General features: G+C 36.0%; 1 protein-coding gene across 1 annotated transcript; it reads left to right on the forward strand.

Moving 5' to 3' along the window:
* Positions 1–23,401: 23,401 nt before the first annotated feature.
* On the forward strand, positions 23,402–58,894 carry LOC128552448 (hepatocyte growth factor receptor-like; the record flags this gene model as incomplete). Its single annotated transcript, XM_053533488.1, has 4 exons — positions 23,402–23,577; positions 32,857–33,036; positions 51,397–51,484; positions 58,622–58,894. Coding segments are annotated over 4 exons (489 nt in total), but the record flags the coding sequence as incomplete, so codon positions are not given.
* Between the last annotated feature and the right edge of the window lie 3,831 nt (positions 58,895–62,725).

Raw genomic sequence — 62,725 nt, forward strand, 5'->3', positions numbered from 1 at the left:
AAAAGCTTGTTAACACTCTAGAGGTCACAATTTTGGTTCAATCTGAATGAAACTTGGTCAGAATGTTACCCTCAATAAAATCTTGGACTTGTTCGATATTGGGTCATCTGGGGTCAAAAACTAGGTCACCAGGTCAAATCAGAGAAAAAGCTTATTAACACTCTAGAGGTCACAATTTTGGCCCAATCTGAATGAAACTTGGTCAGAATGTTATCGTCAATAAAGTCTTGGACGAGTTCGATATTGGGTCATCTGGGGTCAAAAACTAGGTCACCAGGTTAAATCAAAGGAAAAGCTTGTTAACACTCTAGATGTCACAATTTTTGACCAAATCTTAATGAAACTTGGTCAGAATGTTGCACTCAATAAAATCTTGGAGGAGTTCGATATTGGGTCATCTGGGGTCACCAGGTCAAATGAAAGGAAAAGCTTGTTAACACTGTAGAGGCCATATTTATGACTGTATCTTCATGAAACTTGGTCAGAATATTAATATTGATGATCTCAAGGTCCAGTTTGAATCTAGGTCATGATAGTCAAAAACTAGGTCATCAGGTCAAATCAATGGAAAAGCTAGTTAACACTCTAGAGGCCACATTTATGACCATATCTTAATGAAACTTAGTCAGAATATTAATCTTGATGATCTATAGGTCAAGTTCAAATATGGGTCTGGTGGGGTCAAAGACTAGGTCACTAGGTCAATTCAAATGAAAAGCTTATTAACACTCTAGAGGCCACATTTATGATTGTATCTTCATTAAACTTGGTCAGAATGTTAATCTTGATGACCTTTAGGTCAGGATCGAAAATGGGTCAAAAACTAGGTCACAGGGTCAAATCAAAGGAAAAAGTAGTTAACACTTTAGAAGCCACATTTATGACCATATCTTAATGAAACTTGGTCAGAATGTTGATCTTTAGGTCAATAGGTCATGTGAGCGATACAGGGCCTTCATGTCCCTCTTATTTCATTTTCTAGATCAATTACCAACCTCACTGGGTCAAGTCCTATAACTCTGACATGTATTTTGGCAAATTATGCCCCCTTTTGGACTTCGAAAATTCTGGTTAAGTTTTACATGCAAGTTACTATGTCTAAAACTTATGCAGATATTGAATTGAAGCTTTTTTGAATTGAATTGTGCCTTCGGGGTTATAAAACTAAAGCTTATGTTTAAACTTTCTTATTATTGGCCTTAGGGAAAAACTGAGACAACTTTTCTGTGGTACAGCTTTGATGGTACCTCCAATTTTTAGGTGTTTTTTTACATACCTGTACCTGGTAAGGATTTTTTTGTTGACTTCAAATTTCTTTTTGTATTTCTTCCCTTTGTTTATTCCAATCCTTTCGCTCCCATCCTCTGATGTAACCCTTCGGGCATATATTGCCCTGCTTGGCGGAGCTCTTGTTCCTTCAATCTTCCTGAAATTTTATGGACTGTTATCTTATACAAGCACGAATCTTGGTTATGTGTGTTCAGAAACTAAGTCACTAGGTCAGATCAAAGAAAATACTTGTTTACACTCAAGAGGCCACATTTTTGGTCGAATCTTCCTGAAACTTTGTCAGAATGTTTGTTTTTAGCAATGCTCAGGTGAGTTTTTGTGATCGCTCGATGTCCACCATCCGTCATCTGTCTGTCTGTCGTCTGTCAACATTTAGCTTGTGTATGTGATAGAGGTTGTATTTTTCAACTGATCTTTATGAAATTTGGTCAAATCAAAGAAAAACCTTGTGTATGCGATCAAGGCTGTATTTTTCATTTGATCTTCATGAATTTTAGTCAGAATGATTACCTTGATGAAATCTAGGCCAAGTTCGAAAATGAGTCATCTGGGGTCAAAAACTAGGTCACTAGGTCAAATCAAAGAAAAACCTTGTGTATGCGATAGAGGCTGTATTTTTCAACTGATCTTCATGAAATTTGGTCAGAATGATTGCCTTGACGCATTTTAGGCCAAGTTTGAAAATGGATCATCTGGGATAAAAAACTAGGTCACTAGGTCAAATCAAAGAAAAACCTTGTGTATGCGATAAAGGCTGTATTTTTCAACTGATCTTCATGAAATGTTGTCAGAATGATAACCTTGATGAAATCTAGGCCAAGTTCGAAAATGGTTCATCTGGGGTGAAAAAGTAGGTCACTAGGCCAAATCAAAGAAAAGCCTTGTGTATGCCATAGAGGCTATATTTTTCAAATGATCTTTATGAATTTTGGTCAGAATTAATTCCTTGATAAAATATAGGTCAAGTTCGAATATGGGTCATCTAGGGTAAAAAGCTATGTCACTAGGTCAAATCAAAGAAAAACCTTGTGTATGCAATAGAGGCTGCATTTTATACCAGATCTGTCAAACTAAAGAACAACCTTGTGTATACAGTAGGGGCTGCATTTTACACTTGATATTCATAAAGTTTAGTCAGAATGATTACCTTGATGAATTCTAGGTCAAGTTAGAATATGGGTCATCTGTGGTCAGAAACTAGGTCACTAGGTCAAATAAAAAAAAAAACTTGTGTATGCGATAGAGACTGTTTTTTTTCTTTTCAATTGATTTTCATGAAATTTGGTCAGAATGATAGCTTTGATGAAATTAAGGTCAAGTTCGAATATTGGTCATCTCGAGTCAAGAACTTAGGTTTGTAGGACAAATTAAAGAAAAATGTTCTGTATGTGATAGAGGCTGTATTTTTCAATTGAGGTTCATGAAATTTGGTCAGAATGATTGCCTTGATCAAATTGAGGTCAAGTTCGAATGTAGGTCATCTTGGTTCAAAAACTAGGTCACTAGGTCAAATGGAAGAAAATACTTGTTTATACTTAAGAGACCACATTTTTGGTCCAATCTTAATGAAAATTGGTCAGAATATTTGTTTCTATGAAATCACTAGATCAACATGTTTACACTGTTTTGAAGTGTTTCTCAGGTGAGCGACTTAGGGCCATCTTGGTCCTCTTGTTATGGAATCTTCGACAAGCACGAATCTTGGTCATGTGGGTTCAAAAACTAAGTCAGTAAGTCAAATCAAAGAAAATACTTGTTTACACTCAAGAGGCCACAGTTTTGGCTGAATTTTAATGAAATTTGACCAGAATATTTGTTTCCATGAAATCACTAGATAAAGTATGTTGGTGTGTTTCTCAAGTGAGCAACCTAGGGCCATCTTGGCCCTCTTGTTTGGTCACAAAATGATTCATACCTAAACTATTCTGGCATATTTTGCACAGACAGCTGTAGCATTTTTGGGCACATTTTGGGGGCATTTGTCACTAATAGGGACAGCTCTTGTTTGAACTATTTTTAAGTACCCAGATTATATCACACCTTCTGTTAGCTGCTAAATACAGGTTTACTGTACATAAAAGTGTTGAAATTTTTCCTCTGAAGTATAATTTTGACAAATGCATATTGTAACAAAATGGCATCCTTTATTCAGATATAGTTTGCAGCAAATGTATCTTTGCCTTTTAAGCTCACCTTAGCCAAAGGCTCATGGTGAGCTTTTGTGACCATTCAATGTCCGTCATCCATCCGTCCGTCAGTCCGTCAACATTTTCTAAAAAAAAAATCTTCTTGAAAACCACTGGGCAGAATTACACAAAACTTCACAGAAATTGTTCCGAAAAATTGAATTCCATGCAGAACTCAGTTGCCATGGCAACCAAAAGGAAAAACTTTAAAAATCTTCTTGTCCAAAACCACAAGGTGTAGAGCCTTGATATTTGGCATGTGACATCATCTAATGGTCCTCTATAAAAACTGTTCAAATTATGCCCCTAGGATGAAAAGAGGCCCTGCCCCGGGGGTCGCAGGTTTAACATAGACTTATATAGGAAAACACTTTAAAAATCTTCTTGTCTAAAACCACATGACCTAGGCCTTTGATATTTGGTATGTAGCATTGCCTTGTGGTTCTCTACCAAAATTGTTCAAATTATAACCCTGGTGTGAAAAAGGCCTGCCCCGGGGGTCTCAAGTTATACATAGACTTGTATAGGAAATTTTTTAAAAATCTTCTTGCCTGAAACTGCAAGGCTTAAGCTTTCGATATTTGTTATGTTGCATTGCCTTGTGGTCCTCTATTAAAGTTGTTATGCCCCTGGGGTGAAAAGAGGCCCTGCCCTGGGGGTCCCAAAATTTAACATAGACTTATATAGGGGGGAAAAATCTGCTTGTCTGAAAGTTCAAGGCCTAGGTCTTTGATATTTGGTTTGTAGCATTGCCAAGTGGATCTCTAACAAGATTGTTCAAATTATGCCCCTTGGGTGAAAAGAGGCCCCAGCCTGGGGTCACTTGTTATATGAGTTAGGAATAAATATTTCAAAAATTATTAGATCATATTTCCTAGACTGTTAAATTATAATTATGTGATGACCCCAAGCGATTAGGGGTCACTTGACTGTGACCTTGACTTACTGACCTACTTTCTTGTTTTTTAAGATACAGCCTTGAAATTTGGATGACATGTACAGTTTTGCACACCAATCTTAAAACTGTCTTTCAGTTACCATGAATGTGACCTACTGACCTACTTTCCAATATTTTAGCATCAGTTTGCCATTTTAAACATGTGGCTCATATTACTCAGGTGAGCGATTCAGGGTCATCATGACCCTCAGTTGAGTTTCATTTGTTTCTATTTCTTTTACAGCATTGTGTGTAAAACAGCGGGAAAAGGAACAGATTCATCTAAAAATGTAACTGTTACGGTGAAAACCCAAAGTTCAAAAGGACTGGTTTATTTTACATACAAGGTGAGCATTAAATAATGATTCTGTTACATCTCTATAGAATGAAATATCTTACAATACCCCTCATTATATTTCTAGATGTGTGTTAATATGTTTCATAGTTCTTTCTGTTATTTTGATAGGATTGTCCACTATATTTGTTATTTCACATTATTCCTGCAAAAGAAATGCAGCCTTTCTTGATGCAGAGTAACTTTTCTTTCATACCAGACTGGGATTTCTTGTGATTTCACCGGTGCTTGAGAACTCCATCTTGCTCCCCGGGGTGTAAAATGACTTTTCTGTAGTAAATGACATATAACGAACTACATCTGTACAGAAGATTTATGTAGTAATAATAATGTTTGACGTAAAACGGGATAAAAATCAAATGCCTTGAGTTTCTGATTGTTCCTTATAACATATTTCAAGATTCAAAAGATGACATTTTATGGAAATGGAAATAACATATTAACGTTTCACTGCAGATGATAAAACAAAACCGGAACTAGTATCTTGTTTTTATCTTTGTAATGTCACGACGTACTTCCTGTTTACATATGTAAAGTTCCCGCTCTTTGTTAGTTCGCTCCTATAAGAAAAAAGGAGCTATATGAAAATCATTTGTTTAAATTAATTTTTACTATTATTTCTTGAATATGGCATGCAAGAAAAAGATTCAGTCACTGCTGATAGGTGCAGATGGAAATATCTGGCTCTCGGGTAACCGTTTAAGCAGTGAGTCTGCTGAGCCTTTTTACCACCAAAAACAGTTACCCTCAAGCCAGATATTCCCATCTGCACTTATTACCAGTGAAAGAATCTTATATTCTCAAATGTCACTGTCATGAGTCAGTTTTCTCTTCTGCATAAAACCAAACAAAATTGTTCCAAAAAAAAAGGTTTTAAGCACTTAACCAAACAATCAAAAGCAAAGTGCTCAAGGTGTTCTATTGTGATCACCCTGTGTCTGTTTTCAACAATTTTACTGTTACACACTACAGGTCACTATTTACTTCAACCTTACAAGTTTGTTAATGGGTCATCTGGGATCAAAATCTAGGTCAATGGGGCAATTAAGAGGAAAATCTTGTTAACACTCTAGAGGCTACAATTCTGTTTGATCTCCTTAAAACTTTGTCAGAATGTTTGGCTCTATGAAATCTAGGTTTAGTTTAAAATTGGATAATATGAGGTCTCATTTTATACTGGATCATCATAAAACTTTGTCAGAATGTTTGTCTGTAAAATCTAGGTTAATGTCAAAATTAGGTTACTTGGTCAAAAACTGGGACAGGTTAAACTATAAAGAACCTTGTTTACACTCTAGATGCCACATTTACTACTTGATCTTCTTAAAACTTTGTCAGAATTTTTTATGCCCCCAAAGGGAGGCATATAGTTTTTGAGCTGTCTGTCGGTCTGTCCGCAATTTTCGTGTCCGGTCCATATCTTTGTCATCCATGGATGGATTTTCAAATAACTTGGCATGAATGTGTACCACAGTAAGACGACGTGTCGCGCGCAAGACCCAGGTCCGTAGCTCAAAGGTCAAGGTCACACTTGGATGTTAAAGGTCATTTTTCATGATAGTGCATTGATGGGCGTGTCCGGTCCATATCTTTGTCATCCATGGATGGATTTTCAAGTAACTACGCTTAAATGTGTGGCACAGTAAGACGACGTGTCGTGCGCAAGACCCAGGTCCGTAGCTTAAAGGTCAAGATCACACTTAGACGTTAAAGGTCATTTTTCATTATAGTGCATTGATGGGCGTGTCCGGTCCATATCTTTGTCATCCATGGATGGATTTTCAAGTAACTACGCATAAATGTGTGACACAGTAAGACGACGTGTCGCGCGCAAGACCCAGGTCTGTAGCTCAAAGGTCAAGGTCACACTTAGACGTTAAAGGTCATATTTCATGATAGTGCATTGATGGGCGTGTCCGGTCCATATCTTTGTCATTCATGCATGGATTTTAACCTTTAGCATGCTAGATAAATTGTTGTCTGCTGTAAATGTCGTCTGCTAAAATTGTAAAGTTCATTCAATTTGCTCCAAAATTGGAAGAAATATTGTCAGAGTAGCAAACAGCTTGGAACCTGATCAGACGCCGATTTAATCGGCGTCTGATCTGGTTCCAAGCTGTTTGCAAAGTCTGTTAAATTCGCCTGCAGCAGGCTAAGGGTTAAAATTATTGGACATGAATGTGTACCACAGTAAGACGACGTGTCGCGCGCAAGACCCAGGTCCGTAGCTCAAAAGTCAAGGTCAGACTTAGATGTTAAAGGTCATATTTCATGATAGTGCAATGATGGGCATGTCCTGTCCGTATCTTTGTCATTCATGCATAGATTTTAAAATAACTACGCATGAATGTGTGGCACAGTAAGACGACGTGTCGCGCGCAAGACCCAGGTCCGTAGGTCAAAGGTCCTAAACTCTAACATCGGCCATAACTATTCATTCAAAGTGCCATCGGGGGCATGTGTCATCCTATGGAGACAGCTCTTGTTATATATATGAACTCTAGGTCAGGCTCAAAACTGGATTATCTAGGTCAAAAACTAGATCACTTGGTCAGATCATAGAAAGACATTGTTAACACTCAAAAAGCCTCATTTTTACTTGATCTTCATGAGACTTGGTTTGTTAATTTGTAATTGGGTCACAAAGGGAAAATCTAGGACATTAGGTCAGATCATAGAAAAAGTTTGTTTACACTGTAGAGGCCACTTTTTCAACTTGATCATCATAATCTTTGTCAAAATTCGTGTCTGTATGGAATCTAGGTCAGGTTTAAAATTAGGGTACCTGAGGTCAAAAACTGTCGACAGGTGAAATCAATGAAAAAGTTGGTTAATGATCTGTCTGATTTACCTAAAACATGGTCAAAATGTCTCTATAAAATCTAGGCCATATTAGGTACTAGGTTATCTGGGATGAAATCTAGGTCAGATGAATGGTACAAGGCCTTCGGGGCTCTCTTGTTGATAAAACATTCCTTAATTAATGGCAAACTTTTTGTTTGGCATATGAAACAGGACCAATATTCTTAATTAATTAATATTTATTAAAAATGTGATCTTCACAAGGATGTTTTGTTTTATGATTTATATGAGCTTGTCTATTCCTTACCCAATGATCAAATAAGAAAACAAAAATGTGATCTTTGAAAAAACCAATTTGTTTGATAAAATATGTAACAGAAACATGTCATGCAGATAAAAACCCCAAGACTATGAACTTTTACATAATACAAGGAAATATATCAGAATTGCTAGTTTTAAACATCTCACATTGACAAGAGCTGTCCGTCCGTAAGACAGCGCGCTCCACTATTCGGCGATTTGACAGTAAAATGAATTTGTCTCAATATTTCCAACGGTACCACTTTCAATTGTACAAATCTTCAGGCATATATACACTCAAGATAAAGAACTGCCTGAAGATATGTACAATTGAAAGCGCTTGCAGTGAAAAATTAAAATTATTGAAAAAAAACTCAGAACTCTTCTGCTGTTTTTTCTTGGAAATTGAACTTTTATATATTTTATACCTGCACAAGGATTTTACTGACTTTTTTCATATATATATATATATATATTTTTTTTTTCACCCTTCCATATATCTAAACAGATTCTTTTGAGTTCCAGTACTGTTAGTCTGCCCACTTTTACGGGTATATCTGCCCAGTTTTACGGTCTCTACCGACTTCTACGGTATAGTAAAAATATATATAATTATATAGTACCAAAGTTATGTCCAGAAAACAAAGTTTGTAAAAAAAATTAAGTATGAAAGGGGCATAATTTGGTCAGAAATACAAATCAGGGTTATGGGGATTGTTACTACACATGCATATGATGATGGTAATGATAGATTTTAAGTTTCAAGTCATTATTTTTTATTGTACTATAGTTATATCCAGAAAGGGAATACTGCAAAAGAACTTTGAGTATGAAAGGGGCATAATTCTGTCAAAAATACAATTTGAGTTACAGGGATTGTAACCACACATGCAGATGATGATTATAAAGAAATATTTTTATTTTCAAGTCATTATCTTTGAAGTACCAAAGATATGTCTATAAACAAAGCTTTCGAAAAAATTTAACATGAAAATAATTCCAAGTATGACAACTTGGTGACCTTGACCTTTGGTATAATGTGCCCAGCCGCTGCACATACTTTGTTTGTATGCTGGACAATGTTTTTGTGAAGTTAAGGTAAGATATAAGCAATAGTAACAAAGATATGACAGAAAAACAAAGGTTGCCGAAAAACATTAACCTAAAAAGAACCTAAATTTAACACCTTGGTGACCTTGACCTTGGGTATAATGGGCCCAGCACCTGCACATACTTTGTTTGTGTGCAGGACAATGTTTATGTGAACTTACAGTAAGATATAAGCAATAGTAACAAAGATATGACAGAAAAACAAAGGTTGCCGAAAAACTTTTAACCTTAAAAATAACCTTAGTGTAACACCTTGGTGACCTTGACCTTATACATAATGGGCTCAGCCCCTGCACATACTTGCTGGACAATGTTTATGTAAAGTTATAGTAAGGGAAAAGTGCTAGCAATCGTAACAAAGATATGACAGAAAAACAAAGGTTGCCGAAAAACTTTAACCTTAAAAATAACCTAGGTATAACACCTTGGTGACCTTGACCTTTGGTATTATGGGCCCAGCCCCTGCACACACTTTGTTTGTATGCTAGACAATGTTAATGTGAAGTTACAGTAAGATATAAGAAATAGTAACAAAGATATGACAGAAAAACAAAGGTTGCCGAAAAACTTTAACCTTAAAAATAACCTAATGTGAAGGTACAGAAAGATATATGCAATAGTAATAAAGAAAACAAAGATTGCCTAAAAACTTGAACCAAGAAAGCTCATGCCGACTCCGACGCTGTTCTGCGAATAGTGGAGCTAAAAATCTCAGACTGTGTGACCCTAAACATATCACAAGGAAATATATCGGAATTGATTACTTTAAATTCCTCACGTTAGTCCTGTAAAAGCCTCTGAAAATTGGAATCATTGGAAACACAGACTTTCCACATGATTCAGACAGGGTCTTGTTCTCAAAGATTTTACTGTAGCAACTAATTGAAGAGATTGTATATGGTAAACATTCAGTGTTGACATTTTTAGCTGACTATTAGGAGAAGGAGGAGGAGGGCTATTGTACTCATTCTGACATCTTGGGAAGAATTTCTCTTTATCTTCTTTTCTACTGCCCCTATTATAATCACAACAAGAAAAGGTTATTTACATTTTACACATTAAGTTGTGTCTTATATCACATATGTTTCTTTGATAATCACCCTACCCATTATACCCCTTTTCTCTTCACCTTCCTCCCCCAAAACATTTTTTAAGCTGTTGCTATGGTGTGTCATCTGTTGTGTGTTAAAGCTTTTACTGTTAACATTCAAGGTTGCAAAGTTGACCCAATATTTATGAAACTTCAGAATGCTACCGCCATTTAAATAAAAGAGTTTGCTTCAAGCTCATCTGGGGTCATAAACTAGGCTACAAGTACACCACATTTTTTAGCTCACCAGAGCACGAAGTCATTGTTCGTCATTGTGCGGTGTGCATCGTCCGGCATCCGTCAACATTTGCCTTGACACTCTAGAGGCCACATTTGTGACCCAATCTTTATGAAACTTGGTTACAATGTTTGTTTTGATGATCTCTAGGTCAGATTCGAAACTGGATCATGTGGGGTCAAAAACTAGGTCACTAGGCCAGATCAAAGGAAAATCTTGTTAACACTCTAGAGTCCACATTTTAAGTTTGACTCTCATGAGAATTGGTCAGAATATTTGTCTTGATGACCTCTAGATCAGCTTAGAACCTGGGTCCTGCGGGGTCAAAAACTAGGTCGCACAGTCAAATCAAAGGAAAAGCTTGTAGACACTCTAGAGGCCACATTTATAACCCTATCTTCATGAAACTTGTTCAAAATGTTTCTCTTGATGATTTCTAGGTCAAGTTCGAAACTGGATCATGTAGGGTCAAAAACTAGGTCAATAGGCCAGATCAAAGGAAAATCTTGTTAACACTCCACAGTCCACAGTTGAAGTTAGAATGTTTGTTTTGATGATCTCTAGGTCAGATTCGAAACTGGGTCATGTGGGGTCAAAAATTAGGTCACTAGGCCAGATCAAAGAAAAATCTTGTTAACACTCTAGAGTCCACATTTTAAGTTTGACTCTCATGAGAATTGGTCAGAATATTTGTCTTGATGACCTCTAGATCAGCTTTGAACCTGGGTTCTGCGGGGTCAAAAACTAGGTCATGAAACTTGTTCAGAATGTTTCTCGTGATGATTTCTAGGTCAAGTTCGAAACTGGGTCATGTAGGGTCAAAAACTAGGTCAATAGGCCAGATCAAAGAAAATCTTGTTAACACTCCACAGTCCACAGTTTAAGTTTGAAACTCATGAGAATTGGTCAGAATGTTTGTCTTGATGACCTCTAGGTCAAGTTCGAATCTAGGTCATGTGGGATCGAAAACTAGGTCACACAGTCAATCAAAGGAAAAGCTTGTTAACACTCTATTATTATTATTAGTAAACCAGATTTATATACACTCTAGAGGCCACATTTATGACCTTATCTTCGTGAAACTCAGTCAGAATGTTTGTCTTGATGATCTTAAGGTCAAGTTTGAAAGTGGCTCATGTGGGGTCAGTAATTAGATCAATAGGCCAGATCAAAGGAAAATTGTTTTTTTGTTACTATACTATATACATAGACACAATTTTGTGCGCACCATCTCTCCTCATCCCCTTAACACAATTTAATGAAACTTCACACAAGTGATCAGTACCAACAGTAGTTGTGCATGGGGCATGTTAGGTTGTTTTAGAAAAAAAATTTGCAGAGTTATGGGACATTGTTTTTTTTTGTTACTATACTATATACATAGACACAATCTTGTGCGCACCATCTCTCATCATCCCCTTGACACAATTTAATGAAACTTCACACAAGTGATCAGTAACAACAGTAGTTGTGCATGGGGCATGATAGGTTCTTTCAGAAAAAAAATTGGCAGAGTTATGGGACTTTGTTTTTTTGTTACTATACTATATACATAGACACAATCTTGTGCGCACCATCTCTCCTCATCCCCTTGACACAATTTAATGAAACTTCACACAAGTCTGTCCGTAGACGCAATCTTGTGCGCACCATCTTTCCTTATCCCCTTGACAGAATTTAATGAAACTTCACACAAATGATCAGTACCAACAGTAGTTGTGCATGGGGCATGTTAGGTTCTTTTAGAAAAAAAATTTCCAGAGTTATTGGACTTTGTTTTTTTGTTACTATACTATATACATAGACACAATCTTGTGCGCACCATCTCTCCTCATCCCCTTGACACAATTTAATGAAATCTCACACAAGTGATCAGTACCAACAGTAGTTGTGCATGGGGCATGTTAGGTTGTTTTAGAAAAAAATTGCAGAGTTATGGGACTTTGTTTCTTGTTAACATACCTAATAATGTACATACAGTCTGCATATGCAATCTTGTGCGTGCCTAATCTACTAAACCCTTGCACACAATTTAATGAAACTTCACACAAGTGATCAGTACCAACCCTAGTTGTGCATGGTGCATGTTACATTCTTTTAGATAAATATTCTGCATAGTTATGGGACTTTGTTTTTTGTTACTGTACTCCACATAATTATGCAATCTTGTGTGTGTCAAATTGCAATGTACTGTGTCAGTGCATGCGGGCGTGGGGTGGGGGGGGGGGTACATTCATCACCTTTAGTGATAGCTCTAGTTTAATTCGCTTTCACATTTCTCGGGAAAGTCTCGCAAGTACCTGCGGTAGACAGGGCTTGAACTATATTGGCGAATATTCAATGTAAATTTACATAAGCAGAAAAATCGGGTGACTTGAATATTACTTTGAGGGTCTGGATTAGAATTTCGGTCAAATTTTAGAAAGCAGATGCTCAATTTTCACTTGTCAACGGACAAGCAAAATGCTAAACTTTGGTTGTCCGGACCTGCATATGTACGACTTGGACAGCTCGGACAATCGATTTTGCCGGCCCTGTCTTGATGATTTTTATGTCAAGTTTGAAACAGGGCCATGTGGGGTCAAAAACAAGGTCACTAGGCCAGGAAAATCTTGTTAACACTCTAGAGTCTGCAGTTTAATTTTGAAACTCATAAGAATTGGTCAAAATTTTTGTCTTGATGACCTCTAGGTCAGATTTGAATCTGGGTCATGTGGGGTCAAAAACTAGCTCACCTGGTCAAATCAAAGGAAAAGCTTGTTAAAGGTGGATAATCAGATTTTGGCCATGTAACGGATTTGTTCGAAACTTTAGCATCTGATCATTTACACTCATTTATGTTCACTTAACACTTAATACAAATTAGATTTTCACTGGATGTATTTTTAAAATTTCATTTTCCTATCCTGGTTGCCCAACCAAGATAGAGTTATTTTATCATAAGTATAAATTTGATAAACATACTTTGCCTAAGGAAATGTATAAATATTAGACATATTGTAATATATTTGTAAAATATTTGCATTAAAAATTATGTATTTAGATGGAATTCATTAGAAACGCAAGTTTGAAAAATTATTATTACCTCCCTTTGCCTATCTTGGTTGCGCAACCAAGATAGATTGGAAATAAATGAATTCAGAAGCTACACACAGCTTTAAAACTTGCATTTTGGTTCAGATTGTTCAATAGTTGATATGTCTATCAAATGCAAATGTAAAACTAGACATTGTATCGAAATAAAAAGAAATACCCAGCTTTTTATATACTTTCATATTAAAGGGGAGTAATTACAAAATTTTATAAAAATAATAAAATATACATTTCAAATAGGAATCTAACTCTGTGTAATCGGTCTTTTTGTTCCTTAAATAATTCTCTACCAGAATATACAAAAAGTAAAAAATGTCACTAAATGTTGATTAAATGTGATTGACCACCTTTCACACTCTAGAGGCCACATTAATGTCCCTATCTCCATGAAACTTGGTCAGAATGTTTGTCTTGATGATCTCTAGGTCAAGTTTGAAACTGGTTCATTCGGGGCCAAAAACTAGATCACTAGGCCAGATCAAAGGAAAATCTTGTTAACTTGCTAGAAACTAAATTTTAAGTTTGCAACTTAAGAATTGATTAGAATGTTTGCCTTGATGACCTCTAGGTCAGGTTTGAATCTGGGTCATGTGGGGTTAAAAACTAGGTCATTCAATCAAATCAAAGGAAAAGAATGTTAACACTCTAGAGGTCAGAATAATGATCCAATCTTCATGAGATTCGTCAGAATGTTTGTCTTGATGACCTTTAGGTCAAGTTCATATCTTGATCATTTGGGATCTAAAACTAGGTCACCTGATCAATTCAAGGAAAAAGTTTTCACTCTAGAGGCCAGACTTATGACCCTATCTTCATGAAACTTGGTCAGAATATTTATCTAAATGATCTCAAGGCCAAGTTGAAAACTTGGCCATGTGGTTTAAAAAACTAGGTCACAAGGCCAGTTCAAAGGAAAATCTTGTTAACACTCTTGAGGCCTTATTTATGACCCTATCTTCATGGAGCTTGGTCAGAATGTTTATCTTGATGATCCCTAGGTCAGGTTCGAATCTGTAACTTATCCATTGATCTAGGGATTCTTAAATAACTTGGCACATATGTTTGCCTCAATGACGGAGTGTTGCCTGCAAGAACCAGATTGGTAGCTTAAAGGTCAAGGTCATACTTTGAGGTCAAAGGTCAAAACTCGGTGCTGTTTTGCTTGTCCAGGCTGTAACTCAGCCATGCATTTAGAGATTCTTAAATACTTTGGCACAAATATTTGCCTTGATAAGATGATGTGCCATGTACAACAACCAGATTGGTAGCTTAAAGGGTAAGGTCATACTTAGAGGCCAAAGGTCGAAACTTGGTGCAGTTTTCATTGTTCGGGCTGTAACTCTTTTTAGCTCACCGTCCGTCCATCGTCCCTCCACACTTTCCTTTAAACAACATCTCCTATCATAAATTCATTTCTTCCCTGTGCAGAAAATATTAACAACATTAAAAAACACCATTATCATTATAAAAAAACAATCTGGTAGAAAGTTTTTCACGACACAAATTTTTATGTCCTTCATAACTTGAGAACGACTAGGCCCAGAATGTTGAAACTTAGTGGAATTATTGGACATGCAAAGTAGATGATCCCTGTTGCAGCCAACCATCAGTGTCTCTTTGACTTTCGCTTCTGTCCCCTATTGACTTCTTGCCTATATGACTATGCATTGGGGGAGACATGCACTTTTCTACAAAAGCATCTTCTAGTTATCCTTCTGCAATCTGTTTCAAACACCGGTAAAATGAGATCTCATTCAGTTCCCACGTGATGTTGGTGAGATTTGCTCTATATGCCTTTCAAGTTGCTAATCTATTTATTTTTATAGCTCTTTGTATAGACTTATAAAGAGAAAAACTTTGTAAATCTTCTTTTCCAAAACCACATGGCTTAGGGCTTTAACATTTTGTACATAGCATCATCTAATGGTCCTCTACCAAGATTGCTTAAATTTTCCCCCAAGGGTCAGACATGGCCCAGCCCTGTGGATCACATGGTTAAGATAGACTTATATAGGGAAAACTTTGAAAATCTTCTTGTAAAAAAACCACATGGCCTAGGGCTTTGATATTTTGGATGTAGCATTTTGTAGCAATCCTTTACCAAGATTGTTCAAATTAACCCCCTGGGTATTAAACTGGCCCCGCCCTGGGGGGCACATGGTTTAAATAGAAGTTGTATAGGGAAAAGCCTTTTAAAAAATCTTATCTTAAATCATAAGGCTCAGAGCTATTTAGTATGTGGCATGCTCTAGTGGTTGTCTACCAAGATTATTCAAATCATGACCCTGGGGCCAATATATGCCATGCCCAGGGGGTCCCTTGTTTTACATTGACTTATATAGGGAAAGTCTTTAACAAATCTTCTTGTCCAGAACCATAAGGCCCGCAGACCTTAGATATTTAGTATTGTCTAGTAGTCAACTATCAATTTTGTTCATATCATGACCCTGGGGTCATTATAGGCCATGGCCAGGTGGTCCCTTGTTATACCCCCAGAAAACGAAGTTTGGTGGGGGCGGGGTATATAGGAATGAGCTTGGCGGTCTGTCTGTTGGTTTTTGTGGTTTCCGGATGATAACTCATGAAAGCCTTGACTGATTTGAATAATTTTTGGTACACAGGTGTAACATCAGAAAATACAGGTCAAGTTTGAATTTGGGGTCAATAGGTCAAAGGTCAAGGTCACAGTGACCCTGAACAGTTAAATGGTTTCCGGATGATAACTTGAGAACGCTTGAGCCTATGATCATATATTTTGGTACACAGGTGTAACATCATGAAGTACAGGTCAAGTTTAACTTTGGGGTCTGTAGGTCAAAGGTCAAGGTCACAGTGACTCGGAACAGTTAAATGGTTTCCGGATAATAACTTGAGAACACTTGGGCCTAGGATCATAATCTTTGGTACTCAGATGTAACATCATGAAATACAGGTCAGGTTCGAGATTGAGGTCTGTAGGTCAAAGGTCAAGGTCACAGTGACTCGGAACAGTTAAACGGTTTCAAGATGATAACTTGAGAACGCTTAGGTCTAAGATCTTAAATTTTTGTACACAGGTGTAACATGATTAAATACAGGTCGTGTTCGTCTTTGAGGTTATTAGGTCAAAGGTCAAGGTCACAGTAACATGAAACAGTTAAACGGTTTCCGGATGATAACTTGAGAATGTTTGGGCCTAGGATCATGAAAATTGATATAGAGGTTGGTTATGACCAGCAGATGACCCCTAGTGATTTTGAGGTAAGCAGGTCACAGGTCAGGGTCACAGTGACCCGGAACACTTAAACGGTTTTCGGACAACAACTTCACAACGCTTGGGACTAGGATCACGAAATTTAATAGGGAGGTTGGTCATGACCAGCAGATGACCCATAATTATTTTGGGTTCCAAAGGTCAAAGGTCATTTAAATCTTTTCCTGACAATAACTTGAGAATGCTTTGGCCGAGGATCATGAAACTTTATAGGGAGGTTGATCATGACCAGCAGATGACCTCTATTGATTTTGAGGTCAGTAGGTCAAAGGTCAAGCAAGTTCAGCTTTGACGTTGGCTTAGTTCTGTGACAAGGCCATATTGTGGGGGTATAATTCGTCACTCTAGTTTTACATAGACTTATTTGTTTTTTGAAGCAATAGCAAAGAAATTTGGACCACAAGTATAATGTTTGATACAGATTTCAATACTTATCTGGAATAGTCTTAATGTTGACCTGCTGACCTACTTTTTATACACCCGTCTCTGAAAGAGCGGGGCGTATTATGTGAACACCTGTGGCAGCGGGCGGTGAAGGGCAGGCGGTCAATGTCCAAAGCATGTCCGCTCTAAATCGAATGGTTTTCATCGGATCTTCACCAAACTTGCTGACAATGTTTGTGGGAGTAATATCTCGACCAAGTTCAATAACCAGCCAAATCATCCCAGGAACTCTTGAATTATCCCTTTACCACACAGAACAGAAGCCAAAGTAACCTCCTTTACATAACACTGATAAGTGATAATCAGTAATCAATAATCGGTATATGGCTGATAAGCGTGACTGTCTTATCTGAACAGAGGTGTTGGCATTATTTTGTGATTACACACACCTATGTTAAAAATATCATTATTTTAATATTTTCTGTAAGTTTGACATTATTTTTGTCAATATAAAGTTTATAGCAATTTAAATTCTCTTTCCGATGATACAAAATTCATTGTAGTTTCTCTTTGAGTTTCGAAGATATGAAGTGTTAAAGTAAGGGAAATATATTTTTAGGCATAAAATTCTGTTTTGGATTACTTTCACATTGAAATTCTTATACAATTTCATTTTGATGTTTGAAAGTTTGATTTATAGTTAATAGACTCATCTTCCGAATTGGAATCGGGTAAGTATTTATATAAAAAATAACAACCATCAAACTGAATAACACTACATAAATAACGGATCGTAAAATTTCTGAAAGTGCAAAAAGATCGCTGACATCGAGACTCGTAACCGACTAGAGTATTCTTGTGCTAAAATTAAAAATATTTTTAGATAATATTACGCAATATTTTGCTGATCAAACGTCGGTACATCACGGGTGACTTCCGCTGCAATTAACTCTTGGGGTGTCATAAAATATTTGGAAGTCGGGGTCCTTCTGTTTTGATTAACACTTCCCGTTATGTAAGGCCATAAATTCCAAGCCATCGTATACACAAATTGTTGTTTAGGGGAAATCCGCATGTATCACGCGTGACCTTCATGACCTAACACATTTAAAAATAAGTAGATGTTAAATGGTTGTTATTTTTAGAACGAGGAAAGTCATGCGAACCAGCCAGTTGCAGGTAGTTTTCACAGTAATTTTTCATGACGTAGCGTCGTGCACATGTAGGTAAAAACTCCGGTGTCTGTTTTTGCAAAGTACTCGATAAATTTAAATAGTAACCACATGATATTTTACTCAAATATTGATGACGAAATCCCATATTTTGCATTAGTAAACATCCGGAATTCTTTTCTTTAGGAAAAGAATGAAAATAAAGCGATTGATTATGAGATTCTGTTCAAATGGCCGATACTCGATAATATACGTTTCTATCGGGTAATCGATAGACACGGGTCAATACGTTTCTGTTTGGTAATCGATAGATACGGTGATAAACGTATCGATGTGGGAAAGGGTTATGGCCCTTGAATTACTCGAAAAACAGCGAATTTAGCCTTGTCCGCTCTCTAAGTCAAATAGTTTTCATCCGATTTTCACCAAACTTGCTCACAATGTTTGTGTGCATAATATCTCGGTCAGGTTCGATAACCAGCCAATCGCCCCAGGCACTCTTGGATTATGGCCCTTGAATTACTCGAAAAACTGCGAATTTAGCCTTGTGCGCTGTCTAAGTCCAACATGACTTCTCATATGACACCAGTACTGGTTTTTCCAGGAAGAACTTGCGCACCTCCTATTTTTCGTCTGGCTCCACCCCCTATTTCTAGAGTTATGGCCCCTGAAATAGTCAAAAATGCACATTTTCACCTTGTGACACGCGTAGCTCAAAAAGTATTTGATGTAAATTCATGAAACCTTGCTTGAGTCTTAATCATGATATGAACTTGCGCACCTTCTACTTTTCATCTGGGTCCCCTCCCCCCTTGAAATAGTCAAAAATGCACATTTTCACCTTGTGACGCACCTAGCTCAAAAAGTATTTAATATCAATTTATTAAACCTTACATCTTTATCATAATATGAAATTGTGCACCTCATATTTTTCATCTGGGTCCGCCCCCTATTTTCAGAGTTATGGCCCCTGAAATAGTCAAGAATGCACATTTTCACCTTGTGACACGCCTAACTCAAAAAGTATTACATACAAATTGATTAAACCTTGCATGAGTCTTTATAATGATATGAACTTGCGCAACTTCAATTTCTAGTCTGCCTCTTTTGAGAGCACTTATTACAGAGTTACAGCCCTTGAAGTAGCCAAAATATTAGATTTTTTGTTTGTGATGCTCATAGCTCAAAAAGTATATGGCCTAGAATAATGAATCCTTTTCATAAAATGTTTGTTGAGGCTATACCCCATTAAGACTGCAAACATTTAAATTATTTCCCCTTATTTGTGACAAATGTACCAGTGGTGGGGTGGGGAGGCACACCCTGTGTCCTACAGACACATTCTAGTTTGTGCACACAACTGTAGCATTCTTGGGCATGCTTCGGGGGCATTTGTCACCAACAGTGACAGCTCTTGTTTTAACAAATTTCAGTAGTCATCTTGAATAAACTTTCCCATGACCGACTCACCAGGGTGAGCTATTGTGAACGCTCAGCATCCAGCGTCCATTCATCCGTCCACACTTTCCTTTAGACAACATTTCCTCCTAAACCACTAGGCCAATTTTGATGAAACTTCACAGGATTGTTCCTTGGATGGTCTTCTTTAAAAGTTGTTCAAAGACTTGAATTCAGTACAGAACTCTGGTTGAAAGGAAAAACTTTAAAAATCTTCTTGTCCAAAACCACAGGTCATAGGGCTTTTATATTTGGTATGTAGTATAAGGGTGTAATGATATATCGAATTTCAGTGTATCACGATACATTAGTCTGGCGATACGCGTATTGTATCAAAAACCTGTTTCACGATACAGTGAAAAGTAGAAACATTGAATGAAGACTTTGATACAATCTGTGTTAAAGATGGTAACTAAACAAATGTATCATTTATAACAGTTTCTTTAACTTTAAAGCAAAATTTCAACTACTTTCCAAGTGAAGGAACATTGATTTTTTTATGCCCCCGCCAGAAATGGGGGTGGGGGGTGAGCATATAGTGTTACCCCTGTCCATGTGTGTGTTTGTTCGTTTGTGTGTGTGTGTGTTTGGGAAAGGGTGATGTTCGTGTCCGGTCCCTAACTTTGACATGCATGGTCCGATTTCAAAATATTTTGACACAAATATTAAGCATGGATAGACGATGTGTCTTGAGCAAAAACCAGGTCCCAATCTCAAAGGTCAAGGTCACCATCCTTGGTTGAACTTAGCAATTTTCACTACATATAATTATACTGATAATGTGGTCTTAGTGTCCGGTCCATAACTTTGACATGCATGGTCCGATTTCAAAATAATTTGACACAAATAATAAACATGGATAGACGATGTGTCATGTGCAACAACTGGTCCTGCAACAATTGGGTCCCTAGGTCTTAGGTCAAGGTCACACTTAGAGGCCAAAGGTCACATACAAGAATGACTTTGTATTGAGCATTTCTTCTTCATGCATGGAGGGATTTTGATGTAAGTTAGCTCAGTTGTATACCCTCATGAGACAGAATGTCATGCGCAAGAACCAGGGAAAAACAAGACCACTTTTCTGTAGTACAACATGCATGTTACATCCAATTTTGAGAAGTATTTTAACATACCTCTACCTGGTAAGGATTTTTATGTGGACTTAGGAATTTTTTTTTTTTTTTTTGTAAATTAACTTCCCTTAGTTGTTACTATAAATAACTTATGCCTGTGACCTTTCTCTTGTTGCGGGGGTATCCGTGTCTGTGACACATTTCTAGTTTTCATATTGTAACATGAATGCTTACTTATGGTACTCAATTTGTATTGTGTTATGTACCATATTGTTGCATCTGCATCCCGATATGTATTATATCGTGAGACAAGCGTATCGTTACACCCCTAATGTAGCAACATCTAGTGGTTCTCTACCAAGTTTGTTCAAATTATCCCCCTAGGGTCAAATATGGCCCTGCCGACAGGGTCACATGGTTTATATAGACTTATATAGGGAAAAACTTTCAAAATCTTCTTGTCCAAAACCACAGGGCCTAGGGCTTTGATATTTTGTAAGTAGCATCATCCAGTGGTCCTCTGCCAAGATTATTCAAATTACCCCCCTAGGGCCATATATGGCCCCATCCTGGGGGTCACATGGTTAATATAGACTTATATAGGGAAAACTTTGAAAGTCTTCTTCTACAAAACCACATGGCCTAGGGCTTTGATATTTGGTATGTAGCATCATCTACATATTTTGTATGCTCTAGTGGTTCTCTATGAAGATTGTTCAAATCATGATGCTGGGGTCAGTATATTTACGGGGTGTCCCCTCGTTTTACATTGACTTATAAAGGAAAAATGTTTAAAAATCTTCTTGTGCAGAACCATAAGGCCCAGACCTTAGATATTTGGTATTTAGTATTGCCTAGTGGTCAGCTATCAAGCTCAAATCATGACCCTGGGGTATACTGACCTACTTTTTAGCTCACCTGAGCCAAAGGCTCATGGTGAGCTTTTGTGACCACTCAGTGACCGTCATGTGTCGTGCATTGTGTGTCGTCCGTCATGCATCCGGCAACATTTTCTAAAAAATCTTCTTCTTGAAAACCACTGGACAGAATTACATCAAACTTCACAGGAATGATCCTTGGGTGGTCCCCTTCAAAATTGTTCAAAGAATAGAATTCCATGCAATACTCTGGTTGCCATGGCAACCTTTAAAAATCTTCTTGTCCAAAACTGCAAGCCGTAGAGCCTTGATATTTGGCATATGACATCAACTAATGGTCCTCTATGAAGATTGGTCAAATTATGCCCTTGGGGTGAAAAGAGGCCCCACCCCGGGTTCCCAAGTTTTAATTAGACTTATATAGGAAAAAACTTTAAAAATCTTCTTGTCTAAAACCACAAGACCTATGCCTTTGATATTTGGTATGTAGCATTGCCTTCAGAGGTCCTCTACCAAAATTGTTCAAATTATGCCCCTGGGGTGAAATAAGGCCCTGCCCTGAGGGGGTCTAAAGTTTTACATAGACTTGTATTGGAAAAAAACTTTAAAAATCATCTCGCCTGAAACTGCAAAGCCTAGGCTTTTGATATTTGGTATGTTGCATTGCCTTGTGGTCCTCTACCAAAATTGTTCAAATTATGCCCCTGGGGTGAAAAGAGGCTTTGCCCTGGGGGTCCCAAATTTAACATAGACTTATATAGGAGAAAAAATCGTCTTGTATGAAAGTTCAAGGCCTAGGCCTTTGATATTTGGTATGTAGCATTGCCTAGTGGATGTCTAACAAGTTTGTTCAAATTATTCCCCTGGGGGTGAAAAGAGGCTCTGCCCTGGGGGTCACTTGTTATATGAGTTATATAGGAATAAATACTTAAAAAATTATCAGATCATATTTCCTAGACTGTTTAATTATAATTACCTGATGACCCCAAGTGATTAAGGGTCACTTGACTGTGACCTTGACCTACTGACCTACTTTCTTGTTTTTTTTTTAAGATACAGCCTTGAAATTTGGATGACATGTACAGTTTTGCACACCAGTCTTAAAACTGACTTTCAGTGACCACGAGTATGACCTGCTGACCTACTTTCTAATATTTTAGCATCAGTTTGCCATTTTAACCTTTAGCATGCTAGGTATATTGTCGTCTGCTGGAAATGTCGTCTGCTAAAATTGTTAAGTTCATTCAATTTGCTCCAAAATTGGAAGAAATATTGTCAGAGTAGCAAACAGCTTGGAACATGATCAGACGCCGATTTAATCACATTTCCTCACAAATTTACAAGTTTTTGAGATTCCTTTTTTTTGCTGGTATAAGCAGTTTTCAAGAAATCTGTCGATATTTTTTCACTGCGTCTTATGTGACGTTTTCTCCCTAAACATGGGTCAACAACACTTGAATCAAATTAACTTACTAGACCATTACAAGGTCATGTTTCAAATTAATTGATCTAAAATTACCATCTTTCAACCAGTATCTTTTAGAAAAAGTCAATGTTTCTGTTATTTTCTGTGAACAGGACAGTTCTTCTATCAAAGAGCTGTCTTTTTTTCAGAATTTGTTTGCAGCCTTGGTAAAAAATCTCTGGACATCAAAGGATAATCCTGGGATTTATTGAGAACAGGAAATATTTATTGGGGATATTCAGTTTTTGCTTAGCAAATGGTTTTATCAAATACAGTGGAGTTCCTTTAAAGGCTTAAGTTACTATTTCCTATTTCAGAATGCAACATTAACAGATATAAGTCCCAAGTTCGGACCTATGGTTGGTGGAACGCAACTTACAGTATATGGAGAAAATCTTGGAATAGGAAATCGACATGTTAAATTTGTTTTAGGTACCAATGATTGTCTTGATGCAAAAGTGATGCCAGACATCAGCCTTGATTCTATAAGCAAGTAAGTTCCAACTCTAAAACATGTACTGGTATTTTGACACAAAGAAATAGTTTCAGTCATTATAAGAAATGGTATCAGTGAGATGAAGTGCAAACATAAATCACTCCTAGATAATTATTTATTTATCTAGCGTTTTTTTGCACTTAATTTTACAATTGATAACATTTTAAGTATTTAACCTTAGCCTACTGGCAGCAAATATTTCTGCCTTTGTGACCTGTGCAGACCAAGATCAGCCTGCACATCTGTGCAGTCTGATCATGGTGTGCACTGTTCGCTGTTCAGTCAGTGAATTTTCAGCAAACACCCCTTCAAATAATAAATGGAATGGCCCAAACTGAATGATAGACCAGTCCATTTTAGAAATTTAGCAGGGTAAAGGTTAATATTTCTTTCATATCCTATAAGCAAATGTTGTTGCACTTCTGTTTGTTTTGGATTTAACGCCATTTTTCAACAGTATTTCAGTTATGTAACGGCGGGCAGTTAACCTAACCAGTGTTCCTGGATTCTGTACCAGTACAAACCTGTTCTCCGCAAGTAACTGCCAACTTCCCCACATGAATCAGAGGTGGAGGACGACTGATTTCAGACACAATGTCTTTTTATCAAATTGTCACGGACAACATACGCCTCTCCCAAAGCTCGAACTCATAACCCAAAGATCCATAGATCTGTGCTGTCCCTATTGAGCTAAGTGGTTGCACTTCCTGTATCCAGGATATATTTGGAAGCATTGATCAGTTTAATGATAGATACGATCCAAACAAATATACGATATGCGAGGCATATTTGTTCAAGGTCAGGGTTGTATGGACAGATAAAAGTTCAAACAGATAGTATTTAAAGTTTACTGATAATTCTCCACCAGTGCCTCTTCTCTTTTTTTAGGGGGGGGGGGGGGGGGGGGGGGGGGGGGGGGAATGCCAAAATAGAGTAAAAAAAAAGAATTGAAGCAAAGTTGAAGTGCCAGCCACCTGAAGACGACATACAGAACACATTGTTCCAGTATTGCCACTTTAAGGCCTCAACTGAAGGTCAGACATTTGAGCCTTAGATTCCTGCTCTATACTACATTCTCAGACCCTTGAGGGATATTTAGGAAAATAGGGTAGTAAATATTATTGTTCCTCTCATGAAGAAGACAAGTAGAACTAATGTTCTAAATGTGCAGCACTCATGTTCCAAATTGGCAGAACCCATGTTCTAAATGCACTGACCCAAACTCAGTCACAACTAAGTTCAAAGTTTGAGCCTCAGATTTTATGTCTAGTCAGTATCTTCTAAACCAGTTGAAGGTATATATGATGCTTTGTTTGAATGTATGTGGTCAAGACAATTTGCTTGCACTAGCGGGTACCCCAGTGCCAATATAGGCCCAGGAGTATTTAAGTAACCATGTATCATGCTGTTGCCATTATTGTATACTGTTATTTATTACATACTTAAAAACAGTCTCTTAAATCGTTTAAGTCATATAAAATACTGGAATTAATGAACATTTTATGCGGCAACACATAGTAAAATAATATAGAAATGATATCACACATTACAGTACATAACATCATAGCAGTCCAGTAACTGGTTGTCTCCCACATGTAACTGGGGAGTCATATTGATTAAGTGCTATTCTGTCTGTCTGTCCATCCTTCCCTCAGTCTGTAACAAAGTTTGTCCACACCACTGGGTGGATTTACACCAAAATTCACAGAGTAAGCTTTGCCAAGCCTACTTGTGTGTATCTTTGGCATTTTCTGGTTTGATCATTTTTAGTGAATTATAGCTTTGTTGTATTTTACTTTTTCCAGGCAACTGCTAAGATACCAGCAGGAGGTATTACACCAAACTTTACAAAAATGATCATTGCCTTGTTGTGCATAGTCTGGGCATGTTCCTGTTCAGTGTTTTTTCAGCAGGATTGTGGCCCTTTATTTGTCAAATTTTATGATGTTTTAGCCATTTTTCTTATACAATAGGGCAAACTTCTACCAAACTTTACAGGAGTGATCAGTGCTAAGTCTTACTATGCATATTTAATATTGGCATGGTCTGGTTCAGTTTGGGAACTTCTCTTACACCATTGGGCTGATTTCTACAAATCCTTATATGAGTTATCAATACAAAGCCATATTGTGCATAGCATTGGCATGTTTGGCTTCATTTATTTTCAGCATAGTTATGACCCTGGATTGATGATGGTGGGCTATTCAAATCACTCTGTGTCTGTGGTCCGATGTCCATCCGTCCTTCCATCCCTTAACAATTTCTCGTTATCGTATCTCCTCAGAAACTACTGGGGGGATTTTGACCAAACTTTGTCAAAATGATGTATTGGTACCTTAGTTTTGTCCCTCTGAAAATCAGACTGGTTCATCAAATTTTGTGTGAGTTATGGCCCTTTGTTTATTTTGATTTCTAATATAATTTTATATCCAGTGGTCCTCCAAGTAGTAGAAGGCTCATAAAGTCTGCAGACACTAATGAGATAATGATTCAAGTTGTTCATTATTTTCCTATTACATCTCAGCAGTGAATGGACTACCCTAGTAGATTGACTATTAATTTGTTTAGTACTCAAATTTCTGGGTTTAATTATTAGTTATACAGGGGTTTTTTTTACGACTGGGGGAAGAGGCCCCAGCCTGTCATTGGGGGAAGAAAATAGCGCGCGACGAGCAGTTTTGGGGGATTTTTTCACTCAGGGGGGAATTTACAATTATGCATAATAAACACTTTAAACTATGTTTTTATTACATATTCTTGCAACTTTTAGCAACTATACACACTGTCACTTAGCAATAGATGGACTTGCACTAATGTTCACTTATCATTGTAACAAGGTGGGTGGGGAGAGTTGAAATGCTCAAATCATTGAATATTTAAAGGTCACATGCTTTTATTCACAAAAAATGCTTTAAAATAATAGTTGCTTTTGCAAGAGTCATCATATTATTATTAAATGCATACTTTTGTTGGCTTTTTATTTCAATTGTACAAGAAAATCTTGTAAGAAAGGATAAAAAAGTCCGAAAATCATGATCGCGAAAACGTGTGACAAATATGAAAAAACGAAAGCAAACATTAAAAATTCTAGATAAAATACTCGTTTTAAATTTCATCTTTTCACCAGAACTATTCCATACTTATAATATCTGATTACTTAAAACATTTATATTTTATTTTGCTCTAGCAAAATACCTCGGCAAAGATAATAAATTTGCGTAACGGCCGACCGGCTTATTTAATCGAATCAAGCACATAAAATAATTACTTTAAATTAACAACACATATTACACAATACAGCATAAGCTGTTACCGCTAATTAACAAGAGGTACAAACACGATAATCTGACTCTGCATTGTTAATCAATCATCTATATTACATACTGATGATAACCACGTGTCAGTCGGCGCGTGGCGTGATTGACATCTGTCAGTAGCTAATTAACATACAACGCTCCGCCTACTGTCATACTTACGCTGGTGTCGACAAACAGTATGAAGTTCACTGGGATTTTGATTGACAAGGGGCAGAGCTTTCGAACTCGTTACGCATCAAAGAGTATTACCGCGAGACAAGCAGACGCACACGGCATATTATGTGCGGGTCAGATACGAGTTTTTATCGATTTTCGCTGGTCAAAACCGGAACCTCGGGTCCACTGAACGCTCTTCTAACATTTTTCTACTATTTCTAAAGGTTTTCACACCCATTGAAAATTGTGAAAGACCGTCTGCAATTGTGAACGGGTCCGATATTCGGTCGGGAAAATCGCTGGGAGTAATCTCCATTGCTTTGTTTACGATTTTGGAGGGGGGAATTTCGGACGTAGGGGAATTTTGACTGCGGTAGGGGAAATCCTTGGCTGTGGGGGAAATCCTCTGCTGGGGGACGAGGCCGATATTCGGCCTCTGCTATAGAATAAAATAAAACCCTGGTTATAATATAAGTAATTATATGTGCATTCTCTGTTTCGATAATAAGAAAAAAAATGCATATAATTCATTAATGGTGTCATCTCGCTTGTTTAGGGCCAGGGTCCCTTATTATACCCCCACAAAACGAAGTTTGGGAGCGTATATAGGAGTAAGCTTGGCGGTCGGTCGGTTGGTTTTTGTGGTTTCCGGATGATAACTCATGAAAGGCTTGACTGATTTGAATAATTTTTGGTACACTGGTGTAACATAAAAAAAAGGAGAGGACAACCGTAAGCTGATATAGCTTTCTGTCCAATTCCTTAATTAATTGTTCTGTAAATATTTCAGTGCTCCAGCTAGCTATTTACAGCAGGGCGCATCGCCCGTTCCGAAATTCGTTCCGCCCTGTTGCCCCGCCAGGCACCCTGCCCGTTTTTACAACCATTCATTTCTTTTTTAAGCCAAACTTCCCTTTTTTGCCTCAGTGATTATAATACACTGCTTTATTGCCCCCTTTTTATCGAGTGATACACGCCGGGGGGCATTGACATAATTAACAAACAATTAAACAATTACCTGCTGTAATCGTGCCCGAGGCAGACCATGATATTTTAGACTGCTCCACTAGCAATTAAACTAGCACTAAAATCACTGAACCTTAGTGTTAAAACAGTTTGCAAACCAGTCTGAAATCATTATCATTTCGCGCCACCTGTCAAAGTGTACTTTCGTTTTCGGTAATATAGTCGTAAATACCCCTTTATACACAACTGAAACTTAAGTCCAGACAACAGACATTTAAATCTAATTAATAAAAATTGATCACAATCAAATTTAAATAGGAAAATATTTTGATTTTATCTTTTTACAAGTTTTTGAAATCAAAAGTAGGTTGTCGTCTGTTTTGTGAAATTGCCGATTTTTCATGAATATTTCTTTGAAATTAGTTTACTAAGATGTAATGACAGGGTACATTTTAATGTCAGATACTGTAAAATGCTGTTAAACAGTCTCTGCATCATAATAATTTTTCAAAAATATTGTTTAAACTGGACATTCGACGACTTTTAGAAAAAAGTGTAACCATATCTGGATATAAAATTTTGGATACCCGGAATATGTCTATTACAAGTGCTAAACTTGCTTTTAGACTGTTGTAAGTTAAAAACTTTGCCTGATGTCATTTATTTAAGTGGAAGTTTAAACTTTATTTTCTGTATATAATATGTTGCAGTTTAAATTTATAAATATCAAGTAGCCTACATGGAGAAGATGTGTACTGAAATTGTAACAAAATAGGCCTAAACACATAGATATTGTTATTCAGTATGCAATTACAAAGAAATGTTACAAGTTGAAAATCAATGCCAAGTAAAATACAAACAGCAGAATTTTTAGTTAATAAATAGGTACATTAGAGATGACAGACATAGCCGTTTTAAAAGACCATACCTAAAGTGTGCCAAAAAACATGTCTAAATTATGCCAAATTCCATGCCTAAAGTATGTTAAAATGAACTGTATGCATGGACCAGTTATATTTTTCCCCTGGGGAGCACGGTCCCAGACCAACCACCACCCCAGAAGTGCCCTTTTCAGTGCCAGCACCCTGCCCTTTTTTAATCCTAGCTGGAGCATTGTATTTCATGTATTACTGAAATAAAATATGTTTAAACTAACTAACATAAAAAAATACAGGTGAAGTTCGAATTTAGGGTCAATAGGTCAAAGGTCAAGGTCACAGTGACCCTGAACAGTTAAACAGTTTCTGGATGATAACTTGAGAACGCTTGGGCCTATGATCATATATTTTGGTACACAGGTGTAACATCATGAAATACAGGTCAGGTTCCACTTTGAGGTCTGTAGGTCAAAGGTCAAGGTCACAGTGACTCGGAACAGTTAAATGGTTTCCGGATGATAACTTGAGAACATCGGGCCTAGGATCTTAATTTTTGGTACACAGATGAATCATCATGAAATACAGGTTAAGTTCGACTTTGAGGTCAAGGTCACAGTGACTCGGAACAGTTAAATGGTTTCCAGATGATAACTTGAGAACGCTTGGGTCTAGAATATTAAATTTTTGTACACTGATGTAACATGATTAAATACAGGTCGTTCTTGACTTTGAGGGTAGTAGGGGCAGAGGTCAAGGTCACAATAACATGAAACAGTTGAACGGTTTCCGGATGATAACTTGAGAATGTTTGGGCCTAGGATCATGAAAATTAATAGCAAGGTTGGTTATGACCGGCAGATGACCCCTAATGATTTTGAGGTCAGCAGGTCATAGGTCAAGGTCACAGTGACCCGGAACACTTAAACAGTTTTCGGACATTAACTTCACAATGCCTGGGACTAGGATCACGAAATATAATATGGAGGTTGGTCATGACCAGCAGATGACTCGTAATTATTTTTGGTTCTGGGTTCCAAAGGTCAAAGGTCATTTAAACCTTTTCCAGACAATAACTTGAGAACGCTTGGGCCGAGGATCATGAAACTTCATAGGGAGGTTGATCATTACCAGCAGATGACCGCTATTGATTTTGAGGTCATTGGGTCAAAGGTCAAGCAAGTTCAGCTTTGACATTGGCTTAGTTCTTTGACAAGGCTATATTGTGGGGGTATAGTTCGTCACTCCTGTGACAACTCTCGTTTTGATCTAGTGACCTACTTTTTTGTTTGAAACCTACAACATTCAAATTTGGACAACATGTATAGTTTTGAGTGGCTAGATGAACCTTGACATGAGTTGACCTTGATCTTGACCTAGTGACCTACTTTCACATTTCTGTAGCTACAGCCTTCTGATTTGTACAACATGCATAGGTTTGTGTACTGAAATAAAGTTTGACCTTGACATTGACCTAGTGACTTACTTTCACATTTTTGAAGGTACAGGCTTCAAATTTGGACTACATGCATAGTTTTGTGTTTCGAAATAAAATTTGACCTTGATTTTGACCTAGTGACCTACTTTCACATTTCTCAAGCTACAGCCTTCAAATTTGGACCACATGCATAGTTTTCTGAACCAAAATGAACTTTGACCTTGAGATTGACCTAGTTACCTACTTTCACAATTCTTAAGCTACAGACTTCAGATTTGGACCACATGCATAGTTTTGTGTTCTGAATTGAAACTTGACCTTGATTTTTACCTAGTACCTGCTTTCACATTTCTCCAGCTACAGCCTTCAGATTTAAAGCACATGCATAGTTTTGTGTAACGAAATGAACTTTGACCTTGAAATTGATCTAGTGACCTACTTTCACATTTCTCAAGCTACAGCTTTCAAATTCGGACCACATATATGGACCACATGCACAGTCAGTGCTCCAGCTAGGATTGAAAAAGGGCAGGGTGCTGGCACTGAAAAGGGCACTTCTGGGGTGGTGGTCGGTCCGGGACCGTGCTCCCCCGGGAAAAAAATATAACTGGTCCATGCATACAGTGCATTTTAACATACTTTAGGCATGGAATTTGACATAATTTAGGCATGTTTTTTGGTATGGTCTTTTAATAGGCTATGTCTGTCATCTCTAATGCACCTATTTATTAACTAAAAATTCTGCAGTTTGTATTTTACTTGGCATTCATTTTCAACTTGTAACATTTCTTTGTAATTGAATACTGAATAACAATATCTATGTGTTTAGGCCTATTTTACTTGTTACAATTTCAGTACACACCTTCTCCATGTAGGCTACTTGATATTTATATATATATATATTATATACAGAAAATAAAGTTTAAACTTCCACTTAAATAAATGAAATCAGGCAAAGTTTTTAACTTACAACAGTCTAAAAGCAAGTTTAGCACTTGTAATAGACATATTCCGGGTATCCAAAATTTTACATCCGGATATGGTTACACTTTTTTCTAAAAGTCGTCGAATGTCCAGTTTAAACAATATTTTTGAAAAATTATTATGATGCAAAGACAGTTTAACAGCATTTTACAGTATCTGACATTAAAGTGTACCCTGTCATTACATCTTAGTAAACTAATTTCAAAGAAATCTTCATGGAAAATCGGCAATTTCACAAAGCAGACGACAACCTACTTTCGATTTCAAAAACTTGTAAAACGATAAAATCAAAATATTTTCCTATTTAAATTTGATTGTGATCGATTTTTATTAATTAGATTTAAATGTCTGTTGTCTGGCCTTAAGTTTCAGTTGTGTGTAAAGGGATATTTACGACTATATTACCGAAAACGAAAGTACACTATGACAGGTGGCGCGAAATGATAATGATTTCAGACTGGTTTGCACACTGTTTTAACACTAAGGTTCAGTGATTTTAATGCTAGTGGAGCAGTCTAAAATATCATGATTTGCCTCGGGCACGATTACAGCAGGTAATTGTTTAATTGTTTGCTAATTATGTCAATGCCCCCGGCGTGTATCACTCGATAAAAAGGGGGCAGTAAAGCAGTGTATTATAATCACTGAGGCAAAAAAGGGAAGTTTGGCTTAAAAAAGAAATGAATGGTTGTAAAACGGGCAGGGTGCCTGGCGGGGCAACAGGGCGGAACGAATTTCGGAACGGGCGATGCGCCCTGCTGTAAATAGCTAGCTGGAGCACTGACAGTTTTGTGTACCAAAATAAACTTTGACCTTGATTTTGACCTAGTGACATATTTGTGCTTTGCTCATAGCACATTCATATATTGACCAATCTCTTTGATATTTGGTATGTAAGTACCTTGTATGGAGCCAGAATTACCAGTTGGTATTAGAGGTCACTGGAAACAAGGACTGTGATGACCTGGATTCTGACATAGTTACATACTTTTAGGATTTTGAGCTAATCTTGAAATTTTGAACATTAAAAAATGACTCAATGGTTGGTGCCAAGATCACTCTGTGATCTCTTGTTAAGTACACTACTTGCTGTATATAGTTAGGCTGAATTTCACCAAACCGCAGGAGTGGTTGGTGTGAGGCATAGTTGTGCATATCATAGTCATGTTCTGATTACATGATCTTCAGCAGAGTCAAGACCTTTGAATTTGTCAGATTCTTTGACCTGTGTTACTTTTCCTACACCTTTGGTTGGATTTCCAACAACATTCACATGAGTTACAGCTTCCAAACCTAGTTGTCTATTTCATTGGAATTTTATGGTACAGTGATTTTTTATGGAGTTATAGCCCTTTATTTGTGGTATTTTACAATATCTGCATGATAAACGATGGGAGACATACGTTTTTCATGGACAACAGACTCTAGTTATGCTTGCTTCCAAGTATAGGCAAAGATTATAGGATTCTGCCCTACTACTTCTAGTAGGAAATATGAAAACTCATATTTTACTTAATAACAATTTGATTTTTCATTTCAGTGCAAGTTTCACTATTCAGTGCAGAATTAACATTGATCTGAACAATACAGAAAGAGGCAATGTTACTTCAGCACATATTTCTATAGATGGAAATGCAGTTTTAACTAATGTGCCAGTGAAGTTTACATTCCTGCCTAATCCAGAAATAGAACAAATTTCACCAAAGAAAGGAACTGTGAGGTAAGTCTTTAGCTCACCGGAGAACAAAGTGCTCAAGGTGAGCTTTCAGGATTGTGGTTGTCCATTGTCCACATTGTCTTTGAAGAACATCTACTTCTAAAGCACTATGTCAGTTTTAATCAAACTTCTTAGGAATTTTGCTTGGATGGTTCTCTTTCAGATTTGTTCAGATCAAGTTCATCCAGACAGAATTATGGTTGCAATCATAGGCCCCATCTAACGGTATCCTTATGGTATAGCATTATATAGTAAGAAAAGAAAAGGTAGGACACTTCCGAAACACCAGATCTGGTTTGAAGCTAATATAGAACGGACGGTTCAAACGATACACTTAATTAATTGATATTACTGTAATAAACCTACGGCATAAGTTTAACCTTTATCACTAGTGTATTTTTAAAGAAATCAGCGATTTTCCACGAACTTCAGATTTCTACATCTTCCCTGCTTGTATACATCCGGTTTGCAAGGGAGTGAATTTGTAGTCCTTATTGCGGTGGTCAAAAATAAACCTTCGATATCGAAGGTATAAAATTTCGTGAAAATAAATTGAAAAATTTATATTCTGTACCGGCTTGGCCCGATATAATAATGTTGTAGCCACGCTTAGCAGCGCTCCTTAGTTTGTCTAACTGAATTGACATTTTTGTTTATTATTGTTTGCCGCTATTTTTTCATTCAGTTCTATTGAAGTAATGATGATGAAGGTATATAGCCGAGGTATATCGATTTTTCCCGGTATCTGTCAAACTATACCTATTAACCAATGAAATCGCTGAGGATATTCGCACCGTAGATCCGGAAACAGCGGAGCAAAGCAAATGTTGGACTCGATTCAAAATGTAAAACATGGATTTTATAGCTATAATAGGACTTATTTGAACATTTTTTGTTGTATATTTGTTAAAATTAATATTTCCAACTAATGTTTAAATTTTATTCTATTGAAATCGATCATATATTAATGAACAAGAGAATATGGGTATTCGGAAGTGTCCTACCTTTTCTTTTTTCTTACTATATAAATGCTATACCATAAGGATATCGTTAGATGGGGCCTGTGGTTGCAATGGTAATGAAAACTGTAAAAGTCTTCTCAGAAACCTCTTGTCTAATTGTGAAATACATTCACAGAAGTGTTCTTGAAAAACTCTTTATTAAATTTCTTCAGATTATTCTGTTTCATTAAAAAAAATGCCAGGGGGTGATGCTAATTCCTCATCATGGGACACCATGAATTTTTTCCCTGAAACTGCTGGTCTAATCAGTGTTCGCGTTTACGGCGTAAAAGTATCTAAATACGCAAAGAATTTGGTTGGTACGCAAATTTTTCAAGACCATTGCGTACATGGGACGCAAAGTAAAAACGGAACTGAATGTTTTAATTTAAAGACAACAAATACTAATCACAATGTCGGAATCCCAATTTCATTTTCAGCAGCATTATTGATCAGGTCGGATATCCGGGCACTTCAGCGTATCGCGTTGCGTAGCAACAAGCGGAGGTGACAGCAAACGCTAAATTGTAATTGAAAAGCGTTTAATGTTTCCTTAGTGCTGGTTATTTTTCTTTATTCAAAGTAAAATTTTGGGCAATATTAAGAAGTCAGTGAATTTATAATGTAGCATGATGTTCGAGAAATCACTCCCGAGAAAGAAATCTTTCTTTTTTAGGTTTCAGACGTGATATTCATCATTAATCCGTGTAAGCTACAAGGTCTCATATTTGTGACGGACTGAATGAAAATTATAATTTAAAAAATCGGAGGTCTTTACAAATAAATAAAACAGAAAATCTAGCTCATCTAATTAGGTTTCTCCATTCGTTTCACTTTTCTCGTTCTATTTTGTAGCCTACCATTAAAACAGTTCTGAAAGCCAGATAGCTTATACTGTGGTGTCAAAAGTGATTCAGTAACGCCAAATTTAATTAAATCAACACCTCTTACCTAAATTCTGATTGGTATGAGATTTAATAAAAGGTGTCATAATTTAAAGCATAATAGTACATAATGCGTAAATACTGGATAAGGGATTTTTTTCTCCCTCGAAGCGTATCAGGATCAAAATAGAAGATCTTTAACTGCATTTATAACACAAAGGTTTTTATATATAAACAATTGTTTTAAATGTAATATGACAGCTAGAGCTACTGTGTTACACGTGGAGATAAAATGATAATTATAATACAATGTAATAACTGCATGCTAGTTTCTTTTCTACGAAAAGCCAGGACGTATCAAAAACTGATGACTTCCTTAAATACGAAAATACTGTAAAATGCTGATCTCTGTTTTGTATTAAATTGTCAATTATTTAAAACTGTGAATGGTAATTTGCACGCTTTGTCTAAAATAATTTTAGTCATACCTTGTAGTTTTCAAAATCCATATTTTTTTGTTAATTGTTAGACTGTCACAATTGACTGCTTCCACATATAATAAAATTAAAGCATTCATTCAAGTCATAAGTTATAGATCACTATGGAAACCAATCAGTATGTGGTATATTAATGATAATCAGTTTTGACCAGTTCTTAATGACTATCACTAATTAATAGATTGATTTCCTGTTTGTTTCATCCCTGTCATGTACCCCTTCGGGGCCTTATGGTAATTTCCTGTTTTATCCGTTTGATGTATGCCTTCAGGGTCTTATGATATTTGGAAGATGTACATTATTGTTATTTGAGTGTTAACTGACTAAGGGATTAATAGAGCTCCTACATAGAAAAAAAACCTTAATCAATACATATATAGTTCATTTGAAATTTTAAAATCAATTCACCAAACTAATTTTTGGCTGGAAGGACATTTCTTCAAAAAAAAAAGAATAAATAAATAAAATAAATAAATATAAAATAAAAAAATGACTGCAATAAGATTACATATATAATAAGTTTTTAACTTTATTTGAATGACTTTCATACTTAATTATAGCATTTTACATAAACTAAATGAAATATATCGCACAAAGTATATTTCAGGAAATGGCAACAATATAAAATATTTTATTTCAGAGCATTAAAACATTTAGAAAATCAGCTTATTTTAAAAAGACATAAAAAATCAGAAAATTGATTTACTTATTTATTTTATCTGTTCTTTCTTGAGAAAACAAACAAACAAAAACTCTTTTTCAAGACACTTGAAAGATTCTCTGAAAGATGAAATAAACAACTGCTACGATTTTAAGCAAAGAAGTTGAATAAAAAAAAATGTTATGTTCTCAGATATTTAGTTTATTTTAATATGTAATATAATGCAAACAGAGAAAATGTTGAATAAGCTAATCATAACTGATCCGTAGCGCCAAAGAGCTGACAATACATAATCTGTCACTTTTTCCAGACCGTTTTAAAATGCCACAAAATCAATTATCACAAAAAATACCTACTTTTTTTTTTAAAAAAATATATAGATTGTACCATTGGGTAAGCATATAATAAAAAAGATGACTCTTGATTTGTTTTATTTGAAAATAAAAACATTACAACCCACACCGCTAGTTAATTCGCTACGAATTGCGAGGTCCTGCTTTCACCTCCAAGGTAATTTGCATAATCGACTGCTCCGGATGTGACGTCATGCCGACCTGATCAATTTTCTAAAAATAACACAGAGTGACGTAGCCTGTAGTCATTCAGTGACGTATTCAGACTGGTTTAGCGTATTGATCGGTTATTAATAAAACCCGGCCCAGCCCGGCCCGGCCCAAACCACGGAAATAGCCGATTCCGATTGTACGGAAACCACCGGAAACTTACGGACGGAAGGCCAATATAATTACGAATGGTGATACCGTCATCTTAATCAAGACAAATTTATGTGTATTTTATTTCATTATTACAAAAGTAGAAGCAAAGTTTTTAATATTGATGATACGTATGTTTGATGAAGTATTGCACTTGACATAAGCAAAGACCTAAAATAACAAGATATTTGAATCACACTCAATCAAAGAAGTAATATTTACGTTCGGCAGTCGGTGTGTCATTTTGTGTACTGGACAGACATGAGATAGCAGTTTGCAGGATACTTTCAACAGAACTTGACAGGCTAGTTAATGGTACGTCGTTATTTCACACCTAACGATGTGACACTAGGTTGTGTAGTACGGCGAAGGGGTCTATACCGTGCACTAGTGCGCACTGGAAGTATTTATAAAATTTGGTATTAATTAAATAAAAATATCTTGCCTTAGGGAACATATGAATATAAACACTCTTATATTAAGGTTGTCAAAGATTTGCATTGATAAGTACACATTTTGCGAAAATTAACTAGAAATGTAAGTTTATGAAATTATTATTATACTCCTTTTGCCTATCTCGGTTGCGCAACCAAGATAGATCGAAAATAGATGAACTTCGAAGCTATGCGCTGTTTTCATACTTGCCATTTGTTTCAGGTTGTTGAAGTATTCAAATCTGAATATAAAACTATAAATTATATCAAAAGCTAAAAAAAAATAGTCCACTTTTTACATTTTTTTCATATTAAAGGGAGGCAATTATAAAATTTCATAAAAAAAGTATCAAAGTAAAAATAAAAATTTCCAGAAGAGGTATAACTCTATGTAATAGGTCTTTGTTCCTGAAATACAAGAAAACTGAAAAAAAATATCATAAAATGTTGCTCAAATGATAAATCATATGATTTAGCTTTAAACAAAACCAAGTGATATGTATGGAGATGATACCCGGAGTTACAGTAAGTTGTAGAAATGAATGGACTGGAGTATAAAATATGAAAGATCGGTCGCAAAGTTTCGAACCCGGACCGCCCAGTCTGTTTCAAACAAAACAATAAAAAACGGTAAATATCTAATATGGATAAATGGGAGGGTAGTAATGGCAATGAACTTTCGTGTTTTAACAATTTACTGCTAACGTTATTTTTGTTTTTACATTATTTATTTTTTTATTTCTCTTTCTTTTATATTTGAAATAATACTAGCATATTTTTTTAACACAGAATTAAAAAAAACCCCGATCTGGTCGGACTACGAACTATTTCAGCCTATGCTTATACAACTATTCACACAATGTTAACTTTTTTGTTTTTAAAATGAACATTTTAAAGCATGGATTACAAATGTGTGCAATTCAGATGTTAAATTATTATACCCCACACAATGTCCAATGCAATTTTCCCATTAGTTTAACTTGAATAATATATCATATTTACAAGCGTTTTTATATCTCGTGCGCACAATCGTTATTTTCAATTTCTGCGCATGTGATATTATACAATAATTGCCTTTTGGTGAGGTCGATATGAGCCGCGCCATGAGAAAACCAACATCCGCGCAGTCTGGTCAGGATGCTAACGGTTTCTCTAATCGCAAAAGACATTGTTGGTTTTCTCATGGCGTGGCTCATATGTGGATTTATCGGCCTAATAAAAGCAATATCAACCTCGGGCGAATTTATTGACTTGATATCGCTTTAACAGGTCGATAAATCCACATATCGACCACACATAAAAGGCGACAATTGTTTTATTATTAAATCCAGCCTACTCATAAGTATAAACATTAGATACAAATGTCTGCAGCCTTAGGTCATCTTTCGTGATTTATTGTATACGACGTCGCATTGTTTCAACGTAATAACGTGTGGACGTTACAGCTGGAGGTCAATACGTGTGTTTGGCTCCGCCTTTGAGAAAATACGACTTTTTATCGTTGAACATGTGACTACATCTAGAACAAAGGAAAGGACTATCAATATAGATTTAATGATAAAAAACAATAATTTCATATCACATGCGAAAACAACGCTATTTTGTTTTTCTGCGCGTGTGATATTACATTTTCATGTCTCCCTATGAGAGATCGATACTTTCGGACTGATTGAAAGACGATGCGCTTATTTATACATAGGATTAAATTACTTTATCTTGTGTTCATACATGTGTGAACCCGGCCTATTTTTTTTTTCTGCTTTTGAATGATTTGAAAACAATTTTCATCAAATATTAAGCTGAAACTATCACCATCAGATTGGAATTAACTACATGTAACTACTAACTACTAAGAAAATGAGTGCTCTCATTATATCTTCCGTAGTTATCGCCGTTTTTTCGAATGTTACTGCTGCTGATTTTGTTGAAGTATGCCCATAAATACAGCGATATGTAACCTCAAGACTATACCTATCAAAAAGTATTTTATACAGCGAAGTCACGACAATATCTAAGTGCTTACTAGTAAAACTTCCTTAATTCTGTCTTCATTATTTGGTAAGTAATAACTTTTTTAATGTTAAATAAATCATTTCATTAATTTTTCGGTATAATAAAATAAATAATGTATTCCTGAGAGGGTGATCCCTCGAAATAACTCTATCCGTGACTAATATTTTTCAATGCGACAATTGTAAGTTACTGTAGAGAAAGAGTTTAGTATTTAAAATGTAAATGTATAATAAAATGCTGACGAAAATGGGCTTAAAATCCCAAAAGGCCACAACAGGAAATAATTCTTCCCGGCTAATTCTGGCTTTTAAGTTGGTCGGGACTTTGATATGCACAGTCAAAATTTTCCTAGCGCCGCAGCATGAAAATGAACCTGATAGTCATTTTATAATTTTATTTTATTCAAAAACATTTCAGGAACATTTTCAGAAAATAAAAGATACATACTGAGTGGCGAACGATCAGTAAAATGTTTAATAAGAAGTACTATATTATGTTTTTCATTACGCCGCTTTTGTGTGTAACATGTATTCAGGTATACACGCGTAACAATAAAGGCCGGAAAGGAATCGAAAATGGCTAACAAAATAAGAATATAATTAAATGAAATTTATGCTGTTGTAAACTTTTTTTGTGGTGATTAACTTATTTTTCCCTTAGATACAAGCATTTTTATGTAAAAATTGAGTGTGCAATAGCTGCGCGTGAAAATAGGGTAGGAGAAAATTAAGATAATACCGCGAAAACGAAGAAGGAGACCCCTGTTTATTTTTCGCTCATATTACAATTCAAATTTTTTTTTATCACAATTGTATTTGTGAAAAAAAAGAACACAGTACTTAGTCATTCCGTTTGAAAATATATAGGTTTCAATGGGCCTGTTATACCAAATGAAACATAATTATTTTTTGGATATAATGGACAACCCAAAAAATAAATTAATCTCCGTAAAAACAGAAACGTCACAACTATATATATTTAGGGCTGAGCTAAAATGTGATTTCTCGACGCCACTTGCGTAAGAAGTACAAATTTTACCTTTTCAATACAATGTAATATCGGTGGAAGATCAACTTTTACTATTATTTAAACAAGTTATGAAGGATGCAACTTGTTTTTGGAAAATCCCGCTCATTTACACCTTCTTTACTGCAAAGTTGAAAAAAAATATGCAAGGTTAAAACTTTTCTGAGATGCTTTATGGATTTGGCCAACATGGCAGTTTAACAAACCATTTTATCTGGAGATTACACTCAGATCCTTCGTAAAACTGCAAACTATCGTGCAATTACTCTGTATATATACATTTAAAAAAGAGCAAAAGTTTAATCTGCATAATTACAGCAGGTTTGGTTCTACCAGTGAAAAACTCACAAAACGTAGGGTCTCAGAATGCGACAGCATTAAAGCTGCTCAATATAGATCCAAGTACAGTTCACTTTCGGTGTGGTCACGTGACCATAGTAAAGTAAGCAATGTTAGAGTAAATCGTCTGCAGTACACTGTGATATTGATAAATTTACAAAAAGAAAAAAAATCTTAATGAAGAAATTTGTGAGATTTGAAGAAACAACATCCATTCAAAGTTTTATTTTGCTTTTTCCAGACTTATTTGTAAATTATGATTAGCGGGCTCAAACGATTCTTCTGTTGTTATGTATCAAAAATGCCGAGCACTAGCAAACTAACTGAAGGGCATTCTGTATACAATAATATATCAATTCAACCTAAATAAATTGCAAAGTTTTGCAAGATATGTCTAACCATTGAAGTTTAATCTTGAAGTATCTAAATGCATAATCTGAAAGCGTAGAGCATTGGTAAATATCCAAACGAACCTTAACAAGTTTTTACTTGGTCTTTTTTCACGAAACAGTGTGAATCGTTCTATATATTGAGTGCAGTTAAATGGTAATTTTGTTCCCATTTAAAAGATTTCTTTTTTCATGTCGAGTTTTGGTTCACCAACTAATGTGAAATACACTCGATGACTGCTTCCTGGAAACTAACCAGTACTCGCACCGAAAGAAGGGACTGTTAGAGTCACGGTCAAATCCGTTGACAGGATTCGACCCCGTGACTCCGGATTACGAGACATCTGTACAAAAATGGAAAAAGGTGAAATTTGTATCTCGATTCTACTCTATATAGTTTTGAACTAATTTGAATATAACTTAAGTAAGTCAGTTTATTCAGAGATTACTTGCAAACTTGAAAAAAATAAAAAAAAAATAAATTTAAAAAAATGTTAAAACATCATAGCAGCCTGCCGAATATGAAATCGATTATCAAAAGTGCAAAGACTATGTCACAAACTGCAATGTACCACAATATATTCAATTTGTGACTTTCATCGTACATCAATTCAGTCGACTAAGTTCCAGAGATACTCAGAATATTGCTTGAACAAACCTATCTCAGTATTTGTTTCTATATATTTATACAGGAATATTTTGAAAATATGGGGTACCGTGTGTAAAACTTTTCAATATTCAACGCTGCATTCTTCGTGCGTAATCGGTATCCCGACCTATCCTAAATTTTTTACATGACCCTAAATGTTTTATGGTCTTTGAGATTTTTTAAAAACTTTTTAATAAAAACTTTTAAAAAACTGCTCATTCTATTCTTTAAAAATTGTCAGTGATATTAGAAATTATTCGTATTCATTTTTTTTTTACATAAAAATAATTTCTGTAAAGTCTCATTGAACAAAAAAGTATAAAAAAAAACCTGCCTATTTACTACCTATTTTTAGGCATGTTACCGGACACAAAGATTTAGGCTTTGGGAATGCACAGGTGAAACAAAAACTCTTTGAGGCCCGAGAGGAATTCCTTTCTTCGGAATATAACAACTTTTTGGACAAACGTGATTATAAAATAGTATATAATGATAACGATTCAAAATTTCGGGAAATAATTAGAAGGCTCGTCAAAACAACGCATATATATAATGTATAACGACTTCCTGTGCACAAGTTTACAAATTATATTAAGACGTTTTTGCAACCAGAAAGAACACGCAGTCTTGACTAATTCATCAAAGAAGTTCCTCGCGGGCATCATAAAGTTCAGTGTTTTTTACTAAATTCTAAATATGTAAGTTGATATCGACACGATATCATTCGTAATTATATTGGCCTTCCGTCCGTAAGTTTCCGGTGGTTTCCGTACAATCGGAATCGGCTATTTCCGTGGTTTGGGCCGGGCCGGGTTTTATTAATAACCTATTGATCAAAATCTCTACTTATCGATGGAAACAGTCCAGGTACTTTTTGCATTGCAAACCGAAAGTATGATGGAGTCTCCGGCGAACGCGAACACTGGTTTTATTTTTCAAAGCAGGGCTTTAGCTAGAGGTCGACATGAGTGAAATTCAAGTCGCCCAAGTTTTGTTATTTGTCCACTAACAGCCTATTGTGGTACAGCATGCTGACACTTTACTCGAATACACATGGCATAATTTCGCCTCTGTCTTTGAAGTTTGAAAGCAATTATAATGGTCGCTGACACCTTTGATTTGATCAACTAAACAGTAGGGATTTAGAGCGCTCTATATTACATTAACTTGTACATTCTCCTTTGACTTGCCAAAAAGGCAGTGGCTACGATTACGGTACCGTAATCCTAGCCTCCGGTTCTAGGATTACGGAAGTTCCGTATTCCTAGACAACCCTATGAGGATAGGCTAGGATTACGGAAGTATTTAAGAGACATCAAAAATATGTTAGGATATGCTTAAATGATGTTGTAAACTTCTTATTTCACTTTATTAAAATAGCGATTTTTGATGCCTGCCTTATTATTCCGTGTTACCTATCCGCCATTTTGGGTTAGTATAATCTTAAACGCTATATTAATGGCGGCCTGCGGAATATAGAAATATGAGGGTAAAAGTTAGGTTTAAAAAAATATTCTATACTTTGATTTTTTTTATTTATAACTATATTGTATGTTATTAAAGACCATTTGTGTTGATTTGATGACAAAAATTGCAGGTATATATGAAACATAGATAATTCTATAATATTTCCGCGTGCCACCATTAAGATTATACTAACCCAAAACAGCGGATCGATAGCACGAAATAATAGTGAAATAAGTAATTTTACAATGTCATTTATGCATGTCCTAACATATATTTGATGCCTCTTAAATACTTCCGTAATCCTAGCCTATCCTCATAGGGTTGTCTAGGAACACGGAACTTCCGTAATACTAGAATCAGAGGCTAGGATTACGGTACCGTAATCGTAGCCACTGCCTTTCAAAAAATTATCTTACCTTGAATAATTTCCTTAAATCCGCATAATTTGATTCATTTTACTCCGAACCTAGAAACATATCACTGACACTTTCTGTGACGAAAATAACCTTACTGAAATTTACACAAATTTCTGACAACTGCTGCAGAAACTGGGTTAAACATGATTGACAACTTTTTCTTTTGATGTGTGCCCACATTAGGGGATCAAAAGGACCGTGTTACCCTTTGTGTGACATCACTGCTGCTGATGTCATGATGGCATGTATTGAACTCACACAGTCAGTTCTAGTACAATATTGCTTTTATAGATTTTAGTGTTTTGACTAAACATTGCAGTAGGAGCTTGATTTATTTTTTGCTGGGCTAATTTTAGAATATGAAATGATCAAACTGTTTTGAAATTGTATTCATAGATCTAACTAAAAGGTGTTTGGTTTTGGCAGTGATTAGGAAATTAACTGGAAAAAATACTTAGAATTACAATTTACAGTAATCACATTATATAAATTCACAAGAATGAGAGATTAGATTAACAAGGATAAGAAAGCAGATTCACTGATTTTTTCAGTTGGTTTGTTTTATAATTTGATAGACTTGAAAGAAAAAAAGATTTAAACAAAGAAGTGACTTTTCCCGTAAAATCTTAGTCTAGTGCTTAAACCTGTTAAAGTAACTATTATCTGGTCAAACCCATTATATGTGATGTAACTTTGTAGATTCCAATATTTTTATACCTCTTATCAGAACTGGAATGCATTTATGAAGTTAAAGAAGAGGTGTTATTTATTGTGAAACATGGACATTTGTCAATATTGTAGCCGCAAAACCTGGGACTCAACCATATTTGGCTGGGACTCAACATTTTTGGGAGTACTGAGTCCCAGGGACTCAGTGAAATTTTCAGAAAACGCGAACACTGACTAATTTAAAGATATTTTCACAGCAATATTCCTTAAAGTAATCCTCTAACCTGTTGCTTTAGAAGACAGTAACCTATTGCTTTAGAAACAGGGGAGAGGGTAGTTTTTCCTATATATGGAAAACTATGAAAACCTCCTCTCAAGCACCTGGTCAGATTTCAAATAATGTAGCATCATCTAGTGGGCCTCTACCAAGATTGTTCAAGTTATCCCCCAAGGGTGAAATATGGCCCGACCTTGGTGGTCACATGGTATATATAGACTTATATAGGCAAAAACTTTGAAAATCTTCTGTCCAAAACCAACAGGGCCTAGGGCGTTGATATTTGGTACCGTACTGCCCATATTTACTGAGTAGAAACTTGTAAAATATTCTCTTCAGAAAATACTAGTACTATTTCAAAATAATTTTACAGACATTTTCCTTACATAACCTCTACCAAAACTGTCAAGCAAGCAGGGTAACTTACGGGAGCAATCTAGGGCCATCATGACCCTCTTGTTTAATATTGTCTTTCTGTATCCTGTACCATCATTCCCCCAAACAAACCCACACACAAAGAGCACCTTTACTTAGAAGAAACTTTTAAAGCCGTCTTGTAAGAAAACACTCGCCCTTTTTATACGCCTGTTTGAAAAATGGGAAGTATTATGGGAATGCCCCTGGCGGGCGGGTGGGTGGCGTCCACAGACTTTGTCCGGAGCATATCTTCTACATGCATGGAGGGAATTTGATGAAACTTGGCACAGTTGTTCACCATTATGAGTCGGAGTGTCATGCGCAAGAATCAGGTCCCTAGGTCTAAGGTCAAGGTCACACTTAGAGGTCAAATGTCAATTCAAGAATGACTTTGTCCGGAGCATATCTTCTTCATGCATGGAGGGATTTTGATGAAAGTTGGCACAATTGTTCTTCATCATGAGACGGAGTGTCACGCGCAAGAACCAGGTCCCTAGGTCTAAGGTCAAGGTCACACTTAGAGGTCAAAGGATACAAGAATGAAAACCTTGTCCGGAGCATTTCTTCTTCATGCATAGGGATTTTGATATAACTTGGCACAAATGTTCACCACCACAAGACGGAGTGTCATGCGCAAGAACCAGGTCCCTAGGTCTAAGGTCAAGGTCACACTTAGAGGCCAAAGGTCAGATGCAAGAATGACTTTGTCCGAAGCATTCCTTCTTCATGCATGGAGGGATTTTGATGTAACTTGGCACAATTATACACCATCATGAGACAAAGTGTCATGCGCAGTTCCCTTCTTTAGAATTACTTCCCTTTGTTGTTACTATAAATAGCTTATATTGTAACTTTTTCGTTACTAGTCGTATGGAAAAATCGAGACCACTTTCCTGTAGTACAACATGCATGCTACATCCAATTATGAGGTGTATTTTGACCAATCTCTACCTGGTAAAGATTTTTGTTTGGACTTTAATAATTTTTTTTTTTTTTTTTTTTTTTTTTTAAGATTAACTTCCCTTAGTTGTTACTATAAATAACTTATATTGTAACTTTTTTATAATTGACCGTAGGGAAAAAACAAGACCGCTTTTCTGTGGTACAACATAGATGTTACTTTCCAATTTTAGGTGTATTTTAAGGTATCTCTACCTTGTAAGGAGTTTTTTTGTGGACTTAGAAAAACAAAAGACTTACAATGATTACTAAACAACCACAAAATTAAAATTCCATTTGCAAATACAGGTGCTAGAGTAAAGAAATTTGCTGTGACGGGCGTATATTGTGACATTCTGGCACTCTTGTTCAAAATAATTTTACACATAATTTATAGATAAAAAATTAATCTACCAAAGCTGTTAAGCAAGCTATGAAACTCAGGTAAGTGACCTAGAGCCATCATGGCCATCTATTATTGTAGTACTTACACAGTCATGTACATACCAAACTAATATACTGCTTTAGATAATGATGGACTACTACAGTTGTAACAGCCTTGGGCCATTTCTTATTCTTAGCCAGTAACTGAAATAACTTCTTTACATACAGCTGAATTTCTATAAATTTACAACTGCGCCAAATGAGTTTAGAGTCACTGTCTTGTCTTCCATCCTTCCCTTTGTTCACTATGCTACATCTATCTTGAAAGTGGTTAATCAGATTTTTGTCAATTTATGGATTTGTTCAAATCTTAACATCTGATCATTTACACAGATGTATTCACATTGCTCCTAAGGGGACGCATATTGCTATATTCACAATTCATACAGAAATGGGGAAGGGGGGCATATTCAAGAAACTGATGGTGGGAAAATAAAAAACATATTCCTAAATTGATATAATACTGATGGACACCTGTAATATTCAGTACTTTGTGGATAAGGATGTGGTACTATGAATGTAATAGGAAAACAGGTCTTTGTGAAAGTACATTCAACACAAAATATTAAGCTTTTGTGTAAGGAAAAAAAAGGTTTTTTACAAACCAGTGTTACAAATAATGTTGTAGGGATGAGATTTTCTTTCTAACGGACCAGGTTTGCTTAAACATGTTAAAATGTAACGCCACGTCATTTCAACTCAGGATGGACACCATCTTTCTCATTGATAAAAAATGTGAACAAAAAAATCAGAGTGGGATTAGCATAACAAGGGCATAACATGATATTCTACACAATGAATACCTTAGAACAGATATCTAAGATGCTTCACAGGTCTCGTGGGTTAAATACATAACGTCAATCACTTGAAATTGATCTTGAAAAAGTGGTTAATTTTAGTTCATTTACATGGTTTTTAGCTCAACTATTCGAAGAATAGGGGAGCTATCGGCGTCGGCGTGAGCATCACACAAATGTTAAAGTTTGCGTACCACCCCCAATATTTTCAAAGTCCATTGAGATATTGCTTTGATATTTTGCATACTTGTTTACCATCATGACCCCAGTCTGTAAAAAGGAGGAGGCAATTCTATCAAGCATTTTGACTGAATTATGGCCCATTTTCGACTTAGAATAAATGTTAAAGTTTGCGTACCACCCCAAATATTTTCAAAGTCCATTGAGATATTGCTTTCATATTTTGCATACTGAATTATGGCCCTTTTTCGACTTAAGAATATGCTTATTGTAATATTAAAGTTTTACTCATAGCTTATATTATACTATCAAGCACTGAGAATAATCGAGCACGCTGTCCTGTGACTGACAGCTCTTGTTTAAAACACCAGTTAATAGGTCCAGAATCGGCTATTTTGGCTTTTGTAGCCATGTAGAGACTTTATTTATGGTTTGATTTGATACAAATTTGCAGAATATCTTCAACATCAATAAATCTTGGATTCCATGATGAATCATTCAGATCCAATTATAGATTCCAGAGTTATGACACCTAGTTGACCCCTAAAAGAGCCAAAATTTGGTGATTTTTACCTTGTGGACATGATAGAAGTGACATTTTATATTTGATTTTTACCACACTTACACACAACTTAAGTCACAATAAGCTCTCGGTTCCTTTCGAAAACCAGCTAGATTCCATCATGGGCTCTAGAGTTACTCCCCCTGAAAGGGGCAAAATTTTCTATTTTGGCCTTTTCAGCCATATAGAGGTTTCATTTATGCTTTGATTTGATACAAACTTGCACAGAATGATTATCTTGATGATCTCTAGGCCTGGATTAAAACTAGGTCATGTTGGGTCAAAAACTAGGTCATCAGGTCAAATTAAAGGGAAAGCTTGTAAACAGCCTAGAGGCCCCATTTATGACCCTATTTTCATGAAACTTGGTCAGAATGTTTATCTTGATGGTTTCTAGGCCAAGTTTGAAACTGGGTCATATGGGGTCAGAAACTAGGTCAACCAGTCAAATCAAAGGAAAAGCCTGTTAACACTCTTGTTCATTTCATGTGCATGAAACTTGGTCAGAATGTTTGTCTTTATGAAATATCGTATTAATTTTTAGCTCACCTGTCACAGTGAGCTTTTGTGATCGCATGGCGTCCATGCGTTCGTCCGTTCGTTCGTCCGTAAACTTTTGCTTGTGACCACTCTAGAGGTCACATTTTTCATTGGATCTTTATGGAAGTTGGTCAGAATGTTCATCTTGATGATATCTAGGTCAAATTCGAAACTGGGTCAACTGTGGTCAAAAACTAGGTCAGTAGGTCTAAAAATAGAAAAACCTTTTGACCTCTCTAGAGGTCATACTTTTCAATGGATCTTCATGAAAATTAGTCAGAATGTTTACCTTGATGATATCTAGGTCAGGTTCGAAACTGGGTCATGTGCCATCAAAAACTAGGTCAGTAGGTCAAATAATAGAAAAACCTTGTGACCTCTCTAGAGGCCATATTTTTCATGGGATCTGTATGTAAGTTGGTCTGAATGTTCATCTTGATGATATCTAGGTCAAGTTCGAAACTGGGTCAACTGCGATCAAAAACTAAGTCAGTAGGTCTAAAAATAGAAAAACCTTGTGACCTCTCTAGAGGCCATACTTTTCAATGGATCTTCATGAAAATTGGTCAGAATGTTCACCTTGAAGATATCTGTTTCAAGTTTGATACTGGGTTACGTGCCATCAAAAACTAGGTCAGTAGGTCAAATAATAAAAAAACCTTGTGACCCCTCTAGAGACCATATTTTTCATGGTATCTGTATGAAAGTGAAACTGGGTCAACTGCGGTTAAAAACTAGGTCAGTAGGTCTAAAAATAGGAAAACATTTTGATCACTCTAGAGGCCATATTTTTCAATGGATCTTCATGAAAATTGGTCTGAATGTTGACCTTGATGATATCTAGATAAAGTTTGAAACTGGGTCACGTGTGGTCAAAACTAGGTCAGTAGTTATAAAAATAGAAATACCTTGTGACCTCTCTAGAAGCCATACTCTTCATGAGATCTTCATGAAAATTGGTGAGAATGTTCACCTTGATGATATCTAGTTCAAGTTCAAAACTGGGTCATGTGCCTTCAAAAACTAGGTCATTAGGTCAGATAATAGAAAAACCTTGTGACCTCTCTAGAGGCCATATTTTTCAGTGGATCTTCATGAAAATTGGGTCATGTGAGGACAGGTGAGCGATTCAGGACCATCATGGTCCTCTTGTTATCTTGGTCATGTGGGGTCAAATGAAAGAATAAGCTTGTTTACACCATAGGGGGCACATTTTTTATTTTATCTTCATAAATTTTGGTCAGAGTATTTGTTATCATGAAGTCTTGGACAAGTTTGTATCTGGGTCATGTGGGGTAAAAAACTAGGTAATTCAGTCAGTTCAAAGAAAATGATTGTTTACACTCAAGATGCCATGTTTTTTGGTCCAATCGTACTGAAAATTGGTCATAATATTTGTCTCCATTTAATCACTAGGTAAAACATGTTTATACTGTTATGGTATGTTACACAGGTGAGCGACTTAGGGCCATCTTGGCCCTCTTGTTTTTGTTTTGGTTTTTCTAAGGATTAATTTCCCTATGTTGTAACTATAAATAACTTATATTTTTATAATCGACAAAAAAAAAGCCATATGAAAATAACTGTAAGTTTTATATATAAGCAAATTTTAATCCAGTTGTTTTGTTATAACATATTGTATATATAGTTCAATATTGTTTATACATCATTGACAGATATCAGTTCATTATGGTATACTCCAGTAGAGAAAATTAGGTGCCTTCCAGTTGGGGACTTTGTGTTGTGTTGCATGGCAATACTTCATTCACTTGTTTGTATAAAAAAACTACTTTCTTAGTACCTGAATCATGTGAGTGATTTGGAGCCATCATAGCCCTCTTGCTTTAAAATTATATTTTCTTATATAGATGGCCCAACCATGTTAATTTTAGCATAAATATAATTTGATTTTCAATTAGAAGAAATTCATTAGATTCAATTTGCAAAATTATTAGTACCGCCCTTTGTGCAAGCTATCTTGGTTGTGGAACCAAGATATATTGGAAAAGTTAAGATATAGTTTTAAAACATGTAGTTTGGTTCAGATTGCTGAAATATTCTGATCTGTATCAAATATAATGTAAAACTAGAAAATATGTTGAAATGAAATACAGCAGTTCCTTTAAATGGTTTCGTATTAGAAAGGGTAATAATAAAATTTTATAAAAGAAGAATAAGACAGACATTTGTAATAGGGATGTGACCCTTTGTAATTTGTAATTTTTATTCCTTATATTAATCTCTTAATAAAGTAAATGAAAAGTAGAAAATGTAATAAAATGTTGCTTAATTAAATGTGAATGTTAATTATTGAATGACCACTTTCAAAAAAATTATAGATGGCAAAGAAATGAAGTGAAGCATACTACAATACAAGAACCATCATCTTTCATTGATAATGATAAAAGTGTTTGACTTTTATATCCTAAAAAACAGAGTATTGGGAGGTATATTGAAGTCATCTTACAGTTGGCTGGATGTTCTGTGCAATTCAAAATCTATTATCCAGCACCCATCTCTCAAGATTTTACTTTGAACACTCTCGAAGTCTCATATTAAGCTAAATCTAAATGCTTGGGTTATTATGTCTCCCACCACACAGTGTTGTAGGAGACATGTTGATTTACTCCTGTCTGTGTGTCCATCCATCTGTGTGTCTGTCACAAATCTTGTCCATGCTCTAAATTGAACATTTCTGATCCGATCTTCACCAATCTTGAACAAAATGTGTTTGACCAGAAGTCCTCAGCCAAGTTCATTAACTAGCCAAATCTGCCAAGGCACTTCAGAATTATGTATATTTGTAGTGAGTAAATAGTATATAAAGACTGACTATTTAGGTGATTAGGCAGTTGTGGGAGACATGCACTTTTCTCAAAAGCAACTCTAGTTACTTATATTGAATAAAACTTGGTATATTGTTGAAATGAGGAAATGAAAACTGTCTTCAATAATTGCTTAATCCATCATGCTGTCATTTCAGAAACAGACATTTTGTATTTGTGGATATTTTTGTAATTATATTGATTTCTATCATTCTGCATTACAGTGGTGGAACTGGAATTACAATTACTGGAAAAAACATGAACAATGCTCATGTTGCAAAAGTAGAAGGAAATTTTCAAGGTGAAAAATTGGTAAGAAAACTTTTAAAATGTTTAAGATTATTAAACTACCCATATTAGAACTTGATGAAAGAATACAAGATGGAATAAGAGGATCAAGTTTTATGGACCCAAAGAAACTATATAAGTTTTGTCTTTTCACGGAGGACTGCAAGTTATTACGCTGACAGATATAAAACAATATTTAAGGGCCATATTGCTCCAGACTGCAGTTGTTATTGCAGGACAACATTTTTATATGCCTGTACTGAAAAAACTGACAAATTATGTGATGGTGCATGCATCAGTCTGTCTGTTTGTACGTCTGTCTTAATCCGGTTGGATTTTTCCCCCCTTAGTTAGTTTTCCCCCCAAGTTTTTGTGCACAAAGAAGGGAGAAAAAAACTGACCAGTTGTTTTTTTTCTCCCCCCTGGTTAGGTATTTCTCCTATTTTTTTCTTTCCATGAAAAGGGGAGAAAAAAACAAACCGGTCAGTTTTTTCTCCCCCTTGGTTGGTTGTTTCCATTTTAGCTTTTGTACAAAAGATAGGACTGGTTCTTTCCCCCAAGTGTATATGTATCAGCATGTCTGAATAATAGGCGGTGAAGGGGGAAGGAACTGACTAGTTGGTTTTTCCCCCCTAGTATCTACATGTCGGAATAATACACAGTGAAGGGGGAAGAAACTGACCTGTTGGTTCTTTCTCCCCTAGTATATATATATACTGTGAAATCAGTAATATTTGTGGGGGACTAATTTTTGTGGTTCATTAAATCCGTGAAATTTAATCCCAACGAACAAGTAAAATTCCAATACTTTTTATGTTCAGAAGTTGAAATCCACTAATTCATGTCCCCATGAAATGGCCGTTTTGACCGAAACCACGAAATTTCATGCCCACAAAATTAAATGATTTTACAATATCTACAAACTGAATGATAATAGGCAGCTAAGGGGAAAGAAACTGATTATGTTTGTTCTTCCCCCTAGTATGTGTATATCAACATGCCTGAATGATAATAGACAGTGAGGGAGGAAGAAACTGACTAGTTGGCTCTTTCCCCCTAGTATTGTAACACGCATAATAGACAGTGAGGGAGGAAGAAACTGACTAGTTGGCTCTTTCCCCCTAGTATTGTAACACGCATAGGTGCTAAGTCAGTAATGGCAGGCAGAAGAAATTAAAGTCAACACAGTTTTAAGTTCATGATTGTAATGAGCAATATAGATTGCTAGAAATTATTAATAACTTTCTAACTGATTTCAGTAGTTCATAACAATACATCACATATTAATATTTCTGATGTAAAACAGTTCCAAATATTTATAGTAATCAGATATTCATTACTATTTAAACAACTGCTAATTGTGTTGAATGGTAATAATTAATAGTACATTTCCTTTAACTAGTATTAAGTTATCAGTCATTCAATATTGTACTGCTAAGCTTTACTAGTGGGCTCTGTAGATCAAAGATCAAGGTCACAAATAGAGCTGAAAGGTCAAAACTTTGCATGGTATTTTGTGTTTGGGAGAATAACTAAATAACCATGCAAGGTATTGACTTCAAACTTGGCATGTAGGTAGATGGCAATGAGATGATGTGCATGAATGGGGTCTTATGGCCACGGTCACAAATTGAGCTCAAGGTCACAGCAGGGTTAAATCTGCCCATCATACTTTGTGTCCTAAACTTGTAATTAAAGAATATTAAAGGCATTGACCTGAAACTTGGAATTTGGTCAGGTGGTGATGAGACGATGTGCAGACTTCTAAATTTTTGCTCTTTAGTATCGAAACACACCCCTTACTTACCCCCTCCCTCACACCTCTCACCAAAAATATCTACGTTTTGCTTCCATCCTTCTCTGATATAACCCTATTTTTGTGCTATTTTTGTGTGTATTTAATTGTCATCAGGGGTGAAGTTCTGTCCATATAAAATAATTGAATGAACTTACGTCTTGATCCAATTTCTGTGGTAATACAATAAGGAATATATGCGCAATGGACAAAGTGACATTACTTATGGACCAACCCTCGTATATGCCTCGGAAACTAGATGCATTATTGGAACACCTGTGACAGCAGACAGCATCCACTAAAGTTGACCAATCTCTAACCAGGGGTCTCGCGAGATAGTGACTTGGGCGAATCAGTCGCTTTGAAACTTAAAACTTCGCTCAAATCTAACTTCAAAGCGAAATTCAAGTCGCCGGATTTTTTTCCGATCCACACTTGCTAATTACTGCTACTCGGACTGTTGACAATTTGCACAATGTCAAAATGAGTGTTGAATACACATACACACATGCTGATAGCATAATTTAAGCCCTGCCTACTTCAGGGACTAATGTGAGAGTTTTGAAAGAAGTGTGAAAGTGAATCAAAATATCCGATACGCCAGAGGTGGTTGTATTCTGCCAGTTAGCGCCGTGGTTACGTCTTTGACATTTAGCGTTTAATTGTCAACATGACTGTGCAAGTGCAAAAAAACGTTTTATAAAGACATTGTTGATTAACCATGCGATGAATTGGAATTATAGACACAATTATTTGGTATCCATGGTAAAAGAATGACATGTGAAGTATTAACTACATAAAACTGACTTTCATTGATTAATTGATTTGAATATGTATTTCTAGGTTTGACACGGTTTACTTTCAGTTTTATTCAATGAGATACTGTTCCCTTAAGTGGTGACTCGGTGTTAATGATAATACCCTTTCATCCTGCATACATATATTACAAGATATAGCACCAAAAATTGGTGTGTTAGATTTACAGCACTGGCTTGAATTTCAGAAAACAACTTTTTTTCAGAATTTTGTAATAAACCAATAATTACTGTATGGGGAATGATGTAACTAAGAAAAAATGAATGGTCACATCAATGGTTTTTAGCTCGACTATTCATAGAATAGTAGAGCTATTGGACTCGCCCATGCGTCCGCGTCCCGATTTTGGTTAAGATTTTGTATGTAAGCTGGTATCTCAGTAACCACTTGTGGGAATGGATTGAAACTTCACACACTTATTCACTGTGACAAACTGACTTACACTGCACAGGTTTCATAACTCTATTTTGCTTTTTTACAAAATTATGCCCCTTTTTCGACATAGAAATTTTTGGTTAAGGTTTTGTATGTAAGCTGGTAACTCAGTAACCACTGGTGGGAATGGATTGAAACTTCACACACTTATTCACTGTGATGAACTGACCTACATTGCACATGTTCCATAACTCTATTTTGCTTTTTTACAAAATTATGCCCCTTTTTCAACTTAGAAATTTTTGGTTAAGGTTTTGTATGTAAGCTGGTATCTCAGTACTTACTAATGGGAATGGATTGAAACTTCACATACTTGTTCACTGTCATGATCTGACATGCACTAAGCAAGTCCCATAACTTTACTCTTTTTTTTTTCAAAATTATGCCCCTTTTTCGACTTAGCAGTTTTTGGTTAAATTTTTGTATGTAATCTGATATCTCAGTATCCACTAATTGGAATGGATTGAAACTTCACACACTTGTTCACTGTCATAATCTAACATGCACTGTGAAGGTCCCATAACTCTACTTGGCATTTTTACAAAATTTTGCCCCTTTGACTTAGCAGTTTTTGGTTACGTTTTTGTATGTAAGCTGGTATCTCAGTATCCACAAATTGGAAAGGATTGAAACTTCACACACTTGTTCACTGTCATGATATGACATGCAGTACAGAGGTCCAATACCTCCACTTTGCATTTTACAAAATTATGCCCCTTTTCAACTTTTGTATTCATTCAATTTACAAGGCTGTTGAATAGTCGAGCGTTGCTGTCCTCCGACAGCTCTTGTTTTATCTAGAAACAAGAAAATTATAGCCACCTTTCCAATCACTTCACAGCGTTGAGGTAGAAATAAAAAATTGATACAGTCTCCCCACTTCTCCCTAAATCAGCTTGATGGAGAAGTGACTTCCCCTAAAAAATTGGACCTTGTGAGTCCCGTGTCAAACTAGAGCACTTCTTATATGATGTTCACCAGACTTAGTGGAAGTGTTGTGGGTATAATGTCTCAGCCAGATAAGTAGCTATAGGTCCCAATGGCTCTTGAGTTATAGCTCTTTAATTACTCAAAATTTCCATAATTGACAGTGTCCAATCTTTAAGGTGAATAGATTTTATCCATTGTGAAATAAGCATGGTCACAATGTTTATGGGCATAATATCTCGACCAAGTTCAATAATAATCTGGGTTTTTGCAGATTGAGCTATTGCCCGTGAATATCGCAGAATTGTGAAAAATTTTAGAGTTGCCCTTGTCAGTCTGTCTGTCAATCCGTCCAAATTTGTGTCATGCATATCTCAAAAAGTATTTGGCCCAGAGTCATTAAACCTCACAGCATGGGAAGTTGTGCACCTGATGTTTTAATTGGGATCACACACAGCCAGACCAGAGTTATGGCCCTTAACTTAATCAAAAATATTGCATGAAAAGGCCCTAAGTTTGTGTTGCATGTGTCTCGTAAAGTATATGAAGCAGGATTATGAAACATGAAAGAAACATTATTCAGCATGTTAAGTTGTGCACCAGGCTTGGTTTTTTTTAGAGATATCACACTGCCAGGCCCAGAGTTATGGCCCTTGACTTAAGGATGTACGAGCGTTTTTTTCAGGATATCCGCCATTTTGAAAAATGTTTCTTCAAATATTGCTTTCTAACAAAAGTTTTGCCAAAAATTAATGCTAAATAATTAAAATATGGCTAAAAATGTACCATTTAACCAAATATATTTTGCTTTTTGCGAAAAAAAAATTTTCACCCTTATTTTTGGCTGGCATTTGCCTAAAATTAACGTAAGATTTACAATGGGGTTGGGGTAGGTAATTACAAATATCTATTAAAGTAGATCAGGTTTGGTTTTGATATTTTTCTGACTGATACATATAATGTTAAGCTATAAATAAAATAAAAGTTTTCAAGATAGCTCTTTATATTATCTAGAAAATATAGATTAAAACAAAAAGAACAAAAAATATCAAAATTCACCACTTTTTAGCAGTTTTTTCTGAATAAATCTCTTAGATGCACGGTGACCCTAACTTTTTTTCTTTCCATTTTGAAGCATTTTTGTGTGTCTTTAATGCTGCAAAATATTTTGAAAATCTTAATGTCAGAATTTGTTTTGTAGATCTAAATACGTTTTTTCCATTGAAAATAATGTGGGTGGGGTAATTATGTCAACATGTAAAAATTAAAGAGACTTGTTAGTGACATTTATGCTTATATAATACTGACATCACCATATATTCATATTAACCTGTAAGACCTGAAATCCCTATAAGATAGTAGGATATTATATGTTTTATATAGTACCACCATTTTTCTAATTTTACAAAATTTCAGAAATGCTTAAGCAATGGGTGAAGATAATGCCCTATAGAATTAAAACGAGTTAGGTGACCTATGTTTTTTCTGCTCTTGTTTGTCTTAGAAACTAATGTTCTTCAAGCTCACAGAGTATAAAAAAATTCTTAACGTTAGAAAAAATTTGCTCATACACCCTTAAGTCAGAAATATGCATAAAAGATGTGAAAGTTTGTGTCACATATCTAAAAAAGTATTTAACCTAGGATCATGAAACATCATAGGAATATTAGTTAGCATGTGAAGTTGTGCAGCTGGGATTTTGCCTCTGATTTCTGTCAGTCAGACCAGAATTATGGGCCTCGATCAAAATTGTGCAGAAAAATTTGTGTTGCATGCATCTCAGAAAGTATTTGTCTCGGAGTTTTAAAAAGATAGGTGTATGTTAAAGTTGTGCACTTGGTGTTCTGTTTGGGATTTTAAAGGCAAAGTAATTTGCTGTGACGTGCATATTTTTGACAGTTTGCCAGAGATTCTGCTAAAGTAATTTGTATGTAAGTTAGTATTAGATGAAAGGGCTTCAAATGATACAGCATGCTCTCACTAGAAAGCTACTGTTTTGTTATACAATGATAAGTTTGTTTATTTTAATCTCAAAAAGTCCTAAGATGAGAGAACCCTCCTACTAGCTCAATCGGGAAAGCATAGAACTACAAAGCACAGGGTTGTGAGTTCAGTCCCTAGACAAGGTATATGTTCTCTGTAATGACTTGATGAAAAAACATTTTGTATGCAGTCATTTCATCTTCCATCTCTGATTCATGTGGAGCAAAAGGTTGGCAGTTACTTACAAAGAATAAGTAAGTACTGTACAGAATCCAGTAACATTGGTTTGGTATTGAAAATTGGCACTTAACCCGAATCTAACAAACAAACAAAAATCAAATAATGAGAGCTTGAAATTCAGCAGAATGAAAACAAAGTTTCAGGTCACATTTAAATCGGTATTAACTGAGGGGTTTTTATACGCCCGTCTCTGGAAGAGTGGGACGTATTATATGAACACCCGTGGTGGCGGGCGGCGGCAGGCGGGCAGCTTCCAAAGCATGTCCGCTCTCTTTGTCGAACTGTTTTCATTGGATCTTAACTTGCTGACAATGTTTGTTGGCATAATATCTCGGCCAAGTTTGATAACCAGCCAAATCGTCCCAGGCACTCTTGGATTATGGCCCTTGAATTACTAGGAAAACAGCAAATTTAGCCTTGTCCGCTCTCTAAGTAAAGCAGTTTTCATCCGATCTTCACCAGACTTGCTGACAATGTTTGTGGGCATAATAATATCTTGCCCAAGTTCGATAACCAGCCATATCGCCCCAGGCACTCTCGGATTATGACCCATGAATTACTCGAAAAACTGCAAATTTAGCCTTGTCCGCTCTCTTATGTCCAAAAGTTTTCATTCGGTCTTCAATAAACTTGCTGAAAATGTTTGTGGGCATAATATCTCAGCCAAGTTTGATAACCAACCAAATTGCCAAATGGCCCTTGAATTACTCAAAAAACTGCGAATTTAGCCTTGTCTGCATTCAAGTTGAACAGTTTTTATCCGATCTTTCACCAAACTTGCTGACAATGTTTGTGGGCATAATATCTTGGCCAAGTACGATAACCACCCAAATCACCTCAGACACTCCTGGATTATGCCCCTTGAGTTAGGCTAAGTTCGACGACGGACGTATTTAGTGACAATCTGGCAGACATTTGTATTAGAGGTGACTAGATCTTTAGAGGGTAAGAATATCTTCTTGCAGAAGTCAACATGTGAAATTCAGTCTCCAACAAAGACTATTTGTTAGAGCGCCCAAAGCTACAAAGGCTGTGCAAGATATGGTTGAAGAGCTGATAAAATCCCCCAGGACAAAACGATCTGACTGTAGTACATGCATAGATATTACAGTGTACCTTGATGGCTTTGGAGCAAATTTCACCTTAACATACTATCGAGATCCATCCATACACCCGTTTGAAGAGAAAGATAAGGTGCATTTATTTAGCGACGAAAATAAAAAACTCACTATACGTGTAAGTACTTTTGCTCTAAATACCTTGTTAGATTTTCTGACATGGTTGCCCAAACAAGATATATTACCTTTCTTTACCTATCTGGTTGTGCAATCTAGATAGATTGGATATGAATTAATTACAGAGCTAAACACTGTTTTAAAACTTGCCTTTTGGTTCATTTTTTAGCTCGACTATTCAAAGAATAGGTAGAGCTATTGGACTCAATCATGCGTTGGCGTTGGCATCCGCGTCGGCGTCAGCATCCCGATTTGGTTAAGTTTTTGTATGTAAGCTGGTATCTCAGTAACCACTTACTGGAATGGATTGAAACTTCACACACTTATTCACTGTGATAAACTGACTTACATCGCACAGGTTCCATAACTCTATTTTGCTTTTTTACAAAATTATGCCCCTTTTTCAACTTAGAAATTTTTGGTTAAGGTTTATATGTAAGCTCCGGTATCTCAGTACCTACTAAAAGGAATGGATTGAAACATCACGCACTTGTTCACTGTGATGATCTGACATGCATTGCAAAGGTTCCATAACTCTACTTTGCATTTGTCCGTCGTCAGTTCGTGCGTGTGTCTGTCAACAATTTTTTGTCTGCACGATAGTGGTTTTATTTATGATTTTATTTTAACCAAACTTGCACACAACTTAAATCACCATAAGATCTCGGTTCCTTTTGAACTGGCCAGATCCCATTATGGGTTCCAGAGTTATGGCCCCTGAAAGGGCCAGAATTAGCTATTTTGACCTTTTCTACACAATAGCAGCTTCCTTTTTGATTTGAATTTAATCAAACTGGCACAAAACTTGTGTCACAATAAGATCTCGGTTCCTTTCTTGAACCGGCCAGATCCCTTAATGGGTTCCAGAGTTATGGCCCCTGAAAGGGCCAAAATTAGCTATTTTGACCTTGTCTGCACAATAGCAGCTTCATTTATGATTTGAATGTAATCAAACTTGCACAAAACTTGTGTCACCATAAGATTTTGGTTCCTTTCTTGAACCGGCCAGATCCCATTATGGGTTCCTGAGTTATGGCCCCTGAAAGGGCCAAAATTAGTTATTTTGACCTTGTCTGCACAATAGCAGCTTCATTTATGATTTGATTTTAACCAAACTTGCACACAACTTGTATCACCATAAGATCTCGATTCCTTTTTATACGCCTGAAGGGACGTATTATGTTATCGCCTCGGTGTCCGTCTGTCTGTCTGTCTCTTGGTTAGCAATTTCCCTTCCGCTCTGTTACTCTTGAACCCCTTGAAGGATTTCAAAGAAACCTGACACAAATGTTCACCGCATTGACACGACGTGCAGAGCACATGTTTCGGATGGCTCACTTCAAGGTAAAGGTCACGCTTAGGGGTCAAAGGTCATGACAGGGGTCAAAGGTCATATGACTTTGTTTTGTGTGTATATTGCTCTGCATTTGCATTGCATTGCAGTGCTCTTGTTTTTATATGGCAGATCTTTCTTTTGTTCACTTACAATAATTTTTTTTTAATTACTTCCCTTTTACATTACTATAAATAGCTTATTTTTAGTAAATTTTTTTATTATTGGCCGTAGGGAAAGACCGAGACCACTTTTCTGTGGTACAACATGGATGGTACCTCCAATTTTTAGGTGTATTTTGACATATCTGTACCTTGTAAGAATTTTTGTTTTCTTTTTGGTTAAATTTCTTCCCTTTGTTGTTCCTGTCCTTTGGACTTAGATATTTTTTCTAAGAACCTTCTTGTCCTTAAGTGCAATGATAACAGGTGAGCAATTTAGGGCCATTTTGGCCCTCTTGTTTAAAATAAAGCCTTGAAATTTGGATGACATATACAGTTTTGCACACCGATCTTAAAACTGACTTTCAGTGACCATGAATGTGACCTACTGACCTACTTTTTTAATATTTTTGCCCCCCTTTAAAGAAGGAGGGGTATATTGTTTTGCAGATGTCGGTCGGTCGGTCTGTATGTAGACCAATCCATTTCCGGATGATAACTCAAGAACGCTTGGGCCTAGGATCATGAAAGTTGATAGGAAGTTGGTCATTCCCAGCAGATGACTCCTATTCAGGCTTTCAAGTAGTCCTACTTTTTCCTACTTTTCCTACTTTTTAGGTCTGTTCCTACTTTTTTCCTACTTTTTTTGAAAAAACTCCTACTATTCCTACTTTTTTATCTAAAGAAGAAAAAATATGTTAAGTTGTTAACAAATGTTGTTAGTCTATTTGTATAATGAATTTTGTTACATAATGCAAGGACTGATGGTGTACTGGTGAGGCTCTAGAGACCTTTGATATGCTGCTGGTGACCTCTTCATTATGTGAGTTGAATACTGACCTTGATATTGGAGCATAAGAGGTTGCAGGTAGCTATGTACAATGGGGACCTCAAAGCATCATGAAAATAGAAAAACCTTATATATTGTGCTGCTGTGTAATTGTGAGTAAATGTACAAGAATCAGGCCCAGATCCAGGGTTGGAAAGAGGGTGCCCATGCCCCAACCCCTCCCAAGTTTGCTGAGAAGTGACCTATACTCATCAAGGTTTCACCCAACTATTTTGGTCAAGGATTAATATTTTCTCAAAATTTAGACACAAAAGTGCACCAGAAGCCTCCATTTCGTACCTTTATTTCAAAATTTTTCAGGGGGAGAACACACTGGCCCCCCAAAAATTAGGAAAATACCCCTCCCAGTACCTCAAAATTAAGACCAAAAAATGTGTGACAGGGTGATGTTTATGATGTAATTTTTTATACTATATATAATGTTTAAAATAAATATTCAGATACATTTAACATTTAGACAATGAGATTTATGTAAAGGTAATTAGTTATAAAGCATTAGCTTCAGGCTGATAGTAATGATAAGTCTTTGAATGTGGGTTCCATACAGGTGTTACAAATTGATGCATATAATCTATGTCTACAATACTGGACCAACTATTGAGGATAGTTATGCCTGATTAAGGTTCAAAGAAAGTAACACCTACTTATCAAGTTCTTTGAGTCTGGGAGTTCTAGTAGCAGAAACCACATTGGGATGAGAATAATTAATTATGATTGATATGGGAAGCTACATGTCTATTGGCTAATATTTGTAAAAGGGTGTGTTAATACATGAAAATCTTAAGGGCTGAAGAATGAATGAAGGAGTCGTGGAGAAGGGAGAGGAAAGAGGTAGTGATAGAAGGAAGTAGTGTTAGAAGTTTGACGGAAGAATATTAGTAAATAAATGCAAAGTTACAAATGATGGACATGGATATTGGAATTAAATATTGAAAATAAATATAGTAGAACACAGAAAGCGAGTTGTATGTGTTAATTCCCCAAAATGAGTAAGAACAGTCATAATAATAAAGGCGCGAATATGAGCCGGTTATACATGGTGGAGTTAATCCTAAGTAGAGATCCTTGGTGATAGTGAAGAAATATGTGGATTTTGAATTGGGAATATGGTTTGATCTAATTATAACATGGCGAAGGACAGTAGTGAAATATATGATGTATGTTAAGTATAAGAAATTTTCTCCTAGTACAAGTTAAAATAGCAAAATGCCGAGAGCAAAGATGGCAGTCAATGCCCCACAATATCAAGATGGGGAAAATGTGAACTTTTTCTTGGAAAAATTTGAAAAGGTAGCACAAATAAATCAGTGGACTGAAGAAGAAAAATGTGTGCAATTCTGTTTGATAATGCCTAAAAGTGCAGAACAGTGGTACTTGAATTTAACAGAAGGTGCAAAAAGGAACTTTGATGACTTAAGGAGTCTTGTAAAAATCGTTTTGACAATGTCAGTAACCGTGCCAACTTGTACGCTAAATTCATGAACTTGAGT

The sequence above is a fragment of the Mercenaria mercenaria genome, unplaced genomic scaffold (genome assembly GCF_021730395.1).
Source record: "Mercenaria mercenaria strain notata unplaced genomic scaffold, MADL_Memer_1 contig_2811, whole genome shotgun sequence".
NCBI classification, from domain to species: Eukaryota; Metazoa; Mollusca; class Bivalvia; order Venerida; family Veneridae; genus Mercenaria; species Mercenaria mercenaria.